Source organism: Zingiber officinale, chromosome 10A, assembly GCF_018446385.1.
Source record: "Zingiber officinale cultivar Zhangliang chromosome 10A, Zo_v1.1, whole genome shotgun sequence".
Taxonomy (NCBI): domain Eukaryota; kingdom Viridiplantae; phylum Streptophyta; class Magnoliopsida; order Zingiberales; family Zingiberaceae; genus Zingiber; species Zingiber officinale.
The window spans coordinates 6,177,727-6,249,815 of NC_056004.1; the positions used below are offsets into that span (position 1 = coordinate 6,177,727).

The 72,089-nt window shown below is 40.7% G+C and overlaps 1 protein-coding gene and 1 long non-coding RNA gene across 6 annotated transcripts; one reads left to right on the forward strand and one right to left on the reverse strand.

Annotated features, from left to right (window-relative positions):
• Positions 1-4,595: 4,595 nt before the first annotated feature.
• Positions 4,596-43,116, reverse strand: LOC122027205. Of its 5 annotated transcripts, none has more exons than XR_006124313.1 (9): positions 42,864-43,116; positions 41,907-42,251; positions 41,513-41,681; positions 33,637-33,714; positions 28,773-28,908; positions 28,338-28,571; positions 28,076-28,192; positions 27,166-27,519; positions 4,596-6,764 (listed from the first exon to the last, which is right to left on the reverse strand). It is a non-coding gene; the product is annotated as an uncharacterized LOC122027205 (long non-coding RNA). The 5 variants fall into 5 exon arrangements; XR_006124311.1 differs by having other exon boundaries at positions 41,446-41,681; XR_006124312.1 differs by lacking the exon at positions 33,637-33,714.
• A 152-nt stretch (positions 43,117-43,268) lies between these two features.
• On the forward strand, positions 43,269-44,530 carry LOC122028066. Its single transcript, XM_042587088.1, has 2 exons — positions 43,269-43,393; positions 43,499-44,530. Exon 2 carries the CDS (start codon positions 43,641-43,643, stop codon positions 44,418-44,420), a length of 780 nt encoding a protein of 259 aa, XP_042443022.1. The 5' UTR covers positions 43,269-43,393; positions 43,499-43,640; the 3' UTR covers positions 44,421-44,530.
• The last annotated feature ends 27,559 nt before the right edge of the window (positions 44,531-72,089 follow it).

Here is a 72,089-nt window from a genome sequence, read left to right on the forward strand (position 1 = left end):
CGTCTGCGATTCCTAATTTAACTTCTAAAGAACACAATAGGTTATTTAAGGAAAGGTTCGACACTTGTACAAAAAATTTTGTACAGTGGAACTGGTTCGTTTTCCTAGGACTAACCAACAGGAGAATGTATACTGAATGACCTGCCATGAGAAAGTATCATGAATCATTATATGAGTGTCATATACTTTCTCATGTGACTATTAGTATGACTATCAGTCCTTGGACCTGAAGTCACCATGGTTCCCTACATAAGGAGTTGCATACTTTGACTTCGTCAAATGTCACCCGTAACTGGGTGGACTATAAAGGCGATTACTGGGTATGCAACAAATTATGCGGAGGGATGTGAGTGATGTAGATGAGATCTATCCCTCCCATATGACGGGAGTGACATCATGATTCTTGATAGAGTGAGACCACTAAGTGTATGACCATGCCCAAGTGAGTCAATATGAGATATTGAGCTCATTTGATTAGAGTGAGTGTACTTGGAGTTCAAGATATAGATTGATTAGAGGATGACACGGTCTATGCCTCAATTAATCAATCTAGTTTTCAAGGATAGAAGGACATTGTCATATATTGCGAGAGTCACAATTAGTAGTCACAAAGGTGATGTTGGATCTCAACATTCTTGTAACTTGGGTAGCAATGATATATTGCTAGATACCGCTCATTGTTTATGTTTCTAAATAAGATTTAGAAACATTGCCAATGTTACAAGAATCTATTGGGTCACACACAAAGAACAAGTGGATGGAGATTAGGTTCATATGGTGAACCAATTGGATGAGGTTCATATGATGAACCAAAATTGAATTAAGAGTAATTTAAATTAGACTTATTGAGTTAGACTCAATTGGATTCAATTGTTGAATGAGTCTAATTTAAAGTTGATTCATTGAGTCAATTTATATTAATGAATTTAGATTCATTAAATTGAAATTGACTTGAATCAAAGATTGGATTTAACTCAACAAGCAAGATATGTGGTCAAGTTTGACTTGACCAAATTGGGAAGTTGAAACATCAAGTTTGACTTGACTAAATTGCCACTTCATGAAGGATGACTCATCCTACATGGTATGGTCAACAAATACATTCTTGCCACATCATCTCCACATCATCAAGGGAGAGCAAGAGGCATGGAATGTCAAGAGTCATAGACCCTTGGCATTCCATGTGTGGCCGGCCATATGAATACAAGATTCATTGACATTGAATGTGATTTTGATGAGTTGCATCTTCCTCCTTGGTTTTCTTCTTCCTCCTTTTCCTGAGTTGGCGTGAGTTCCAAGCAAGGTGAAGGTGAGTTTAATTCCAAGAAGATAAGGTGGAGTGAAAGTCATAAGGAGGGTACTTAGAGGAGTGTATGAGATTCATTGCTTCTTCTTACGTTCTCTCTTTTCTCACCTTATTTCAATCCTACCCGAGAGCCCAAGGGAGTTCTAGCACACTCGTGGTGCTCTCTTCTCCATCTAGAGTGGTTTGAGAATCACTTCTTGTTCGTGTGGATACTTCTAGAGGTGTGTACACTTGAACACACTTGAGATCCGAAGAACCTTGGACGAGCGGGATTTGCGAAAGAAGGCTTCGCTTCAAAGGTATACTCCTTAACATGTAGATCTAAAGTAGATCTAGAGTAGAAAACTAAGTACATGAAAATTTTTATCTTCGCACGGCTCCAGTGGCTAAGAACTTCGGGGTTTCCGCAACGCAAAAAATGGTTTTTGCGGTTCGAAAATTCTAACACGTGACCACTAAAGGTTTTTCCTCAGATGGGCATTCTTGAGACCTTACTCTCACTTGGGTTGGGAAGACGCATCTTGGGACCAATTGTTCAGCCAATCTAGTACTCGGCTTCGACTCTCAGCGACCTACATGGAGATTCCCATAATGGTGGTAGGATCTGGTCCCCTAATTATTGGTGTAGAGAACACCAAATGATCGAACCTGAGTTTTGATAACAACAAAGGTTTCTAAGTTAAGTGTTATTATTATTCTAACGAGTTGAACTAAGTATGGAGAAAAGTCCTAAGTGATCTTAGGCAAAGTGAAAGTCCTAGTTGAGACTAGGCAAAATGTGGAAAGTCCTAGTTGCGGTTAGGCAACGAAGTCTTGGTCCGGGGGACTGGCAAAGTCTTGGTTGTTCGAGGATGTCGGGCAAAATCTTAGGGTCGAAGACACTAGATGAAAATCCTGGGGGTCAAGGACATCAGGTGAAAGACTGGATGAGTCAAGGTTCGAACATCCAACGGAAAGTCCTAAGGTCTTGAGTGCTGAGTAAAAGTCTAAATGGTCTAGAGGACTAGTCTAGCAAAAGGTAAATTCTTCTGAGAGGAGTAGGTGAGGATGCACTCCCAATTGAGGGAACAATAGACGTCAGTTTGACCTAGAGTTTCACTGGAAATTTGAAAGTCAGAACCAGATAATTTAGAGACTGTTAAAGTATTCATATTTTATTGTGTTAACTTTGTTTTGCAGAGTATATTTGGTATTTTGAACTAACATCTTGCAGGGAGCGAAATGCACAAAAAGACTTCGGGTGAACAATGCATGAGACGCCTTCAATGGTGTTGGAGGCGCCTCAGACACCTTGGTCGAAGGCCTCGCATGGGAGGGCATGAAGGCGCCTTCCAAGATGCTGAAGGCGCCCTGGATGTTGGCACGAATGCGCCTTCGAGTGCCTTGAAGGCGCCTTCGGATGGATGAACTTCGCAGAATGCGGATGCTATCGAGACCGAGGTTGTGGAAGTAAACATCACAGTTAGAAGCACCTCAGGCGGTGCTGGAGGTGCCTTCAGCAGTTTATAAAAGAAGTCTTCGAGAATTGAGCAGTGGTTTGATTACAACTTATCTTCGAGATCCCTCTCTTGTGCGTCGCTCTAAAGATGATCCGGCGAAGCTGTAACACTGTCCCGACGACCAAAAGCTCACAGTTTCAACATCGTTGTTGTCGGTATAATTTTTAGTTGTAATACTTAAATTATTAACTTGTTATATTCATCTTTGTATTATTTGGAATTGCAAGTGAATTGTCCAAAACAAACACTCAACGAGTGTGAGTCTTGGAGTGGAAGTCATCATAGGCTCAAACCAAGTAAAACCAAAAGTATTAGCTTAGTTTTTGTTTTCTTTCTTTACTTCCTTATTTCCACTGCATGTACTCTTTACACGATTGATTTCCCATAAACGCGAAAACCATGATCATTATTCATCCTCCTACTGTTTTCGATCCTACACTAATCACAATCATACAAATAACTGATAACACGGGACAGCTTATATGGAAATCCGGATAATGATGGTCGTATATGGTCTCCTAATCATCCGTTGTGTGAAGCATTAATTAAGTGACACATGACATCTTATGTAACGGCAGTTAGATCTAATCTTTTAACCGACTTTCATATGGATAATAGAATGGGTGCATGGCATCTCACACAGAGATTCCTTTTCGCCAGTTATATAATCATCTGAGAAGGTAAGTTAAGGGATGATTTTCTTCTTGAGCACAGAAATAACTCCTTTCCATTAAACTCTCTTTCTTTCTAGTATTCTTTTTCTCTTTACCTCACATCTCTGTGAGTTTTTTGCTCATCCACTTAGTACTGATTCGAGCGTTAAAGTGATCATATTGATCGAGTCGATCAACCCTATTGTACTCTACATCTCAAGCCACTGAATTTCCGACCTTTAGAAGTCGATCGTAGCTTTGAGAGAAGTGATCAAGCGCGCGGAAAGGACACCATCATGTATAAAATAATTTATTATTCAATATAAACTAAAATTTACCGTGCTAAAATTGTCAATGGATCATCCTGCTATGTCATCGATCCCACAATGCTGAGAGGAATAGAAAGATTCGTGTTTATTTTTTTAAAAAAAAGTTTCTTCTTTTTTGGATTTGGAGAATATTTTAAAACACAGTGCCCTTCCAGTTACGCAAAATATGAGGTTAAAAAATTTCGAGTAGTAATATCGTAAATTTTGCTACTTTTTTCTCCAAATTAATTTTACAAATTTTGAAATCTTTATATTTTTAGAGTAATTAATAAATTCTGTTCTAACGTTTTAATTATATATATATATATATATATATATATATATATATATATATATATATATATATATATATATATATATATATATAATATTTCATTATAAATTAATTATGTTTGAATTATTATGTTTAATTTTATTTGCCTTTAATCTTATTTGCTGGCCTATAGCTCATCCAATCATATACATTCCAATCTTAGATATAGTAAGTTTACAATACATTTAAAATTATAATATTTACAGTATGTAGTTTAAATAAAAATAATAATTTAAAATTTAGTGATAGATATTACGGACCTAAGTTTATTTTATAAGTAAATTACAATACATTTATTCTAAAAAAAACTAATTGAATTGAAAGATGTAATTTTGTTGAGCCAGAATTAAACATCTCGATCTAATTCCTCCTTTCAAATACGGTAATCGTTCTTTGATTGACATCTCTCTGCCCGCAGGCCCTCATGGACAAGTTGAGGAAACAAATCTTGACTCGTCAACAATGCGTGAAGAAAAAGATCCAAGTATTTGAGACTTAAGTAATAAATCAATTTTCATTCATGACGGAAAACTTATCTCAACCCAGTACTGGTCTGAAGGAAGAAAGCGATGAAACTATATCACTCAAAGATTTCCTTTTTACAATCCGTAACAGGAAGCATAAACTGGAAACATCAACCAATGAGGATATGCTAAAACTTAATGCGGAAGATTGTTTTTCATAGGCCACTACTGATCATGCCTTCACGACAAGAGCAGAGAAATCTTAATAGCATGCTTGAACTGCATTAGAAGAATGAAAATCTTGCATCATGTCTAGAAGAAAATAAACAGAACACTTCAACGTTTATTTCTTCTTTTGAGCAATCCTGCCCCTGAGCTGCGGTTAAGTTGGACTCTGCCCAGTAATTTCATCTTTAAGAGAATGTGGTTTTGCATTAAATCCAGCTGTGTTCCCATCTACTGGACCACCATAGTGGAATAGAGAAGGGTGGATGTTTATTGTTTGACTTGGCACAATGTTCACCAATGCAGTTTTCTGCAGGAGATTTTGATGGCACTTGTCTATTTGAAAATGACTTCTCATGACCTATCCGCTCAATAGGAGAGTCTGATTGTTGAAACCCACAGGACTGGTGATGATTCTTTTGTTCTTGAAAGGTTCCAACATCCATTCTGTTAGCTGTTGGAAACAAGAATTCTTTGTTTGCATCAACAGAGAAGGCTACAGGTTGCACAGGACTGTAATGAATAGTGTATCAGATTGCCTGTTTGTCAAAGGGCAACATCCTAGATGATAAATAATGGTTTGCCTGAGGATATGTCATGAATCCAGTACAAACTTGTGGCCAAAGATTGATGTCCCAGGTATGGTAACCCAAGGCTGGAGAGGGAAGATACGGCAGATTCATAGTATGGTTTGCTCCTGCAACAGAGCTTGCTAAAGAATCATCTCCATTTGTCTTACCCTTGTTATCTGGAAATCCATCTAACAATCTTTGGAAAGAATCACTATTGGGTGTTGATGAATCTCTACCACAAGATTGTTGAGAAGCATCTTCAGAATCTAAAAGTTACTGATGACTCTGCATTTTGCCCACTTGAAGAGTTAGTGCTGCTATCTCCCACACTATGGCATGAAAAACAGTTATCTGAACTAGAAGAGCTCCTTGCTGGATCAGAAGTGATCTTGGCATGGTTGAAACTGTCCTCTATATTGTTCTTTGAATAATATTCTTTCATTATTAAGAGACCAAGTTTATCCTGACAATCAACATCAGTATCAATATGAAAGTTATCTACATTATCCTGGCAAACATGAGGATCACAACTCATCATAGTAGCTAATTTCCCAAAACTGGTAGGATGGTTAGCCGAGCATACATCACTAACTGATTCAAGTCCAATATGTTGCAGACAACCACTTTCACCTTTTCCAAAACCTGTTAGTGTGGGCAGTTAAGAATCAGTATGGTTTCTAGAGCCTTATTTCTGTGCATCCAGTGTCTCCCAAACCTGCTTCCTGGAAATCTCTTTGCCTGGAGAATTAGTAACATGTTTCCCTTTTTGAAAGGAAAAATTGTCTGGTAAATAATAATCAATACCATATTTAGCATTCTGATAGGATGACCTGGGCATATGCACTGCATGTTCTGGTTTATCTGCTTCCCTAATCTACTCACTGAAACATGATACCTAACCTTTTCACTGTAATCCTCCAGCTGATTACAGATAGAAGACTGGCAGTCAAATCTATCTTGATCTCTCACCTTTTTTAGCATGGCAGTTTCTATGATTATGCTTTGCAAACCTTTCTTTTGACAGCCTGTGCAAACTATTTATGCCTCTGAGGAGCATAAATGAATGTCAGCTTCATCTTCTTGATTGTTAATCTCTTTGCTATTATAGTGTCTATCATACCATTTGGATGCCGGATCTGAAATATAATCTTTCCTTGGTCTTGGTTTCCATCTTGATGATTTTGAGTATTCAGATGCAGAAGTCTCATTATTAACATGGAATTTTCTTCAATGTCAGATAGTTCTAAAGTTTCATGATTCATACTGATGCCTGAGGACTTCTCATCCATATTATCACAGGAGGTTTTGAATAATCGAACTATCACCTTGTTCATCAATAGAATCCCCATAATGCAAAATGATAAAGGATTCATCATGAGAACAGATAGATGATATACTTGAATCTGCAGGCAAAGATGTTAGAATGTATACTTAAAATCTAGCTTTTTGTATAAACACTTAGATTGAAATAAGAATCACATTGGTCAAATATCTGCATTTATGTTAAATGCAGTTGTCCATTTAATTTATATTGTAGATAACATGATGTGAGGTGTCACACAGAAGATCATGTTATCAGTTCCTTATAAATTATAAATAGTAGCTCACAACCAAGATGGAATGGGACAAACCATTGGAGTGGTTGTAGTGTAATTTGATATTAGTTTATCTTAACTATAAAATTACACTAGTACACTAGGTGCGTATTGAGGATGATCATTTGAGGTAGTTCTTTTTATACTGACTTAATAAAAGAACAAGACCTCTGTTATTATGGAAGTGTATGCTCTTAATCCCGATATAATAACAAGCACGTATACTTAGTATTTATTTCTTTAATTTATCAATGGATGAGATTTAGTCCGATAAATCAATAGGCTTGATAAGTTGGGAAATAATATTATTTATATGGTGTGTTGTTAATTATAGAAGGAAATTGTGTCCTAGTAATCTAGGTTGATAATGTCCCCTTGAGGAGCTCATAAGGATTGCCATATAAACTCTGCAGGTGGACTTAGTCCGACATGACAATAAGGTTGAGTGGTACTACTCTTGGAGCTAGATATTAATTAAGTGAGTTGTTAGTAACTCATTTAATTAGTGGTTATTCGATATCTTAAACACAGGAAGATTAATGCACTCATAATAAGAGCTCATAATATAATTTGGGATTGGTGCGGTAGTTCAATAATAACTCTTTAGTAGTATGAGTTATTATTGATGAACTTGAGTTGGGTGTTCGTGGCGAACACAGGAAGCTCAAGCTCATCGGGAGACCAAAATCAATTTCTCCCCTCGGTCCCTGTTGTAGCCTCTATAATGCCTTGTATCCACAAAGTCCACTTCTTACCCAAGTAATGGGTCGGACACATCCTTGCTTAGAGCAAGGGGACCGGCCAAGCATCAGCGCCAAGCCATGCTTGGTGACCAAACATGGGGCCGGCCATAGGTAAAGGAAAAAGGAAGTTTTGTTTAAAATAAAATTTTGTTAAAATCTTTCCTTATTTGTAGTTATCTACAATGGTTAAAAGAGAGATATTATTTTGTTAAAATCTTTCCTTTTTTGTAGTTATCTACAATGGTTAAAAGAAAGATTTTAATTTCCTTTTATAGCTATCCTCATAGTTTTAAAAGAGAGTTTTAAAATTTAAAATCTTTCCTTTTATAGCTATCTACAAAAGATTAAATAGAGATTTTAATTTTGTTAAAATCTTTCCTTATTTGTAATTATCTATAACGTTTAAAAGAGATATTTTAATTTTTGATAAAACTTTCTCTTTTTGTAACCATGATTTAAAAAGGAGAAGTTTTAATTAATCTTTCTTTTTTTGTAGTTGTCTACATGTTTTAAGAAAGAGATTAATTTTAAAACTTTCCTTTATTGCCATGTACAATAGGAAATTTAGAAAAGAGAAATTTTAATTATTGTTAAAATTCTCTTTTTTAAATGGGAGGCCACAAATAAGGAAGTTTTAATTATGTTTAAAACTTTCCTTTTTTGCCATGACCAAGGATTATAAAAGAGAGGTAGAGGGTGCCCTATGGAAGGTGAATTGATCTCTCTTAGCTCCTCTCTTTTCCTTGGTGTGGTCGGCCCTTGCTTCTCATCTTTCTCCTTGGTTTCTTTCTCTTGTGGCCAGCGGCACCCTTTCTTCATCCTCCCTTTCTTCTCTCTAGGGTCGGCACCTCATCTACTCATGGTGGCCGGAGTTTGGAGAAGAAGAAGAAAAGGAGAAGGAGCACATAGGTGGCCGGTTGCTTAGAAGAGAAGAAGAGGAAGAAAATTTCCTATTTTGGCATCCCTTGGTGGCTCGAGAGTCTTGGAGGAGAAGAAGTGGTTCGAGTGGATTCCATCTTGGTAGATCGTTGCCCACAGAACGTCCAAGAGGAGTGGAATACAACAGAAGATCAAGAGGTCTTTAGCTACAAAGAAAGGTATAACTAGTTATTTGTTTCCGCATCATAACTAGTTCATGTTCTTTGTATAGATCTTGAAAAACCAAACACAATAGACTATCGATTTTATGCTATTGTTTTGTTATCAATTTTGTGTTTCGATTTCATGTTTCGGTATTGTGTTTCTATTGAGGTCTCTATAGTTAAACCTAGTTTACTGTAAGAAGTTAAATATCCGATTTCTTTGAAAGGCTTTGTCTAGGAAGTGGTGGATAATCCTATACCCAAGAAGACCTAGTGTCTCGCCATGTTTAACCTGGAAGTCGATCTTTGAAATCGATATTTGATAACTTCTGTAATATGATTTAACTTAGGAAAATCACATCGATTAAATTTAGAGTGAAAATGTTAAGTATCGTTTCCAATCCAAGTTTAACTTCTGAAGGACAATTTGGATTAATAATGTTAAGAATCGTTTGCAATCCAAATTTAACTTCAGTAGAGTACATAGGTAGCTAGGATAGTTCTATGCCTGTACAGGGGAACTAGGACGGTATTCCGAGTAGCAACCAACAAAAAAATCATGTGACTTAGATTCAGTAAGCTTCCTTTCCCTCTCCCAACCTTTTTCTTTTAGCCTCTCTTTTCTTCTAAGTTTCTTTTCCCAATCTTTTGTTTTTTTCCTCTCCTTGCTTTCCTCTTCTTCATGTTTCTCTTTCTCTTCTTCCTTGAGAAGTTTAGTCTCAGAAATAATCAATAATTTCATATATAAGAACCTGGAAAATCAGTCTTTAAGCCTTGCAATATTTGGCAACAGAAAAAGATTTAAATTTTTAATTATCTCGATGATCCAGAAACAATGAATCACCTGCTTTTCTAAAGTAATAACTTCGTTGCAAATAACATGAAGCCACGCTTCAAGAATTTTTAAGGCAAGACAAACAAATATACAATGTGTGTTTTGTCATGTAGTACCTTTAGTGTTGTTAGAGGCACGAGGCGCACTGAGGCACAAAGGGTTCCTAGAGGCACACGCCTCTTGAACATGAGGTTGATTACTAAACTACTAAGTACTAACACACTCATATAATATGTCAAATATGATAACTATTAATATTCCACATACGCAAATATCAAACCACTAGTCATAAGACACATAATATGACAAGCAAAACAACACCATGATAAAATTAATAAAAGTTTCAAACTTTCAAGTTTCAACTTTCTAATCTAAACTAACGAAGTTTATCAAAACAAGCGTAATAAGTCAAATTAATCATCAAGCTCAAGATCATCCTCATTGTATTATTCTTCTTTATCTTCATCTTTTTCAAATTCAATTTCTTCTTCTTCTACATCTCTAAGTCTTAGAGATGAGTATCTCATAGAGGAAGATGTATTTCCCTTCTCGACTTATTTAGGCCTAGCATGTGAACTAGAGGTCATGGATGCAATGTTTTTTCCTCTAGTACAATAGTCAGGTTCTTCAGTTCCACTAGCCCTAGTAATGACATCCCATGTCAAGTCATCACCTTCAAAAACCGACTCATCTTCTTCATTATCACTTTCTCCATCTATTCTACCCATCAACCATTCATTACTGTCATCAATATCTGTCAAAGAGATGGGGCCAATTTGATCACGTGCATCATACTGAAGTTTTAAGGCACGATTGGATTTTACAAATACTAAATCATTTAAGCATTGTTGAGCTAGCATATTCCTTTTTTTTTGCTGTGAATCTACAAAATATCAAAAAATCATAATAAGTATAATAAAATAGCAAAGAATATTTTCTACATATAAAAGTAACATACTAATATTATTATACATTCATATTTATTACATACCTGCTCAAATACACTTCAATTACGCTCACAAGCATTACAAGTGAGGCCAAGCACTTTAATAGCAAACTTTTGTAATTCTGGGTATTTGCTCCGTAGCATTCCCCCCCTTCTGCTAGAGATAATGCTCTTTTATGTCTAATTTTCACATTCCTCCCAAACAGCCCTTCTACCTTCGATATATAGAGAGCTGCGTAGTGATTTTATCTGGTTCAGCAGCACTTGAAATCAATCTGTAAGGTCTCACGAGCGTAATTACGAAATTTATTTACGAAATTTTCTAAGGTCACACAAGCGCTAATTAAGGGATTAATTTATAAAATTTTCTACGAATTTTAGGATTTTTTCGGGATTTAAAATGAACTTGAACGACACGTTTCAAGGGAATGGAACTATTAGGTTTGATGAAAGCATATAATACTTAAACAAGTTGAGAGTTAATTGGTCCGCTCGGATGGGTCTAGTGGCTAGCGCATGAGGTGTTGCCACAATGAGGTCTGGGGTTCGAATCTAGGCAAAGCCGAGGTAAATGCCTCCCTTATGTGCTAGTCACTATTCCAAAGGCTAATAGCTGCCTGTGATCTACCTCCTCCGTGTTGGCCTTGGGACGGGTTGGTGGGGGCGCTGGGGGCGAGTATATTCGCCTTTTTGCCACAAACTTGGGAGTTAATTGACCTTAATTACCCTAAGTTAGGCTAGTTAACCTAAGTATAAAGGCCCAAATTTCCGTCGATTCACTTCTTCTCACTCACTGTGCTTCCCCCAAAATCGTCATTCCTTTCTTCCTCTCCACCCTCGCTGTTTCAGATCGAGCACTCCACCGAGCTCTGAGATCCGGTTGAGCATCACACCATGTCGACGATTCCGGGGGGGAGGGGGGGCACTGCACGAGGGCTTCCAGAGGCGGCACGGGGCAAGGGAAAGGCAAGGACTCTCCATTATGTTGGTATGAGATCGGGGAGGTAAGGATTAGGTGCTAGGAGGAGTTGATATGCTTGCTTATGATGACTATCTATTTGGATGAGCTGTGATTTGGGGTTTATGTGAATGTTCCTGTTGTTCTTGCTCTTTATTTCAGCTTCCAGCCGAGGATTTGGGGATTTTGATTGTAATCGATGCCGTCCTGTTTTCTTCTGGGTCGCTTGAGCTCCAAGATAGTATTTTTGGTGACTTTAGGCATGGATGAATATGTTTTGTTTCTTTGGGCCGCTTCCGGGTGTTTTGTGATAGGTTAGGGATAGATTTCGGTTTGATCCAGGATGCTTTTACTTCCTCTTTTTGTTTCCGGATTTGAGGACAGTTTGTTGCCGAAATTGGACTTGGAAGGATGGTGTTGCCCTTTCTTATGATGCTGGTTGTTGTTATTTCAGTTGTCCCACAGATTAAGGATTGTAGTTGGATTTCTATGATGATTTTCTTCTTCGTGATGTTCCTTGGATCTCCTATCGGACATGGGGTTTGAAGTTTGAATTCAATGATGTCGTTCTTCTTTCTCTTCATGTTGGCTTCCGGGATTTTGGGTCAGTTATGGTTGGTGGTTGTGATTGGATCTCCAAGATGCTTGCTTTTGTTGTTGTATTTTCTAGTAGCGAAGGAGATTTCAATTCAATTCTGATGTTGCGTTGTTTCCTTCGTGTTTGGTTGAATTTTCTGGAGTTGATGCAGGGAGGTAGAATTGGAAGATGGTGATCGGTTTTGAATGCATACTAGGATTCCTTTATTAATGGTGATCGAATTTTGGGATTGAGTACTGTGTTAATGAAATTGTCCTTCTTTGGTTCTCAAAATTCATAGCGTTATGCACCTTAATTAGTGAAGTATGATATGAACAGGTTGTGTTTTCTTGTGTGCTATTAGACAGCATTGATAAATGGTGATCGATTTTGAATGTTAAGTTAGGTTCCTGTTGTTGATGGAATTTCCTGTTCTACTTTTGCTTCCTTTAGATTTGCAGCTCTATGCACCTGGTACTGTGAAGTAAGATATGAGTAGGGTATGTTCTCTTAAGAGATTAACTGGATGAGTATGGACATATGTGGTGACAGTACGGGATGAGTGTTTCGGGATGAGCTTCCGGGAGGGGTCTTCCAAACATGACTGATATTGTAACTTATGACAGATACTGTAACTCATGTTGGCTTCGGCTATATGATTGCATGTTCTCCTAGGATGTACCTCTAGGGTCATGATTACGAATTGAATGACTGGCTCAAATGGTGGTTACCACATGTGTGACATATTCATCTTTACTAGTGTAGATTTCTTTTCCTGCTTCAAGTGTTTTCCTCTATATCGTATTTAAGGTTACATTCTATGTTCTAGTTACTGATCCTTCTTCTTATGGATGTCATATTTTCATATTGAGATATTCTTGCTGGGTTTATAGACTCATGATGTATACGAAGCAGGTGAGGGAGACATTCCCCAAGTACTATGGAGGGCATGCACACAGAGTAGACGAGGAGACGGGATGGTACCTCGATACACTGTCCGAGAACTTTAAGAGTGTTGTGATGTCTTTTGTTTTATGTGGAGTCTGTTCTTCACTTGTATGGGGAGAAGTGTTGGTTTCTCTATTTTTTTCCTTTTTCCTTTGCTCAAACTCTTTGAATCGTCAAGTTATGATTTGTGTTGGTTATGATGGTTCATATATGATTAGATTTTCTACTATGATTCTTTAACGGCGATATATGGGAGGTTTATTATTAATTTGGATATTGGTCTACAAATTAACTGATAAAGATTGTAAACTTTTGTTATGGGTCCTTGGTACGTGTGGTAAGTTAAGGGTCTTTTCACAATCTCTCCATAGTTTCAAATAAATCATTCACCACTTCTCTATAAATATTTGAATCTGTATATGAATACAAATATTTTGGATTCAAATAATGTCCTGCAGCATGTAGAGGTCGATCAAGTTGACATTCCCATCTCTTATCAATGATCTCAAATACTTTTTGTATTTCTCTTCTTTCTCCTCAAAGGACTTCATAATTGTTTCTTTTGTCCTATCCATAGCCTCATAAATATAGCTCATTGCAGGTTTTCTTTTGCCAACAATCAATCTCAGAACACAGACTAAAGGGTCATATATCTTTAAAATATACACAACACTGCTCCAAAATCTAGGTGTCATGATGAGTTTAGCTACCTTCTTCCTCACAGCTTCTTTTGCCCATTTACTCTGTCCAATCCTTTGAAATGAATATTTTTCTTAAATTTTACTTCTGTAGGTACATCCTTTCAAGAGTGAGAAAAGTAGTAGCAAATCTTGTGACACCTGACAAAACTCTTTTTGTCTTGTGAATTGGCTCAACATATACCATGTCTGGGCGAACATAAATGTAGGCATTCACAATCATTGCCTTCTTTAATGTTTCTTTAAAATCAAGCAATTTTCTAATATCTTCTAAGATCAAGTCGACACAGTGAGCAGCACAAGGAGTCCAATATAAGTATGACATTTTTACTTCTAATAATTTTCCTACACAAGAAGTTAGAAAACTAGATAAGTTTAACATATATAAAAAAAAGCATATTGATAAGAAAAAATTAAATAGATTCTTACCAGCAAGCACATTGTTACTTACACTATCCGTAACAACATGAACAACATTTGCTTCTCCTACACACTCCACAAATCGATCAAGCAATTGAAATATTTTCTCTCCAGTCTTTGCATAATCAAAAGCATCAACTGATTCGATGAAAATTGAACCTTTAAGAGAATTTACTAAAAAATTAATCAATATCCTCTGTCTTTTGTCTGTCCACCCATCTGACATCAAACTATAACTATACTTGGCCCATTTTGTTTCACACGACTTAATATAACCATTTATCACACTATCAACAACCTTTTTTAGAAAAGGAACCCGCACCTCATGATAACTAGGTCCTTTTATACCTACATCATATTGGCCAACCAAGTCCAACATCCTTTTGAATCTTGAATAGTTAATGGCATTAAAAGGAATTGTCGCATCATGCATTCACTCAGTTATGGTCATACAAGCTTTTTCCCTCAATTCTTTCTTGTATGCCTCATTTATCATAGCTTACCTCTCTTTACCCTTTCTACTTTCAATATTTTTTGTACATTAAGAGCAAAATATGAATACATTGGACGTATTTGTCTTGGCATTATTTGCATATTCACTTATCTAGAACTTGTACTTATAGGCGGCATAACTTTACCTCCAATATCATCCATATCAATATCATCACCAAGAGGGTCTACATCCTTAAAGTCCAATTTCACAAGTTTAGAAAGATTACTTTTCTCCGTCTTTTTCTCCATAAAATTTTTAATTTCTTCACGTACATGAGGTGGACATCTTTTGCAAGTTGTAGTATTTTGAAACCCCCTAACAAGATGTTTTGCACGATAGATACCCCTTTTATTTTATCCGAATTAACTCTTTGAAAATAATTCTATGTCGGATCTTTTGATGTATATGTTGGAGTATCACTACTACCTTCCATGATAATTGAACAAAAAAATAGCCTGAAAATAAAAAATAAAATAAAAAACATTGTACCAATAATAGAAAAATAGGACAAAAAAAGGAAAAAAAATAGAAAAATAGGACAAAAAATAGAGCTATGAAAAAAAACTGGAAAATTGAAAACTGGATCGGAACCGGAACCGGAAGCTTACCGGTTCCGATTTAACGGTTAACCAGTTTTTACTGGTTTACTGGTTTACTGGTTGGTTCCTGATTTAGAATTTTTTTTACCAATTTAACCGGTAAAATCGGGAAACGATCGGTTTTCTTTGGAGAGCCCAATAACCCACTCTAATGCTTCAGCCTACTTTCATGTAAAGATGAACAAAACAAAAGCATTTGGAATAAACCTTAAAGCTCCCAGTTGAAGATGAGTTCTATTATATTCCTCTGATCGTGTAAAATACCGAAAATAGGCGAATATTAATAAGGGAATTTTTCGGATTTTTTTGAAAATTTTCCGGGAATTTTTCGGAACTCGTACGGACGAGTTAACGGGGATAAAAACGGGGCCGGGAAAAGGCCTGTTTTGGCTATCGAGGAAATGTATATATATATTCCTTTTTCCATTTCTTTTTATTATTTCCTTTCTCTTCGTCGAAAAACCTTGCGCCCGAGCCCTCTTCTCCCCGTGCGCTTCTCTTCTCTTGCCCTAACTGCACGCTGTGTCGATTTTTCCTTTTCTTCCTCGCGATAAAGCCGAGCCCAGTCGCCGAGTGGTGTTTCTTCTCTTTCCCGAGCCGCACTCGACGCCATCGCCTCCTCTGTGCCGGCAACCGAGCCCTAGCGCCGACTCTTCCTCTCTTTCCCTCGCTGTGGAGATTCCTGTGCCACCACAGCCAACGGCCGAGCCTCTCTGTCGACGCCACCGTGAACCCTAGTCCCGGCCGACCAACTGACTCGCGACTTCTTCTTTCTCCCGAGCCACTCCGACCACAGGAGCACGTCGACTCTCCTCTCTTGTGCCTCCGCTGACCTTGGTGAGGAGGTCATTCTGTTTCGATCTAATGCTCCTTATTGGTGTTGCCCCTTATGCTGGCTATTACTGGATGTGATTTTTAACGTGATATATATTTGGTGGCACAATTGATGTTCCCTTCTGATATGATTCGCAGGTGTAGGGTTCGGTGGATTAGTGAGCACGAGTGTAGTATTATGCTGTGTGTTGTTTTTGGTTACCAGCAGCAATAATCCTTGTGTGGATTAACAATTAAGGCTGTGCGTTTGAGGTAAGAGGTTAAATTCGGTTGATTTAGGTTTTAGTTTAATTGATGAGGTTAGGTTGATTATGATTTAGGGTTTTGCCCTAAATAGTTTCAAGGGTTTTATTTAGCAATTCAATTGAATTTTAGCTAAATAAAAATATGCCTATTGGAATTTCAGGACTTTGACGCGAGACGAGTATCTCGATGTCGGATTTGGACATTTCTATTGGAGGCGGGTACTTTTGACTTATGTCATTTGATATGCATAGTAATGAATTTAACAGATAGCAATGATTATGTTTCTTATCTGTTTCGGTCATTCACTACTCGATACCTGATACATGCTTGGTTGATTGCTTGTTTTGCATCTCATGTATACTTTACCTGTTTATACATGCTTATAGGGGTAGTGATTTACCATGCTTCACCATGTTCAGGACCTAGGTTGTGTACCTTATCTGATCTGTGTACCGTTGTTTGATTCATTGACTTATGGTGCACTTTTATATATATATGGATTAGGTCAGGATATTTTGTGGTTAGTGCCATGCACCATTTGCATGATTGCATGCTGTGCGATAGTCCGTTCCATTATTGTGAGCACATCGCCAGTTACATGGATCTGCACACACCACCACTCATGGGTTAGTGGTCGATTCAGGCAGAGTGTGTTGCAGCAGGGACTCTGTTAGGCACCGTTGGTCCGCTTATGGGTAGTGTGACACAACGTGTTATCCGGATTCCTCCCGTCATTGTGTCTTGGAGATGAGGCGTTCGCTCCCCGTTTATGATTTGGGGTAGGAGGATAGGTGTACTCGACGATCCGTCCACTCGATCACTCTTGTGAGTAGTGACGACGAGTCTGCGGTTGTCACCTACCCACTCGACCTCATTGTGTGTGTGAGATGATTGATGGCGTCGGGGGTGACCGGGGCCATCATTGCATCATGTCATGATCGTTTATTGCTGTGTTTGTGTTTCTGCGTTTATATCTGCGTATTGTTTAGATACCTATGTTTGACATCATCGGGATATCTATACCACTCGGATTTGTCCTTATGCAGTCTGGTTGTCACGGTTTCTCTCTGTTTACTTGGTTTGGCATTTACCTTTATTTCGTGAGGTCTGCGTGATTAGTGCTAGGTGTTATTTCCTACTTTGCATATCGATTGTTACGGTTGAGCGTTGGACTCACCCGCCTCCGTTATTATTTTCGGTTGATCTTTGTCGAGGAGAGTTCGATCGCTAGTCCCCTGCAGACCACGAGGACTTACTGATCTTTTGGTTTTCTTCTTTACTAGACTATGTTTCGAACTCGTTATGTTTTGGATACTTTGGATCTTGTATGGATTGTTTACTTGTGGATGACTTTTATTTGGATTTGCTTTTACTACATGCATGCCTAGATGGCAGAAGAGGTAAGTTGGTTTTATCGTCGGATTTGAGCTTTACGAGTATAGTTGAGTAGGGTTGATTTCGAGTCAGGGTATTATTATTCTGTTTACTTATTATATAAACTGCGTGAGTGATTGTTTATTTATTGTTATTATTCCAGCCGCATGTGGCTGAGGTATATGGAGATGTAGGAAGTTTCAGATTGTCCGCCGTACAGGGGAGATGCTGCCGAAATTTCTTCGGACAGGGACTCCTCCGGGGCGTGACAATTTAGTGGTATCAGAGCCAGGTTTACGATACTTGCTATGTGTTCCGGATTTTTGAGATTTATCTGATACCAATTTAGTGGTATCAGAGCACTAGTTTTACGATCTTTGTTTTCGTATTTTGGATATTTGGGATAACCTGATACCAATTTATTTGGTATCAGAGCGTTAAGTTGGTGATATTTGTTTGATTTCCGTGAGTTGGATTTTCGAGATTTATCTGATACCAATTTATTGGTATCAGAGCGGGTTATGATACCTGCTTTTGGTGTTCTGGATATTTGGATATCTATTTCGGTTTGTACGGATTTCCGTTATGGTTATGTTTCGGACTTTCGTTCCGGATTTATATGGGATTTCCGGCGATGTTTCTCGTTCGGAATTTTGAGGTCAAAAGTTGGGGACTGGACAGCGACGGAACATCTCCAGATGGCAAATAGGTATGATGTTTATTTTATGATTGTTATACTTGTAGTAATATCTGTGATAATAATTTAATAGATATGAGGCGATCTACTCGTATTGATGCGAGACGTGGTGCTGGACGACCACGTACGAGGACTTCGGGATCTCTGGATATGCCAGAGATACCTACTGTAGATGAGCCTGTCAGCCAGGGACAGACTCAGCATGCTGCGGGCGCATCGGGCTCTCAGACCCCGATGGCTTCTATAGAGGTACCTACCTCGGTTGTGCCGAGTGTACCTATCCCTACTGTAGTTCCGGTACCATCAGGGGTACCATTGGCGTACACGACATCTGCTCCAGAGCAGCCTACGGCGTACCTGGCACCACCGCCACCTGGACCTACAGTGTATCCGACACCAGTGGCACCTGTGCCCCCAGTGCCTACAGTAGCAACAGCTGCTCCACCTCCAGTATCACTACCTACTGTACCTCCAGTCGCGGCCACCTATGTTCATCCTACAGTGCCACCGACGGCTTATGCTCCCGTTTATACAGCAGCACCGGGAGTACCTCCTCCGGTTTATTCAGCGGTACCCCCTGTAGCACCAGTTCCAGTGGTTCCACTAGTTCCTGCAGCCGTCCCGACACAGCTCACTGATATTGTCGCAGCACGAGCTAGGATTCCCGCATTGGCGGAGTCGATGAAGACTCGATTCACACTCTTCCGAGGAGACCTCGATCCGAGTATGGCCTTGACATGGATAGAGACTATGGAGCAGACCTTCTTCTATATGGCTTGCTCCGAGTGGGAGAAAACAGAGCTGGCTGCTTACCATTTACGGGATGAGGCTAACGCCTGGTGGATTACTCAGCGTTCCATCATCGGTGAGCGGAACGTCACTTGGGCCAGGTTCAGAGAGGCTTTTGAGAGCCGTTTCTTTCCACTAGCATATCAGATGGCTCGCCGGCAGGATTTCATGAGTCTACGTCAAAACAATCGCTCGGCGACAGAGTATAATACTGAATTCAACCGGTTGGCTAGGTTTTGTCCAGAGTTAGTTGCGGGGGACAGATCTCGTATGATGCAGTTTATACAGGGACTGGATGGTTATCTGCAAGTACGGCTTGCCGGTTTAGGGATCGCATCTTACTCAGATGCACTGGATCGAGCCTTGATGATAGAGTTAGCTCAACAGAGAGCATTTCCGGACAGGAAGAGGAAGCATACGGGTCAGGCATCAGGGCAGATCCAGCAGGCACAGACGATCGGACAGCAGCAGAGTAGTCGCAGTCGGTCAGGTTAGGGTACTTCTGGGATATCTCGTAGGCCTCAGAAGTCAGGGCGGTCTTCTTCAGGACGTTCCCGGTTTTCTCAGCAGAACCGGCAACCATCTCCCAGCGATACTCACTGTTTCCGATGTGGGTCCAGAGATCATCTCACCCCAGCTTACTCTCTGGGACAGCCAGTTTGCTTTTATTGCAAACTGCCTGGGCACCAGAGCCGAGATTATCAGCTGAAGGCTCAGCACACGGCTTCCGGAGGATCGGGTCAGAGGGGACAATCTAGTCAGACAGGGACTCAGCGAGGAGGGCACAGAGCCCAACCTTCGCATCATCAGCAGGGGACAGCTCCTCCTGCAGCAGCTGCATTTGGCATGCTTGGACAGGAGTATTCCGGTGTTTCCATATTACCCTAGAGTTCTGTTCCGGGACTTTATTATCCGACGCAGGGGCAGTATCAGTTGCAGCCTCAGCTTCTAGGCCAGTACCAGACACAGTCCCAGCCATTGGCACAGTATCAGTCACCGTCCTCTCAGTCTTCTCTGGCACATTATCCAGCACCGCCTCAGTGGCAAGCTTCTGCCCAGCCGCAGCAGCCGCTGGCAGCGTTACCACCTCCTCCTCCGCCAGAGTCTGGACGTATTCATGCAATTACCAGAGAGGATGCGCAGCGAGCCGACGGATCCGTTTTCCGCGGTACGATTTCCATTTATGCATTTTCCGCTGATATATTGATTGATACTGGTAGCTCGCACTCTTTTATATCCCGTACCTTTATGCGGGAGATTGGTAGATTACCTACCTTTAGACTGCAGCGACTGACCGTCTCCCTACCGTCCGGTGATACTTTAGATGTCACCCAGGAGGTCAGAGGTTGCCCGTTAGACTTTGACAACATGATACTTACGGTAGATCTTCTAGTATTGGAGATGGTCGAGTTTGATATCATACTTGGCATGGATTGGCTGTCAGTATATCATGCTACCGTTGATTGCCAGATGAGGGTGGTCACCTTCCGGCCTCCGAACCAACCCTCGTGGAGTTTCACTGGCATCAGAGACGACGACATCTCGATTATTTCGGCGATTCAGGCGCAGAAGCTGCTGTCTCACGGCTGTCACGGTTTCTTAACAACAACAGTAGTTCTCAACTCTCCGACGTTCCCGTGGTCATGAGTATCTGGATGTATTTCTAGATGAGCTACCAGGCATGCCTCCTCGAAGGCAAGTGGAGTTTGTTATTGAGCTGATTCCGGGGATCGTGCCGGCATCGAAATCTCCTTATCGTATGACACCGAAAGAGTTGGACGAGCTAAAGGTCCAACTCTAGGAGTTATTGGATAGGGGATTTATTCATCCTAGTGTATCTCCATAGGGTTCTCCGGTATTGCTCATCAAGAAAAAGGATGGTACTATGAGGTTGTACATTGATTATAGATAGCTAAATATAGTCATCGTAAAAAATAAGTACCCCTTACCACGGATCGAGGATTTGTTTGATCAACTCAGAGGTACATCAATGTATTCTAAGATTGATCTGTGGTCTGGATATCATCAGTTGAGAGTCAAAGATTCTGATATTTAGAAGACAACATTCCGCACTAGATATGGACATTCTGAGTTTTTAGTAATGCCATTTAGGTTTACCAATGCTCTAGCGGTATTTATGGATTTGATGAACCGTGTCTTTCTGGAGTATCTAGATTAGTTCGTTATTGTTTTCATCGACGACGTTTTGATCTACTCACGTTCTGAGGAGGAACACACACAACATCTTCGCATAGTCTTAGAGACTCTTCGACAACATCGTCTTTATGCGAAGTTCAGCAAGTGTGCTTTTTGGCTATCTTGATCGGTTTTCTGGGACACGTGGTTTCTAGCAGAGGTATTTCGTAGACCCTCAGAAGATCGAGGCTGTCACCAGCTGGGAGTAACTGAAATCGATTCAGGAGATCCATAGTTTCTTGGGATTGGCCGGATATTATAGATGGTTTGTTGAGGGTTTCTCTCACATTGCTTTGCCATTGACACGCCTGACCAGAAAAGGTGCGAAGTTCACATGGTCAGAAGCCTGCGAGACCAGCTTTCAGGAGTTGAAGCGGAGATTAGTGTCGACACCAGTTCTGATTTTGCCTTCTGGAGAGGACGGATTCGTGCTCTACACCGACGCTTCTCTACAAGGTTTGGGTGCTATTTTGATGCAGCACAGCAGGGTAGTCTCCTATGCTTCTCGTCAGTTGAAGGATCATAAGAAGAACTACCCAGTACATCATTTGGAGCTAGCCGCTATTATCTTTACTTTGAAGATTTTGCGGCATCATCTGTATGGTATTATATTTGAGATGCTCACTAATCATAAGAGTCTCAAATATATTTTCACTCAGAAGGAGCTTAATCTCCGACAGAGGAGATGGATGGAGTTCCTGAAGGATTACGATTGTACCATTAGCTACCACCCGGGAAAGCTAATGTGGTTGCCGATGACTCAGCAGGAAGTCCAGAGGGACTTTGGCTTGCCACCGAGTTTCAGTCACAGACTTGGTTCAGGGTTTCTCCGAGTTAGACCTTGAGGAGCAGCAAAGCAGGGTATTCTTGTTACCATGGTTGCTCGATCGTCGATCGGGACGAGGATCCGAGAGGCCGAGCGGTGATCGGCATTTGCGGTTTATTGGCGATCGTATAGTTTAAAGGCAGACCGAGTTTACACGAGACGAGGAGGTATTATATACTTGAGGCGATTATGCGTACCTCGGTCTCATCCGGTCTTCAGGAGCTACTTGAGGCTCATCGCTCTCGATTGCGATCCATCCAGCGAGACCCGCGTGTATCGAGTTTGGCGTTCTATTGGTGGAACGGTATGAAGAAAGACATCGCGGAATTTGTAGCTAGATGTCTTGTCTGTCAGCAGGTGAAGGCTGAGCACCAGAGACCTGCAGGATTACTTCAGCGGATTCCTATTCCTGAGTGGAAGTGGGATCACATTACCATGGACTTTGTGGTGGGTTTGCCGAGGACACGACGAGGCCATGACGCGATGTGGGTAATCGTTGATCGATTAACCAAATCCGCACACTTCTTAGCGATCCGGAGGACTGATTCCCTGGATCGATTGGCAGATCTATATTGCCGAGAGATCATCAGACTACATGGTGTTCCGTTGAGTATCATTTCGAATAGAGATCCACGGTTTACGTCTCGTTTCAGCGAGTTTGCGGGCCTTGACGCAGCTCCGATTTAGTCTGATTTCCATCCAGCGGATGGGCGGTCGAGGCGGACCATTCAGACTTTAGAGGACTGCCGAGTCGTATGTTATGGATTGGAGGCGATTGGGAGGACCATCCCCATTGGTAGAGTTGCCTTAACAACGCTTTCATTCGGCTATCCAGATGGCACCGTTTGAGGCGTTGTATGGTAAACCTTGTCGGACACCCGTCCTCTGGGATGAGGTTGGAGAGGCCCAGATGTTGGGACCTCATAGAGCTCAGCAGGATGCAGAGTTGGTCCGTACTATCAGACGGAGGATGTCAGAGGCGCAGGACCGCCAGAAGAGTTATGCTGATTGGAGACGCAGACCTTTAGAGTTCTCTATTGGTGACCATGTATTTTTACGAGTTTCACCCATGAAAGGGGTGAAGAGATTTGGCCTCAGAGGTAAGCTAGCTCCGCGGTACATTGACCCTTTCGAGATCTTGGAGAGGATCGGACCGGTAGCTTACCGACTGGCACTACCACCGTCCCTGTCAGGCGTCCACGATGTATTCCACGTATCGATGTTGAGGAGATACGTACCCGACCCGACACATGTGCTGGCAGATATTCCAGTTCCAGTTCACATTACTTATGAGGAGATTCCGGTACGGATTCTGGACCGGAAAGAACGTCAGTTGCGGAACAAGACTATCCGGCTGGTTAAAGTCGGATGGCAGCATCATTCGGACGAGGAGACTACTTGGAAGCTCGAGGATACTATCCGAGCTCGATATCCCCATCTTTTCACTTAAGGTATGTGATTCAGTTTACCGTTCAGCATTTATACTTTCTATCTGTTGTTAGTACTTGCTGATGGTAGATAATAAAATTTGGGGACCAAATTTTTATTAGTGGGGGAGAATGTAAAATACCGAAAATAGACGAATATTAATAAGGGATTTTTTCGGATTTTTTTGAAAATTTTCCGAGAATTTTTCGGAGCTCGTACGGACGAGTTGTGATAAAAACGGGGCCGGGAAAAGGCATGTTTTGGCTATCTAGGAAATGTATATATATATTCCTTTTTCCATTTCTTTTTATTATTTCCTTTCTCTTCGTCGAAAAACCTTGCGCCCGAGCCCTCTTCTCCCCGTGCGCTTCTCTTCTCTTGCCCTAACCGCACGCTGTGTCGGTTTTTCCTTTTCTTCCTCGCGATAAAGCCGAGCCCAGTCGCCGAGTGGTGTTTCTTCTCTTTCCCGAGCCGCACTCGACGCCATCGCCTCCTCTGTGCCGGCAACCGAGCCCTAGCGCCGACTCTTCCTCTCTTTCCCTCGCTGTGGAGATTCCTGTGCCACCACAGCCAACGGCCGAGCCTCTCTGTCGACGCCACCGTGAACCCTAGTCCCGGCCGACCAACTGACTCGCGACTTCTTCTTTCTCCCGAGCCACTCCGACCACAGGAGCACGTCGACTCTCCTTTCTTGTGCCTCCGCTGACCTTGGTGAGGAGGTCATTCTGTTTCGATCTAATGCTCCTTATTGGTGTTGCCCCTTATGCTGGCTATTACTGGATGTGATTTTTAACGTGATATATATTTGGTGGCACAATTGATGTTCCCTTCTGATATGATTCGCAGGTGTAGGGTTCGGTGGATTAGTGAGCACGAGTGTAGTATTATGCACTTTGGTTTTCGTTACAGGATCCTCCTGGATTAACAATTAAGGCTGTGCGTTTGAGGTAAGAGGTTAAATTCGGTTGATTTAGGTTTTAGTTTAATTGATGAGGTTAGGTTGATTATGATTTAGGGTTTTGCCCTAAATAGTTTCAAGGGTTTTATTTAGCAATTCAATTGAATTTTAGCTAAATAAAAATATACCTATTGGAATTTCAGGACTTTGACGCGAGACGAGTATCTCGATGTCGGATTTGGACATTTCTATTGGAGGCGGGTACTTTTGACTTATATCATATGCATAGTAATGAATTTAACAGATAGCAATGATTATGTTTCTTATCTGTTTCGGTCATTCACTACTCGATACCTGATACATGCTTGGTTGATTGCTTGTTTTGCATCTCATGTATACTTTACCTGTTTATACATGCTTATAGGGGTAGTGATTTACCATGCTTCACCATGTTCAGGACCTAGGTTGTGTACCTTATCTGATCTGTGTACCGTTGTTTGATTCATTGACTTATGGTGCACTTTTATATATATATGGATTAGGTCAGGATATTTTGTGGTTAGTGCCATGCACCATTTGCATGATTGCATGCTGTGCGATAGTCCGCTCCATTATTGTGAGCACATCGCCAGTTACATGAATCTGCACACACCACCACTCATGGGTTAGTGGTCGATTCAGGCAGAGTGTGTTGCAGCAGGGACTCTGTTAGGCACCGTTGGTCCGCTTATGGGTAGTGTGACACAACGTGTTATCCGGCAGGGATTCCTCCCCGTCATTGTGTACCGGGAGATGAGAGCATTGCGCTCCCCCATTTATGATTTGGGGTAGGAGGATAGGTGTACTCCGACAGCATCCCGTCCACTCGATCACTCTTCAGGAGTAGTGACGACAGAGTGCACGGTTGTCACAATCCTACCCACTCGACCTCACTATTGTGTGTGAGATGATTGACTGGCGTCAGGGGTGACCAGGACGCATCATTGGCATCATATGCATGATGCATTTATTGCTTGTGTTTGTGTTTGCTGCATTTATATGCTGCATATTGTTTAGATACCTATGTTTGACATGCATACAGGATATCTATACCACTCGGACTGTTTGTCCTTATGCCCAGGTCCTGGTTAGTACAGTTTCTCTCCTGTTTACTTCAGTTTGGCATTTACCTTTATTTCATCAGGAGACTGTACGCATGATTAGTGCTAGGTGTTATTTCCCTACTTTGCATATCAGTTGTTACCTGTTGAGCGTTGGACTCACCCCCGCCTCCGTTATTATTTTCAGGTTGATGCTGTCAGGAGAGAGTTCCAGTCGCTAGTCCCCTGCAGACCACGAGGACTTATTGATCTTTTGGTTTTCTTCTTTACTAGACTATGTTTCGAACTCGTTATGTTTTGGATACTTTGGATCTTGTATGGATTGTTTACTTGTGGATGACTTTTATTTGGATTTGCTTTTACTACATGCCTGCCTAGATGGCAGAAGAGGTAAGTTGGTTTTATCGTCGGATTTGAGCTTTACGAGTGTAGTTGAGTAGGGTTGATTTCGAGTCAGGGTATTATTATTCTGTTTACTTATTATATAAACTGCGTGGGTAATTGTTTATTTATTGTTATTATTCCAGTCGCATGTGGCTGAGGTATATGGAGATGTAGGAAGTTTCAGATTGTCCGCCGTACAGGGGAGATGCTGCCGAAATTTCTTCGGACAGGGACTCCTCCGGGGCGTGACAGATCGTGTCTCCACCAGTTTGCATTTGCCATGGTTACCTGGTTAGCTTTTTTAATGAAAAAATGTTAAACTTCGTAGATTAATACTTCAACCTCTTTTAAGGAAGAAAATTGTTAAATTTAATTAATACATGTACTCCGCCGAACGTAACAAACTAGTGGTAGATGGCTAACTTTCCTGTGCCACCATTAACATAACAACACTATTGAAAAGTAAATCCAGGGAGCGACGATATCTTTATATGATCTTCCGTTTGTCTATAGCATATAATACAACAGAGTGTTTGTGGCAAATTCATGAAAGATTTCTATGATGACAGGAAGGAGAAATTCAACAAAACAAAGATATGCAGAAGTTAACTCTTATCTTCTTCCCTGATGGCTATTGAAGCATGATACACAAAGTTCATGAGAAGAATTTCTAGCTTCTGGATCTAAATTTTGTGCTAGTGCAACAAAATAACCAATTAGCATAGCAGCTGAAACCGGTTCTCGATTGGAACCGGTCGGAACCGGTAGAACCGATAAGGATACCGGTCGGTTAACCGGTTCTACATAAAATGTGGTAAACCGGAATTAACCGGAACCGATAAACTAATAAGCCGGTTAACTGACCAATTGAACAGGCTTAATAAAAAAATGGAAAAACAGGACCAAAAAAAAAAGCAAAACCGGACGGCAGCAAGAACATGAACCAGCAACTTAGTAAAAAAGAAAAGAAGAAGAAGAAGTAGAAGAAGAAGAAGAAGAAAAGAAGATACCAAAAGAAAAGAAGAAAAACTGAAAACAAAGAAAAGAAGAAGAAAAGAATATATGAGAAGAAGAGAAGAAGAAAAAGAAGAAGAGAAGAAGAAGAATAGAAAAACAAAAAGAAAGGAAAAACACATACTTGGGTATGACGGCGCGACTCAAGCAACGGCGGTGGCAGACAAAAATGCTCCGAATAAGCTCGGGTTAAGTTTTCTTCTTCTTGGGTTATTTTCTTCCCTTTTATCTTTTTCTTCTCCGTGCCCTAATTCCAAACCAAATGACACATTTTTTCGTTGTTAACAATCTAGAAATTGTTCACGAGGTGCGCCTTGATCGCGCCTCAGTTGAGGTGCAAAGGTGCCCTAGGCACGCCTAGGCGCGTGCTTGACGAACAATGCCTGCCTCGCGTGTGCTTTTCCCAACACCTTGTGTGCCTCATGCCTCGGGCGCGCCTTTAACAACACGCTATACCTTCTCTGAATGCTTTTTCAACCTGGAAGAGTATTGTCATTTAGTTACAGGACACAGCTTGAATATTGTTTGTAATTTAAAAACTACATATTTTACACTGCTTCTAATTCTTTCTTACAAGGCTACTTCAAGGTTGTGATTCATTGTTATTTTAATATGGATCTGATAAGGCAGATATGATCAGAGATAAAATTCAAAATGAGAAACCATTTTCAAAAGAAAAGTAAGAAAAAATTAAAATGAGGAACTCATTTCACAATCAATATTATAGCTGGGTGCCAGGTAGGCTTGTGCCAAATTTCATGCAGAACAGGGTTGTCCCAACTAATTGAGGTGTGGCAGATCATGTTAGGTATATTCTCATAATACCACTGTCATCCATATTTGAAGGCTCGAGAGTTATCAATTATCATAGTCATTTTCATCTATATATACAGTTGCAACTCAGGAAACCAACTGTAGACATCTGAAATAAGTTCCAGTGTTAACAACTAAATTATAAGTGTCATTAATGCAACAAGTAAAAGATAAATGAACCCAGAGGCAGCAATGATGGATGAATGAGAAGTTAGAGGCACCTGCTCTTTGAATATAACAGATGCAGCAACTAGAAGAAACTCCCTAGCCAGTTCAGGACTTCTTAGCATGCTTCTGTGATTGGGAGCCATCTGCGTCAAGCTCATTTACATCTTTCTCTGTTGCATCATCATCCCGTTTTTGTAAATAAATTAAGCAAAAAATTATATCAATTGATTAAAATAATTTCATGATCAATAGTCCAAATGATTGACTATATCATCTTTGTAAAGCTTATAAACAACAATTTCCAATGGCAAATACCTCTTCATCAGCTTCCTCATCAAGTTTCCAAGCTCTAAGTATGATATAGCAAGCATCAAAACTACCAAGATCAAGTCCAGTTACTTGGACCTTTACATTCAAGCCAACATCTTCAAAACCTAAAATGACAGTTTGTCCTTCTCCAGTGCCAATTGGCCATTCAAAATGGTGATAAGCTCCAATTGCATCAGGAAAAGACTGCTGCCAGTCAGCTTGAACAGTATCTTCCATTACCTGAGAGGTGAATATCAAGGTCATCTGTTAGCTTCCACTTCGATTAGCACTCTCCATAACAGATTTACTAGCTGTCTAAAAGTAGTTCCTGATAGTTGTTTCCTTGCAACTCAACATTTTCACATTAACACAAATCAAAAAAAAAAAAAATAAGACGGTAAATATTATGATATTAGATAGATAACTTTAGCATAATCAAACCTGATATTGGATCAGCAACGCAAAATCATCTAGTGCACAATAAGGCTCCTTGTGCATACGCTTCAACTCCTTTTACTCCTTGAATTCACAAATAACATTTCTTCTACAATCTCTGCAAAACTGCTTGCTGTCAAACCTGCAATATTCAAACTGAATTTTACAATCATTGCAAAAAAAAAAAAAAAATACATGTAACCAACTCAAGTAGTCGGGACTCTTAGTTCATTGCAATATTAGTATATAGATATGATAAACAACAATTTCTGTAAGTTAGTGACTAAACTTAGAAAAATTACAGAGGAAAATGATTCATTTTTAATCAAAACCTTGCCATCCTTCCTTGATTCAATTGATTAACATGGTTCAAATTAGGGGTGCAAATGTCCCCTCGGATGGGTCTAGTGGCTAGCGCTCAGGTGTTGCCACAATGAGGTCTGGGGTTCGAATCTCGGTAAAGCCGAGGTAAATACCTCCCTTATGTGCTAGTCACTATTCCAAAGGCTAGTAGCCGCCCGTGATTTACCTCCTCCGTGTTGGCCTTGGGACGGGTTGGCGGGGGCGCTGGGGGCGAGCGTATTCGCCTTTTGCCACAAATTAGGGGTGCAAATGAATTGAGCTTGTTTGCGAGCTTTTTGAGCTGTTTAAAAAGTATTTGATTCATATTCAAATTTATCAAATTCGACCCAAACTCGAACATGTTCAATAATTTTTTTGAATCGAATTTGGACTCATAATATTTTATTTGATTATTCACGAGCTACTAGTGAGCCAAACTCGAACCAAACTATAATTATTTTTACATAATTTTAATTTAAATATGCTCAAATTAAAGTTTGAATAACTCAAACCGAACTCGAATTTAAATCATTTTGAAGTTCAATTCAGCTCGAATCAATGTTCGAACAATTCGAACCAAACTCAAGCTCAAATTTTATTTCGAAATGAGCTCGAGCTAAAATTATTTGTATTTTCGAGCTTCGAATTGAATTCGAATATCACATATATTTTTCAAGTTCGAACTCAAATATCAATATTTTCATACTATTCATCTCAATTTGATTCATTTGCACCCCTAGTTCAGATAATCATGATACCACAACTATTCATTGCAGTTATTTAAATGTCAAATGGACATGAAACTCATCTTTTTCCTGCACAACAAATGAAATGAGCATTATGTGAGGGGTTAATGTGCAACTTATTCGAAGACAGATCAGAATAATGTTTGTTATGCTTGAACATTCCTTATCACAATTGTCATATATTGGCTAAGATTCTCCATGTACATTTCTTTTGTCGTAGAACATCAACACTCTCAACTTTGATAATTAATTGTAATGATGAACTTTAATGCAGATGATATATATTCTTTGTCAAATATAACAGCTACATTCTTCCAATCTAATTGCATTGTCAATCACACAGTCCTCCTTGTTAAGAGCAGTCATTCTAGTGCCACATCTCCCTCTGATCTCCATTTGCGACAACGCAGCAAGCACCCTAGCTGCTCTCAGTTCTCTCTATCATACCTCTATTTGTCATTGTAGCTGTAATTAGAGATGAAAAGAATATATTTTTCTTATTGAAGAGTACGACAAATTTATATGCAAACTAGGACCCATATTAGGAAACTATAATTAGGCTAATTTATAATTAGCCTAATTAACACAAATATATTAACTAATTTGTACCAATAATATGGTAATTATTATTTACATATATAGTAACTAATATATACAAATATGGTAACTAATATATATAAATAATACTCCCCCTCAAGTTGGAGTATAGATATTAATCATACCCAATTTGTTACAAAGATAATCAACCCGAACATCATTTAAAGTTTTTGCGAAAATATCCCCAAGTTGTTTTCATATATCCATTAGAAATCATATTTTGTTAAATTTTCTCACGAATAAAATGACAATCAATTTCAATGTACTTAGTTCGTTCATGAAACATAGGATTCGATGTAATATGAACGTCAACTTGATTATCACACTATAGTTTAGTTGGTACTAAAATTTTAAGACCTACTTCAGTCAAGGGTTGATATATCCATATTATCTCACACACAGACTGTGGCATAGCCCTATATTATGGCTCTGCACTAGATCGTGACACAACATTTTACTTCTTACTTTTCAATGAAACTAAATTTCCTCCAACAAAGATACAATAACATGAAGTAGATCTTCTATCCATTTTAGAACCTGCACAATCTGCATCTAAAAAGCATTCAATATGTGTGCCCATGATTTCTATATACAATACCCCTTCCGGATGTTCCCTTCAAGTAACACAAAATTTGTTCTAACGCTGCCCAATGATGAACAGTTGGAGATGGCAACTAACCGAATATGCAATATTTGGACGAGTTACGATAAGGTAATTTAACATTCCAACTAACCTTCGATATCTCTTAGGATGTTTAAATAGTTCTCCATCTTCTGTGAGATACATGTTCCGAGTCATTGGAGCACTACAAGACTTTGCCCCCAATTTTCCTTTCACAGTTAATAAGTTAAGGATATATTTTTTCTGAGATAAAAATATACCTTTTTTACTCCTCATAATTTCAACACCCAAGAAATACTTTAGCACTCCTAGATCTTTCGTATGGATCTGAGTATGAATGAAAGATTTAAAAGATGAGATCCCCGTAGTATCACTCCCAGTGATAACAATATCAACTACATATACAACTAATAGAATGAGACCAGCTCCTGACTGCTTGGTAAAACACAGAATGATCTAACTTGCGTTTTATCATAATAAATCTTTCAACAATCTGACTAAATTTTCCAAACCAAGCACGAGAATTGTTTCAATTCATACAAAGATTTTCGAAGACGACAAACTTGCCCGAACTCTGACTCCCCTGAGCAGCAAAACCAGGAGGTTGCTTTATATACACCTCCTTCTAAAGATCACTATGAAGAAAGCATTCTTGATATCAAGTTGATGTAAAGGTCAATGATGGGTAACAGCCATTAAAATAAATAATCGAACATATGTCAACTTTGCAATAGGAGAAAAAGTGTCAGAATAATCCAGCCCATAGGTATGAGTATAGCATTTAGCAACAAGAAAAACTTTTAATCTGACAATTGACCCCTCCAGATTAACTTTAACTACGAATACTCATTTGCATCCAATAATCTGTTTCCCTAAAGGTAGATCGACCTAGTCCCAAATGTCATTGTCATTAAAGCATTCATCTCCTCTATCATTGCATCTTTCCAACAAGGATGAGATATGATCTCACGCACAGTCTTAAGAATAGAGATAGAATCAAGTGAAGTAATAAAAGAACAAGAGGAAGACGACAAGTCATTATAAGAAACAAAAGAAGTAAGATAAGTACACTGTTGTTTACCTTTGCGTAACACAATAAGATCATCATTCGGGACTAGATCTGATGACTATGTAGTAGGTGCAGGATATGAATCTAAAGGGTGATGCCTGGAGTAGGTTTAAATAATAGGAGGTTTAACAGGAGCTGGTTCTAGAACAAGTGCGAACAGTGTGATAGAATACATCAACAAATCGTCCTCCTTTTGATGAGTCGGAATAGGTGAGGATGGGAAATAAGGTTTGTCTTCCATGAAGGTAACATCAATTGAGGTACGATATTTGTTAATACTAGGACAATAGCATCTATAACCTTTCTGAAGACGAGAATAACCAAGGAAAATACATTTCAAAGACTTGAGATATAATTTAGTGACATGTGGACGAACATCTCGAACAAAACAAGTGCTATCAAATATCCTAGGGTTAATAGGAACGATGACTTATTGGGAAAATAAATTTTGTAAAGGATTTCACCATGAAAAATAGAGGTTGGCATGCAGTTAATGAGAAAGCATATGGTACTAGAAACTGCATCACCCTAAAAAGATTTAGGAACATTCATTTGAAGTAGAAGGGCCCATGTAGTTTCAAGATATCTATTTTTTCGTTCAACTACACCATTTTGGGATGGGTGTCAACACAAGATGTTTCATTAAGCATGTCATTCTGACCCATATACGAATGGAATAAACTGGACATATACTCCTTAGCATTATCACTTCGCAAAGTACGGATGGATGTATTAAACTGAGTTTTAATTTCAACACAAAAGGCACAAAATAGAGAAAATAACTCAGAATATTTGTCCATTAAATATAATGAGGTTACACGAGAGTAATCATCAACAAAAGTAACAAAATACCTAAAATCAGGATTAGATAAAACCGGACAAGAACCCCAAATATCGGAATGAAGTAATTCAAAAGAAAGCACGTTTATTTACTCTAGGACTCGAACTAAGACGGTGATGTTTTGCAAACTGACATAGCTCACAATCTAATAAGACATTTTATCATATTATGGACAAAGCTTTTTAGCAAAGATAGAGATGGATGTCCCAACCTATAATGATCCTCGAATAGAGAAGTGACACTCGAGCAAACAAAAGAATTTGGAAGTGGTGTATTAAAAAAGTAAAGGCCTCCAGACTTATGTTCTTTACCAATAATCTTCTTCACCAATAATCTTCTTCGTCAAAAGATCTTGAAATAAGCAATGATTAGGAAAAAATATGATACAACAGTTAAGATTACGAGTTAGTTGACTGACATAGAGCAAATTAAATGATAAATCAGGTAAATGTAAGACAGAAGACATAGAAAGTAAAGGAGTAGGATTGATATTGTCAGACCCAAGAACACAAGATGGAGACTCATCAGCTAAAGTAACAATATGAGTGTTAGCTTTAGATTAAAAAGTAGAAAAGAGTCTAGCATTACATGTCATATGATTCGTGGCACCAGAATCAATGAGGATAAATAAAGAAGACATGTGGTTTGTTTACCTGAATCGATAATAGCAGTGACAAAGAAAGATGATGACTTGAATGATTCTTGATATTTTGAGAACTTGGCAAATTCATCTGCAAATATAAGGATCGATTTATATGAGGCATCATTAGTGGATGCAATATGGGTTAAGTGTTTTTGCTTATTTTTATACTAAAGCTTTCTACACTCAAATTTTGTATGACTTGGCTTGCGATAGTAATTGCACACTAGACAACCAGAATTAGGCATTCGAGTTTGAAAGTCCTAACTTCCCCTTTATTTCCATTGTGACTAGTTGATCTTCCAGACACATAATTAGTATTGCGACTTACTAGAACGCCATTAAGCGGAGTGAGTGTTGTACTTTCTATATGGAGAATGCGACTAAATACATCTTGTAGAAAGGATACCTCATAACCAGAGAAAACTTATGACTTAGCAGGCCCAAAGTAAGGAGGTAGGCCAGCAGGAAAGCTTATAATCACCATATGCTCTCATTGGATTTGTTGAACCTTCACATCAGGGCTAAAGGACAGCAGCATATTAAGCTCCTTATGTCTTTTTGAATATCATAAAATAATTGATTAGAGGTTGATCTTGTTTTTCTACACTATAAAAGGCTTTGCCAACCTCATACATGTGGGAGAGATTCCCTTTTCCAAAGTACAAAAATTCCAAATAATCCATTAGTTCTTTAACAAATTCACAATGATTGATCAAACCAATTACCTCACTATCAGTACAATTTCAAATCTGAAGAAATAAGCAAGCATCCTCTCTTAGCCATATCTGTTTTGAATGATCTTTAGGAGGGTCAAATGACCATCTTTATCATTACTTCATAGATAAAGACAAACAGTCTTACTCCAATCCAAATAGTTCGAACCATTTAGCTTATGGTCCATGATCTTAGATATCACGGGCACTACATCCGTCACAAAATAGGGCTTATTCTCGGCCATAAGATTTTATCTCATAGGAACGCAGCAACAAGAAGATGGAGCCTCGGTGCACAGATTTGTAGCTTACGCCGGAAAGACAAAAAACGAAGCAAAAGAAAGAAAGCACAGCAACAGTATAAGTATACATGCAGCTACAGTACCGTGGACAAAAAGAAGACCGAAGAAAAGGTTGTTGCTGGTGCTACCCAGACACATAATTAGTATTGCAACTTACTAGAACACCATTAAGCAGAGTGGGTGTAGTACTTTCTATATGGAAAATGCGACTAAATACATATTGTAAAATGGATACCTCAGAACTAGAGAGAACTTGTGACTTAGCAGGCTCAAAGTCAGGAGGTAAGCCAGCAGGAAAGCTCATAATCGTCATCTTCTCTAGTTGGATTTGCTGAACCTTCATAGGGCTAAAGGGCAGCAACATATTAAGCTCCTCATGTCTTTTTGAATATCATAAAATAATTGATTAGAGGTCGATCTTGTTTTTCTACACTATAAAAGGCTTTGCAAACCTCATACATGTGAGAGAAATTCCCTTTTCTATACAAAAATTCCAAATAATCCATTAGTTCTTTAACAAATTCACAATGAATTACCTCGCTATCAATATAATTTCAAATATGAAGAAACAAGCGAGCATCCTCTCTTAGCCATATCTATTTTGAATGATCTTTAAGAGGGTCATCAGTCAAATGACCATCTTTATCAATACTTCATAGATAAAGACGAGCAATCTTACTCCAATCCAAATAGTTTGAACTATTTAGCTTCTGGTCCATGATCTTAGATATCACGGGCACTACATCCGTCACAAGATAGGACTTATTCTCGGCCATAAGATTTTATCTGGGAACGCGGCAACAAGAAGATGGACTCTCAGTGCACAGATTTGTAGCTTACACCGGAAAGACAAAAAATAAAGCAACAAGAAGAAAACACAGCACTACAGTACCGTGGACAAAAAGAAGAAGACTGAAGAAAAGGTTGTTGCTGGTGCTAGGAAGGGCGGCCGGATCTCTACTTCTAGTCCGAAGAAAAAGTTGGTCGGTCAGATGGATGTGAGCTACTGCAATCTGTGGAGACGTGGAGGCTCCTCTTCTAATCCGAAGACGAGACCCTTAGCTTTGAACCCGGCGGATGAAGATGGTTAGAGATACTTCTTCCGGCAGCGATAGTGATACAAGACGGCAAGGAGAAGCAGTGTGATGGTTGTCACAACAAGAAATGATCACAATCAAGAAACTAGGTTACTACCAACAAGCTTTAAGCCCCTGATCTCAGCAACGACGACTAGGGCACAACGACACAAGTATATGGTGAAGTTAGCAACGAGGAAGGAGGCAAGGGACAGTATCTCTACAGGCGTTGGCAACAAACACGGAGATGGAGACTTGGTGTTGAGGCGATAGCACAAGTGACGACGGTGCACAGGGGACGAAGGCCTACAACCTTGGTAGCCTTCATATAATGGCATGAGACGATGACGCGAAGCGATGGCGCGTGATTGGGAAAGCCAGATAGTGGCCAGTGGCTAATCGTGAGGATGGGGGACCAGCAACAACAACCGACTGCTAGTCGCGATGCCTTTTGGTCGTGCGACGAACATAGCACCCGCAAGTGAGAAACGGCGGAAAAAGAAGAAAGAAAAGAAACCTAATTTCGTTAGGAGAGGAGATAGAGTCCTAATTTAATTTATATGGCTCTAATACCATGTAATTAGAAATGAAAAGAATATATCTTTCTTATTGAAGAGTACGACATATTTATATACAAATTAGGACCCATATTAAGAAACTATAATTAGGATTTGTGTTGTTAAAGGCGTGCCCGAGGCACGCTCGAAGCGCGGCCGAGGCATGAGGCGCACAAGGCACTGGGAAAAGCACATTTTCCCGTGCGAAGCGGGAGTTGTTCGTCAAGCGCGCGCTTGGGCACGCTTAGGGTGCCTTTGCACCTCAACAGAGGCACGATTGAGGCGTGCCTCGTGAACAATTACTGGATTTTTAACCAAAAAACATTTCATTTGGTTTGGAATTAGGGCATGGAGAAGAAAAAGATAAAAGGGAAAAAGAAAAGAACGCAAGAAGAAGAAACCTGAACCCAAGTCTACCCGGAGAATTTCTGCTTGCCGCCGTCGTTGCCTGAGTCACACTGCAGTACCCAAGTATGTGTTGTTTCCCTTTTTTTAGTTTTTCTGTTCTTCTTCTTTTTCTTCTGTTATCTTCTATTCTTCTTCTTCTTCGCCTTATCTTGGTATCTTCTTTTCTTCTTCTTTTTCTCTTTGCTGAGTTGCTGATTCATGTTCTTGCTATTGCCCGGTTTTGCTTTTTTTTTTGTCCTGTTTTTCCATTTTTTGTCTTGTTTTTCTATTTTTTTGTCTTGTTTTTCTATTGTTGGTATAGTGTTGATTTTATTTTGTTTTTGATTTTTTAGGTTATTTTCTTGTTCAATTATCATGTAAGGTAGTAGTGATGCTCCAACATATGCATCAAAGATCCAGTATGGAATTATTTTCAAATAGTTAATCCATACTTTTCAAATAGTTAATCCGAATAACAAAAATGATTTGATTTATAACTTTTGTCAAAAAGTTACAAAATGGGGTATCTATCATGCAAACATCTTGTTGGGGTGGTTTCGAAATACTACGACTTGCAAAAGATGTTCGCCTCATATACGTGAAGAAATTAAAAATTTTATGGAGAAAAAGACAGAGAAAAGTAATCTTTCTAAACTTGCGACATTGGACTTTGAGGATGTAGACCTTCTTGGTGATGATATTGATATGGATGATATTGGAACTAAAGCTATGTCGCCTATAAGTACAAGTACAAGTTCTAAAACAGTGAATATACAAAAAAAAAGCAAAGACAAATAGATACGTATTTTGCTCCTAATGTGCAAAAAAATATTGAAAGTAGAAATGGTAAAGAGAGGCAAACTACGATAAGCGAGGCATACAAGAAAGATTGAGAGAAAAAGCTTGTATGGCCATAATTAAGTGGATGTATGATGCGGCAATTCTTTTTAATGTCATTAACTATTCAAGCTTCAAAAGGATGTTGGACTTGGTTGTCCAATATAGTGTAGGTCTAAAAGGACCTAGTTGTCATGAGATGCGAGTTCCTTTTCTAAAAAGGTTGTTGATAGTGTGACAAATGATTACATTAAGTCGTGTGAAATAGAATGGGCTAAATATGATTGTAGTTTGATGCAAATGGGAGGACAGACAAAAGCCATAGGATATTGATTAATTTTTTAGTGAATTCTCCTAAAGGTTCAGTTTTTATTGAATCGGTTGATGCTTCTGATTATGCAAAGACTGAAGAGATTTCAGTTGCTTGATCGATTTGTGGAGCGTGTAGAAGAAGCAAATGTTGTTCAAGTTGTTACGGATAGTGCAAGTAACAATGTGCCTGCTGGTTAGAATCTATTTAATTATTTCTTATCAATATGATTTTTCTTAGATATGTTAAACTTATCTAGTTTTCTAACTTCTTTTTTAGGAAAATTATTAGAAGCAAAAATGCCGCACTTGTATTGGACTCCTTGTGCTGCTCATTGCGTCGACTTGATCTTAGAAGATATTGGGAAATTGTCTGATTTTAAAGCAACATTGAAGAAGGCAATGAGTGAATGTTTACATTTATGTTCGCCCCGGCATCGTAAATATGTTGAGGCAATTCACAAGACAAAAAGAGCTTTGTCGGGCAGGTGTCACAAGATTTGCTACTGCTTTTCTCACTCTTAAAAGGATGCACCTACAGAAGCAAAACTTAAGGAAAATGTTCATTTCAAAGGATTGGACAGAGAGTAAATGGGCAAAAGAAGTGGCGAGGAAGAAGGTAGCTAAAATCATCATGACACTTAGAGTCTGGAGCAATGTTGTGCATATTTTAAAGATATATGACCCTTAAATCCGTGTTCTGAGACTGGTTGATGGGAAAAGAAAACCTGCAATGGCTATATTTATGAGGTCATGGATAGAGCAAAAGAAATAATTATGAAGGCCTTTAAGGAGAAAGAAGAGAAATACAAAGAAGTGTTGGAGATCATTGATACGAGATGGGGATGCCAACTTCATCGGCCTCTGCATGCTGCAGGACATTATTTGAATCCAGAATATTTTTATTCATACACAGATTCAAATATATGTGGAGCAGTGGTGAATGGTTTATTTGAAACTATGGAGAGATTGGTTTCAAGCGCTGCTGAGTAAGATAAAATCACTACCCAACTCTCTATATATCGAAAGGCAGAAGGACTATTTGAGAGGAATGTGACAATTAGACATAGAAGAGCATTATCTCTAGTAGAATGGTGGGAGTGCTATGGAGCAACTATCCTAGAATTGCAAAAGTTTGCTATTAAAGTGCTTAGCCTCACTTATAGTACTTCCGGCTATGAGCGCAGTTGGAGTGTATTTGAGCAGATATGTAATAAATATAAATGTATAAATGTATAATACTATTAGTATGTTACTTTTATAAGTAGAAAATATTCTTTGTTATTTTATTATACTTATTGTGATTTTTGACATTTTATAGATTCACAGAAAAAAAAAGAAATAGGCTAGCTCAGCAGCGCTTAAATGATTTGGTATTTGTGAAATATAATCGTGCATTAAAACTTCGGTATGATGCACGTGACAGATATTGATGACAGTAATAAATGGTTAATGGGTAGAACAGATGGAGAAAGTGATAATAAAGAAGATGAGTTGGTTTTTGAAGGTGACTTGACATGGGATATCGTTGGTAGGGCTAGTGGATTTGAAGAGCCTGACTATTGTACTAGAGGAAAAAACATTACATCCATGGCCTCTAGTTCACATACTAGGCCTAAACAAATCGAGAAGGGAAATACATCTTCCTCTATAAGACACAAATCTCTAAGACTTAGAGATGAAAAAGAAGAAGAAATTGAATTTTAAGAAGATGAAGATAATACAATGAGAATGATCTTGAGCTTGATGATTAATTTGACCTATTACGCTTGTTTTGATGAACTTCGTTAGTTTAGATTAGAAAGTTGAAGCTTGAAAGTTTGAAACTTTTATTAATTTTATCATGGTGTTTTTTGCTTGTCATATTTGATATTTGTGTGTGAAATATTAATAGTTATCATATTTAACATATTATATGAGTGTATTAGTAGTTTAGTAATCATCATGTTCAAGAGGCGCGCCTCGAGCTCTAGGAGTCTTTTGCACCTCGGTGTGCCTCGCACTTCTAACAACACTGATTAGGCTAATTTACAATTAGTCTAATTAACACATATATATTAACTATTTTGTACCAATAATATGGTAATTATTATATACATATATAGTAACTAATATATACAAATATGGTAAATAATATATATAGATAATAGTAGCATTTCCTCTTACTATCTTAATTTATTTTTTTATGAGATTCCTTTTCTTTGTGATATCAGATAATTATTACATAATCAAAGATTTCCTTATGTTTATTAGATATCAGATAATTATTCTCACTAACTAGTCCCAACTACCAAGATGGAAAAGCACTAGAAGCAAGGAATGAAATGTCGTTTCGTGCCGCCCGGCACGATGATTTTTACCGTTCCACCAGGCGGCCGAAACCATCACAGGAGGCGTCCTTGTCTCGGCAGTACCAGAGGAGACGTTGGATGTCCGTGGCGCCGGAGGAGTCCCATGACGCCTCCGACGAAGTCCCGAAAGTGTCTCGCGACACCTTCGGCACAGAAAGCGTCACGCAATGCCTTCTGGCGTAGAAGGTGTCGCCAGAAGAGTCCGGCGCCTTCAGATGCGTCTGCCAGATGCCCTGCGACGATCGATCATGGTTTATTTTTCCCAATTATTTTATTTAATTAATTTAAACAATTCGTAAAGATGTGTGATATTTCGAACAGATTTTTATAAACCATAATTAAAGTATCCTAATAAAATATATAAAAAATATATTTAAAATTATCTAATTTAATTTTACCTAAGTTTAATTAAAAAAATCCAAAACCTGACAGCATGATGGAGATAACTAAAGAGGTTTTATTAAACTCTAATAAAATTATCTAATTAATTTTATATTTTATTTATTTTAATTTAAAATTTATAATAAAATTTTTATTTGTTTATTTATCTATTTTCATATCTTTTCCCTTTTAAAAAGATTATTTTTTATATTGCTTATTTTTTAAATATTTATGTTAAATATTTTATTTTTAAATTAATATATTTTATATTTTTAAAATACCAAAACTATATCGGCACAGCATGATACGATACCGAAATTGTATCGTTTAGGTACATGACTGAAACCTAGGCACGAGTCAATTTTAAACCTTGATACAGGGTAAACTTGATGATCACTCTAGAACAAACAACCAAAAACTGTTAAGCAACAATCTTTCCTTTTTCATTCCCAAAATTATTACATCTATCCTATGGACATGTGTTTTTTGTTGACAAGACTTTTTCTTAGAAGTGTTGAGAGCAGTTTTTTGGGCAGTTATTGAATCAACATCATGCCAATCAAAGAACCAAAAATCTCCAGCTTCTAAACTTATTTTTCTGCTAAATACAACTATAGACACACACTTAGACACTAAATAAACAAACAGACTGCAAGTTTGATTTGAAAGCTGTCCTTTTTACTATAGTTCCTATATATCTAAGATTTTGTGATAGAAGAGTACTGAAAGATATTCCAATAGAATTTATACAATGTGGGATTCTTCATTCTTTGCTTTATGTTAGTTAAAATACTTAAAATGTAAAGACCATTTTTTTTAATACTAATACTAGAATATCACCTTTATACTCTAGAATATGTTCCTATAGAACAAGTTGACACTATGCAAAAACAAAAAAAGGTTCACCTGTATATAAGTCTTTCAATAAAATCCTCCTCTTTCATCTGTAAGAGAGATGATCTGGTTTCCTCACCTAAAGCGGACCAGAAGTCCACAAGTGTATCACAAGAATGTCGAGCAGTATGCAACACACAGGTCTCTCTTAATCCGTGTCCTTTACCGTAATTAGCAATCCCTTGGCTAATCCAACCCCTGCCTCCACCTCCGTGTTCATGTTGCCCAACTCAAGCACTATCAAACACCTACACAATTACAAAAATTTGAAGCATAAAACTTAAAGAAAACAACAATCAAGAAAATAATAATTAAGAAAAAAAAAAAGTAATAATGCATCAACAGACTTAAATATCTATATGGACAGGAAAGCATGAGGGAAAAAAAATGAGGACGAATATGAAGAGTATAAAATAAAAAGCATGAGAATTTGATGTCCTTGAGATATGATAACAATAGCAAGAACAACATACATTTTGCAGTGGCTTCAGTGACCTTGCCCTGACAAAGCAGTCAAGAACAGTGAGAATACCATGCTTAGTTGTTGTCAGACCACCCCAAGGATATAGTGATGGATCCTGTACCTCATCTATGTGACTACGGTCCTGGGATTGGCAATTCCCAGCTTTATCTGAAAGTTGAAAACCAGAACCTTCTTGTTGCATTGACTTCCCATAGTTTACAATTTGTGAGAAGACTTCCAGAAGCAACCCATTGCATCTGGAACAGTAGAGGCTCCTCCTAGCTTGTTCAAATAAAGTCTGTTTATCGAGCCTCATGAACTCCTTTCGAGCATGAAGGGATAGCTCACTCCAGAACTAATTCATTGACATTGTCAACAAGATTAACATTTGCCATGTTAAATCATTTACAAGATACAAATCAATGACTATAAAAATCAAATACGCCAACTGTGAAGAACAAATGAATTAAAATGTCATTCATGGATGGGCATCCATATGAACAACATTTAGATTAAAAAATTTAAAACCGTACCCTTTACATCAATCAATAAAACAAAGAATTCTGGAACCAAATTCACTTGTCAAGAGCCAATACATGCAATACAAGAAATATCACTGACATTTGATCTAAATTTATGATTCTCAAGGTACACATGGATTAAACAGGTCCAGATATGGTGCCAAACTAATAGCTAGGCCTCAAGATTCTGCGCTAACGTTTCACTGATCCAAACGAAATTGTGAAAAACACATTATATGAAAAATATTGCCGTAAATTCTAGCTGAAATCAGACTGAAACAAAATGTTTCCAGTATAAGTGAACTACCAGATCTAGAACCAAACAAAAGGACCAACCTCCAAGCAAGACAAAGAAAAACGAGAAAGAAAAATCCAAATAAAAAACTACGTAGAAAAAGAAAAGAACCCGAATAAAAAAATTAAACCAATCCATTCCGCTCATTCACCTTCTGCAGCTGATCGAATGAGATGCTATCGCGGTGCCTGAATCAGATGCCGTCTGGATCACCCCCACAGTCTCACTCTCCTTGGCAACAAATCCTCGCAGATCTGCCTGCGTTCGTGTTCGCCATCCACCGCAGCGTGGAGATCAACGACAGAGCGGGGTGAAGGACGGAGATCGATGAGATCGTAGGATGGGGGTCGGAGATCGGAATCGGGAGGATTCGATGGGGGTGGGACAAGGAGGTTACGAGGGGGCGTAATGACATGTTGTTGCGATCAGATCTCGTTTTAGTATTCCTCATTATCGGATCCTGTTGTTGGGTCGGATCCTGTTGTTGGATCCGACCCTGGAATATTTTTATAAATTTATGGTTTCCGCCTCCCCGTCAACCGACGCCACGCACACCCCCGCCCCCATCTCGTCACTCCGCTACCAACTTTCCGCAACGTCGGCTCTACGATCCGCTGCCTACTCGAGGCTTTCGGCTACCTAGGCGTCCACTGCAACTGAACCATCCGCTCACTCCTCCAGGTATTCCTCTACCTCTTGCTTTCCGCATACGCTTTCTTGACTCCTCTACCTCTTCCTCATGAGCTTTCCGCATACGCTTTCTTGACAAGAGTTCACTCCTTCCAGGTATTCCTCTACCCCTTCCTCATCGGCTTCCCGCGTACGCTTTCTTGACTCCTTCCAGGTATTCCTCTACCTCTTCCTCATCGGCTTTCCGATACGCTTTCTTGACGCGAGTTCACTCTTTATTCCGCTTCAAGTTTCCAAAATGGAAACGATCAATTCACTCTCAAGAATTTTCCAAGAGAAAGAGGCTAAACTGGTTAGTCAAGAACAAAAGATTGCCTCTCTGTCAGAAGAAAAACAGAGCTACGAAGCTCGAATTAAATTTCTAGAAGATAAAGCGAGCCAAAATATTGAAACACAACAGTTGAGCCAGCACAGTGACAGAGCTACAATCAAGCGCCTCCAAGACCAAATCATCCATCTATTGGAAGAAAAGCAAAACGACAAGGCTACAATTACAAGTCTTCACGACAAAATGAGCCAGCACATTGACGACGCTACAATTAGACTGCTACATGATCAAATGAGCTTAAACACTGACGAAGCTACAATTCAACTTCTCCAAGATCAATTGAGCGAGTATACTGAAAAAGCGCAAAGATACGAAGCTCGAATTAAATTTCTGGAAGATGAAGCTAATCAACGTACTGCACAGCTGAGCCAGGACAGTGATAAAGCTATAATTAAACTGCTAGAGGATCAAGTTATGAAACTCATGGGAGAAAAGCAGAGAGATGAAGCCACGATTAAACGCTTTCAACATCAAGTTAGCGAGCACATTGAAAAAACGCAAAGAAACGAGGTTGCAATAAAATGTCTCCAAGATCAAGTCAGGCATCATACTGAAGAAATACAAGCAAAAGAAACTGAAAGCAAGCTTTCTGGCAAGAAGAATCCGGCAAAAGGACAGAAATGGCTCAAAGTTGGTCTCTTGGTGTTAGTATTTTTTTTAGGTCGCTTCGAAGGAAGGAGAGGTCGATGATTAACAGGCATTTCGTCACGTCCTATGAGTTTTTTCTTTTTTTTTTGGGTAAATAATTGTTGGTAACGTCTCCGTTAACTCATATACATTTTGAAAGTGTAAATACTCTTGTCAACCGCAATGGACAGATTATCCGTTCTGATGTTGTTGGGGCATTGAAGATGAAAACATGCTTGAGGTGAACTAATGTCTTGCTCTCTGATCTCCTTTAATTGTCTGCTCTAGGTTCTGTTTTTTTGAGATCATTCATAAGTTCACACTAATGTTGTTTCTCTGTTACATGTAATTGATTTGTTTTCTTGGATACACTATTCTACTTGTCTCTCAAATATTAAAAATTATATCAAAGAACTGAACTATAAACTTCTGTTAATATGTTTAGATGCGTGTTCTTTTAGTCCTTTGTTTTTTAATCCTAATTCTTTTATTTTATAGATTTAATATATTTTATTGACTAATTTGCTTACTGTTCTTAGATGCTGAAAAGACTGTTAACGAAATATGTTCCTAGCTTGATACCATCCCAGTTTTTTCTATGATTTTCATACCTAATGCATGCTCTGTCATTTTTTAACAAAGAGAATACATAAACATAGTGCACCTCCCTGTGACTTATCTACTTTAGATGCAAAATGATATACTAAGAGTTGCAAGCATTGCATCCATAATTGAAGTTCAACTCAAGATTCTGCTATTCGAAGTTCATCTCTTATTGGATGTCAAGTTGTTGAATTTTGTCTTGCATAGAATGGCTAAATCTCTGATTAACTGTGTTAGACTTCATTGTTGGTTTTATTTCTTTGTGAGTTTAACATGATTTTCCAACACTAATTTGTGGCTCAAGTGAAGAACATGAAAAACAAATGTGGTTATTTAATTGAAATTTCTGATTCTATATTCTTGTAATTTTATGTTTTGGTTTCGGTTTATATCTCCAAATTATAATCCTAGATTAATAATGTCCTGTTTCAGTTTTGTCAAAATAACTAGTTTGCACAAAAAAAGAGAAGTAATGCCGCGTGTTGAGAAACATGTCAAATATTATAGTATGGTTTTTTATTTTCCACTTGCCTCGGAATCCATTTTCAACATTGTCCTTTGAAATCATAATTGCAACTTTTTCTTGTATACAAATCTCTACTAGTTACATTCAAGATAAAAGTTTGGTCTTAGCTTTTCTGCCATTTGTCCCAATTGAAGCTCTTTCAGATATTTGTAACTGGCTAACTTGATTAAAACCCTCCTTTTTCTATCCCTCTCTCTATTGCCATTTTTCTTGAAATAAAATTTACTTCTTATTATAGAGACATTGTTTGTTTGAGTACTGAGTACTCAGTACTGAGTACTGAGTACTGAGGCTTTTATACTGTAAAACGTGATATTACCTTAGGCGGCCTAATAAATATAGGCAGGTAAATTAAATATCAAAAAGGCTCTCATATGAGAGAGTATTTTCCATGGTTTCACCATTAATACGGCGTATATTGAATGGTCCTAGGGATAGTGTGACGTCGATAGTCAAGGTGACTTAATAATTAAAAGTAAAGAGAATCTGACAGTTAAGGTTGAGGACTACATGTACAAGCAAGCCATTCCCCTAGGACTTGGCTCCCGTCATTTCTCATGAGAAAGACTTCCAATCTACTCTCGGCTAGCTCCACACCGGTCGAACCCTAGGAATCAATCCCCTCATTTCTTATGGGAAAGATTCTTAGTCTACTCTCGACCAGCTCTACGCTGGTCGAACAACAGGAATCAGTCCCCTCATTTCTCATGGGAAATGCTCTCAGTCTACTTCCCGTCGACTCCACACCGATTAGACCCCTAGGGCTCAGTCCCTTCATTTCTCATAGGCAAGGCTCTCAGTCTACACCAGGTCGCCTCCACGCCAGTCAGACCTCAGGGCTCAGTTTCCTTATTTCTCATGAGCATGACTCCTATTCTAGTCCTCCCTGGCTCGACGTTGCTTGGACCCTCAGGGCTTAGTCTCCTGATTTCTCGTGGATAAGCCTCCCAATCTACACCCGGCCGACTCCACACCACTCGGACCCCTAGGGCTTAGCCCCCTCATTTCTCATGGACAATGCTCCCAATCTACTCCTGACTAGCTCCACATCGATCGGACCCCTAGGGCTCAATCCCCTCATTTCTCATGGGCAAGGCTCCCAGTCTAGGTCGACTCCAAGTCAGTCAGACCCCAGGGCTCATTCCTCTCATTTCTCATAGGCAAGGCTCCCAGTCTACTCCCAGTCAACTTCATATCGGTCGGACCCCAGGACTCAATTTCTTCATTTATCATGGGCAAGACTCCCAGTCTACTCCTAGCAGGCTCGATGTCGGCCGAACCCCCAAGGCTCAGTCCCCTCATTACTAATGGAGATGGCTCCCAACATACGCCCGGGCATTCCTAGTATCAGTCGGACCTTCACCAGGAGACAACACTATTAAGGAATCACAACTGACGTGGATATGGTTTAGGGGCAGAGGAGGAATTAAGGGGGGAAGGAGGGGCATTTCGATCTTTGCACTGTTTAGGGATTTAAGAAAAAATGAGACACTGTAGCAAAAAGGGGGGTTGCGTTTTCCTTCTTCGAGGGGTTTTTCTACTCAGTCGCCACCATCTCCCGCACGCCGACGCCATTCAGGTACCACCAACGTCGCTGGCGCTCCTCTCCTCTTTTTGATCTTCTCCGCCGCCTTACACAGGGGGGCTTCTACATTTTGACGTCGGGACTAGGAGGGGGAAAGGGGGGCTGCGTGTGACCGCCGTGACCACAGCCACAAAGGCACCGCCGTCGCTGCCTTTTCCCTCATCGCCGGCAAGCCACTCCTCCTCCCTTCTTCTCCTCTCTCTCTATTTCTCTCGCACAGCCTCAACAACACCAGTGATGCCAGTCGCCACCTCCCGCCTTCTCCAGGCCGATGTCGCTAAGGCCGCACGCAAGGGAGGTCTCCTCTCCCTGTCGACCGTCGGCGTCGACGCTGGGGCTGGCGTCGCCACCTCCTCTCTTCTCCACGCTGACACCATCCCTTTCCTCTTCCGCACTCCCCCTATCCAGCGTCGCCTCCCTCTCTCACACATTCACACTTGTCTTCTACTTTTTCTTCGTACACTGTTCTTCTGGAGAAAAAGTACTTGACTTAAGCTTAGAGGGCTTGCTCCGAGGATTTTTTTCCTAGTTTTTGGCCTCTAACGTCCTGTGTGTTTGTCTGAGTGTGCGCAGAGTTCAAGCAACATCGGTGCAGTCATCATCGTTCGTCAGCACCACGTGGAGGTCCATTCTTATAGGCGCATACGCGAGTGGTGTCACAGTCACCCCTCCGTCAACACCAACAACAGCTCATCCGGCCTTCATTTGACTCAGATTCCAGACTGGATCAAATTGGCACTGTCTATAGGAATCTTATCCATCTGTTTTGGAACGTGAAGATGGACGACGTCAGGAGGTTCTCTGTCATTATCACCATCCCGGAGGATTTCTATGAACATATTATCTTCTCTCCTCGCTCGATGGGTATTCAGGAACCGAGGGATTAAGTTGGAGCTTCAGCTGGCTGATAGGTTAGTTTTTTCATTATATTTTTTCTTTGACTCCACGGGTATTTGGGAGTCAAGGGATCGAGACAAACCCTCAACCGGTTGGCACGACTCCTCAATCAGGTACGTTATGGGCTCTGCTCCCTTTTTACAGTTATAGGATCTGTTATAGCTCCCTGATAAAAAGTAAGATCCTAGTTCCTTGATCAAAGACTAAGGCCTTCAATCTTTGATCGGACACTAGGGGCCCAACTCCCCGATGAGACATTAGGGGCACAGCTCCCCGATCAGACACTAGGTGTTGGAGCAATCCTAATGGTCCGTGTGACCATGTGTTTTGGTGTTTAGGCAAAGGATTTAAGTTAGGTTCACTCTTGTATTTGATATGTGTATTTGAGTTGTGCAGGTTTGCAAGATACACATATGACTCAGGTTGATGGCTTCGGGTCCGATGAAGGATGGAGCATCCGAGGGACCGTGGACAAAGCAGCAAGGACAAGGGCTGAGGGAAGCGACTTCGAGACATACGCGAAGGATGACATTGGGGACGAGCCGCGGGCTTGGATGCATCCGAGGGACGAGAGCCAAAGGAAGTAGGCTTGAAGGCTAAAGGTCAAGGCTACAATGAAGGGTCAAGTGAGTCATGAGGGTACGAGTGCATGAGAGATTGTACTAAGGATAAAATCCTAGGTTTAGAGTTTACTGTAGCAGTCGACTGGTGAAAACAGCAATTGACTGATGTAGTCGACTTAGCAATCGACTGATGTAGTCGACTGAGCAGTCGACTGGGAGCGAACAGAACGTTTCTATTCACTCGACCAGTGTAGAGCAGTCGACTGATACTTTTAGCAATCGACTAGTATCGAGCCGTTGAGATGTAACGGTCGAATTTCCACAGAGGGCAGTCGATTGATGGTTTTAGCAGTCGACTGGTAGGCGGGGTTTCCAACCCATGACCTACATAACCAAGCCTTGGGAGCTTGGTTAAGGTTGACAAAATTAGTGGTGGTAAACCCTAATTAGTAGTCTATTAGTCTCAATAGTCTTGGTTGGTGTTGTGGTAAGGTTTCTCCACCCACAAGGAGCGACTTGAGATAGCCGGAGCTTGCCGGAGGCTAATCCACCGACGGATCGGGATCGTCCACCTTATGGACAGCCGTGGAGTAAGAGCCCTAATCTCCGAACCACGTTAAACAACGTGTTAGCGGTTTGCTTGTTTCTCTCCTTTAGTGTTTAGCTTGTTTGCTTTTGTATTATTCCGCTGCACAAACTAACAAGTGTAGGAAGAAGCGTTAGATTTGGGGGTGTCGTCTATCCAACCCCCCTTCAAGTCGGCCACCGATCCCCCTACACTAGGGACACAGCTTCCCGATTAGTGACTCACAGTACAGTTTCCCGATCAAGATCTAGGGGACTCACTCTTTGATTACAGGCTAGGGGCCTTACTCTCCGATCAGGGGCTAGGGGCCTAGCTCCCCAGTCAGGTGTGTTATAGGCTCTGCACCCTTCACCATAGGGCTCTACATCTTCTTACTGTTATAGGCTCTGCACCCTTCACCATGGAGCTCTACATTCTCTTACTGTTATAGGCGCTTCACTCTATTGCTACTATATGCTCTACATTCTCCACCTATTTTGCATCCTCTTACATATACAGGTTCTGCACCCTTCATCCACAGTACTATGCTTTCTTCTATTGCTACAGGCTCTGCTCCCTTATATTACTATAGGCTTCACTTCCTTTGACGGTCAGAGCTCAGATTATTATCTTCTCCCCTATCTCCAGGGGTATTTGGGAGTCAAGGGATTGACTTGGAGCTTCAACTGGCTGATAGGTATGATAAAGGCTCTGCCCCCTCATATTGATGCAGGCTCCTCTTCTATGAACTTCAAGGTTTATCCTCCTCCGTTTAGGGTTGAGAGGTCTTCACTGGTCTCCGACCAGCTTATCGGATTTCTTATCTCCCCCGTTCGGGGTCGAGCTATCGCCACCGGTCTCAAACCAGAGTATTGCCACCAGTCTCAAACTGGAGTATCACTACTAGTCTTGGACCGGAGTATCACCACTGGTCTCAGACCAAAGTATCGCCACCAGTCTCGAACTAGAGTATCGCCATCCGTCTCAGACTAGAGTATCGCCATCGACCTCTCGGTCGGGCTTTCCAGACTCTCTTCCCAGTATGAGTTATAAGTAAGCATACTCTCACACCCAACGACCTCCCGGTCGGTATTTTAGACTCTCACATCAATCCGAGTTATAAGTAAGCCTACTCTAACGCCCAACGACCTCTCGGTTGGTATTCTAGACTCTCACCTCAGTGCGATTTATAAGTGAGCATGCTCTCATGCCCAATGACCTCTCAGTTGGTATTCCAAACTCTCGCCTCAGTGTGAGTTATAAGTGAGCCTGCTCTCACGCCCAACGACCTCCCGGTCGGTATTCCAAACTCTCACCTCAGTGCGAGATATAAGTGAGCATGCTCTCCCACCCAACGACCTCCCGGTCGGTATTCCAGACTCTCGCCTTAGTGCGAGTTATAAGTGAGCATGCTCTCATGCTTCCAGACTCTCACCTTGGTGCTAGTTATAAGTGAGCATACTCTCACACCTCCAAACTCTGGTCTCAGTGCAAGTTATAAGTGTGCATGCTCTCACACCCCCAGACTCTCGCCTCGGTGCAAATAATAAGTGAGCATGCTCTCACGCCTCCAGACTCTAACCCCAGCGTGAGTTATAAGTGAGCATGCTCTCACGCCTCCAGACTAATATCCCAGTACGAGTTATAAGCGAGCATAATCTCGCGACCAACGACCTCTCGGTCGGACTCTCGCGGCTAACTACTAGCCGGTCGAGTTTACTCCCTAGTCAAGCACTCATCAATCATCTCACTCGTCGCTCTGCCCAGCACTCACTGCTCTCATCTGACTCGCCACTCTGCCTGGCCCTCCTCGCACTTAGTGCTCACTCGCTGCTCTGCCCAGCACTCATCACTGATTGCTCACTCGCTGCTTTGCCCGACACTCACCACTCATGCTCTCCTCATGCGCCCCTCTACCCGGCACTCACTGCTCTTGCCTCACTTGCCACTTTGCTCGAAACTCGCCCCTCGCGTCTCACTCATTGCTTTGCCCTGCATTTGCTGCTCAATCGATACCTGCCGTTCTCCTTGCTTGGCATTCGCATAACCGCCTAATCATTGTACTCACATTCACGCCCAATCCATAAGCTCTATTCTCGATCACTTTCATTCTCTCGGGATCGGCGCTCGACTCCGCTCACAGAGCCTTTGCTCCTATTCGTGCCCGATTCACAGGCTCTACTCCCATTCTCATTTAGTCTCATAGGCTCTATGTCTATCCAGTATGCAGGCCTCGCACCCACTCGGCATTCTTTTGATCACCCAGTCGGCCTTCTCTTAGTCGACCGATCAGCATCGCTTGGCCATCTGCTCGGTTGTTGGCTTTGTACCAGTTGGCATTTTTTCGGTAGCGCCTTCGGAACCCCTCGCTTGTCGTCGTTTCACCAGCTCGGGTTTCTCCCTATTGCCTAGCCGCCATTGATCGATTGTTTGTTTGCAATTTATTGTCGCTCGGTCAGTATTTTTCTCGATCGCGCTTATGGCTTTGCTCATCTATCATTCTCTCTATTGCCCGTTCGCGATTTACTGTCGCTCAGTCAGCATTTTTCTCGGTCGCGCTCACGGCTTTGCTTGTCCATCATTCTCTCTATTGCCTAATCACGATTTACTATCGCTCAATCGACATTTTTTTCGGTCGCGCTCATGGCTTTGTTTGTCCATCATTCTCTCTATTACTCGGTCGCAATTTACTGTCACTCAATCAACATTTTTCTCGGTCGCGCTCACGGCTTTTCTCGTCCATCATTTTCTCTATTGCCTAGTCGTGATTTACTATCGTCGGTCAACATTTTTCTTGATCGCATGCACGACTTTGCTTGTCCATCATTCTCTCTATTGTCCGATCGCGATTTACTGTCGCTCAGTCGGTATTTTTCTTGGTCATGTCGTCCATACCGTGTGCACATCGTCTTTCCACTTGCTCGACATTCTCCTGAGTGCTCGGTCAGCATTTCTTCGATCTCTCAACACTACTTGGTCTTTCGCTTTATTCCGTTTATATGCATGCTCGACATCCTTCCTTTCGATGGGCATGCACTAGGTACCATTCAGACATTCGATCAAATTCTCTCGGTCGGCTTGCCATACTCGCCCGAAAGTGAGTTATAAGTGAGTAAGGTTCTCGTGGCCAACGACCTCTCGGTCGGGCACAACGACCAGCTGACTGGATTCTCTCCTTGATCAAGTGTTGGTCCTAGTTGTCGTTCTATTCGACACTCATAGCCTGGTCGACATTCATAGTTCGTGACTCACTCACCGTTCTGCCTTGCACTCATTGTCCGTGTCTCATTTGTCGCTCTACCAGGCACCCACTGCTCATGTCTCACTCGTCACTTTGCTCCGCATTCGTCGCTCGGTCGACACTTATTTTTTACTTCTCGCTCGGCATTTGCATAATTGCCCGATCGCTCTACTTAGCATCGCTCGACTGTCTTCTTGATATCACTCGGCCTCCCTCAGCATTCGATCGATCGCTTACTTGGCATGCGTTTTATATTATTTCTTACGTCGCTCAGCTCGACATTCTGTATGTCATTCAGCTTGACGCACTTTTATTCAATCAATCACTCCTTAAGCATTCGCTTGGTCACCTGCTCGACTTTCCATCCCCTATTCAGCTCGACATCGCCACAGCTACTCGTTCGACGTTATGTGGCAGGCCTTGCGATATGACTCTGCATTCAGTAGTGATTTTGTTTTTCATTTGGTTGGGTCTAGTCAGTTAGGCTTGTATCTCCTTCGACTAGACTTGAAGGGGAGGCTTGTGATGTGGATATGGTTTAGGGGCAGAGGAGGAATTAAGGGGGGAAGGAGGGGCATTTCGGTCTTTGCACTATTTAGGGATTTAAGAAAAAAGGAGACACTGTAGCAAAAAGGGGGGGCTGTGTTTTCCTTCTTAGAGGGGTTTTCCTGCTCTGCCGCCACCATCTCGCGCACGCCGACACCATTCAGCTCGCACACCACCAACGTCGTCGCCGCTCCTCTCCTTTTTCTAATCTTCTCCGCCACCTCACACAAGGGGCTTCTGCGTTTTGACGCCGGGACTAGGAGGGGGAAAGGGGGATGCGTGTGATCGCCGTGACCACAGCCACAAGGCACCATCGTCGCTGCCTTTTCCCTCATCGCCGACAAGCCACTCCTCCTCCCTTCTTCTCCTCTCTCTATGTTTCTCTCGCACAGCCTCAACAACTCCAGCGACGCCAGTCGCCACCTCCCGCCTTCTCTAGGCCGACGTCGCCAAGGTCGCACGCAAGGGAGGTCTCCTCTCCTTATCGACCGCCGGCGTCGACGCTGGGGTTGACGTCGCCACCTCCTCCCTTCTCCACGCCGACACCATCCCTTTCCTCTTCTGCTCTCCCCCTATCCAGCGCCGCCTCCCTCTCTCGCACATTCGCATTGGTCTTCTACTTTTCCTTCGTACACTGTTCTTCTAGGGAAAAAGTGTGGGTGCAGCGGGACCAGAAAGAGGGGGGTGAATTACCTGCAAACAAAAAGTATACCCTCCTCAAACTTTCAACTCTAAAATAAAGCAACACTAATAATAAAATAAAACAACAGAAATAAATAGAGAGAACAGACTCAGCAGTTTGACTTGGTTATAACCAAGACGGTTGTTAATCCAAGGCAGTGGAAAGGCACACTAAAGGAGTTTCCTTTTCTAAAGGCGGAGAAACCTTTTACACTTTGAACGCTCTTACAAGTTACTTGGAAAATGAGTTACCGAGTTGATGTTCGTTGTCTATTCAATAGCTCTTCGAGACCCCCTTTATATAAGGGTTCCAAGACTTATCCAGTTAACCCAAGTTTGATGTGCATCAACCCAAGTTTAAGTTAGGGTAAAATAAACAAATAGTAATTTAAAGAAAATTACTAGACTAACATTATAAGCATAAATTTGTAATTAGTATAAATTGCAACATCAAATTTTAGTGCCAATTTTTTTTAAAAAAATTCAAACATAATTTTAAAAAAATATCCCTAACTCCCCCTTAACATCATGTGTTATCTCTCTCCCTTTGATCACAGCAAAAAAAATGGGGTACAAAAACATTTTCAAAATAAAATCTAAGTTGATTTCAAACCATTTCCAAAATGTTTTCTAAGTCTTTTTGAAAGAAATTTTCTAAATAAAGTTTAAGGAAGATAATTTTTCTGACAAAAGTGTGTAATTTTAGAAAAAAAATAATTAAATTAGAGAGGAAAAAAAATGTTCTTCCCAAAACAAATTGCTAAGTAGAAGTTTAACATTTCTAAGTTAAGACAATTTTAAAAAAAATTCTAAGTTAAGAAGAAATTTTAACTTAAGAAAAACTGAGAATTTTTCTAAGAAAAAGAATTTGAAAGAAATTTTTCTCAGTACAAAAATATTTTTCAAAATCCAAGTGCAGCATTTTCAAAAATGATTTTTAAAATATTTAAGTAATTTTTTTAAAGCATTATGTTATTCTAATTTTAATGTTTTTTATCAGAAAGTTAATTAAACATTTTATTTCGATACTTCGGCTTCCAGGTAGTGGCAAGGTACTAGGCCTTCTTGGTTATTGGAGCAACAACCACTTCCTTAGACAAAGCTTCCATAAAAAAACTCATTGTTTAATTTTTTCACTGTAAGCTTTTAAAAGAAAATTTTAAACTAGCAAAGATTTTGGACCCAGTAAAGGTTCCTTCGTACAGGGTTGGTCAAAAACTTAGGGGGTACATATCCTTTAGGTATTCTTCTAAGTTGACCCTGATGTTTTTTTATATACCAGTTTAATTTTCCATAAACATTAATTTTTGATTTTTGAAAAGCATTAGTTTTCAAACATGCATTTTCAGTTTTCAATTTTTCAATTTCCAAATTTAATTTCTCATTTTCTAAATTCAAATTTTCTAACATTATTTTTAAATTGGCAATTTCTTTTTCTGATTTGACTAAATCTTTAGTAAGTACTTTGATAAACTTAAAAAACTGAGAAGGAGTGAGATCACGTACCTTACTTACCTCACTTGGTGATGCTCCCCCTTCATTGTAGCTTTCTTCTTCTGATTCACCCCCTTGATCAATGCTCATCTTTGAGTCTGAGTCATCTTCGAAGAGATAGTTGGCCACCAGTGCTAGTCCCGAGAAAGCTTCAGATTCTGACTCGGAGGATGAAGAATCATCCCATGTAGCCTTCAGGCTCTTGCGTGTAGAGGACATTAGTTTTTGAGGCTTCTCTTTGTTCTTTTTCTTCAGTTTGGGGCAGTCATCCTTTATGTGCCCTTCCTCGTTGCAGTTGTAGCATCAGACCATCCTTCTATTGCGTTGATGCTTCCTCGACTGCGATTTAAATTTATTAGTTTTAACAAATTTATTTAGCTTTCTTACCAATAACGCTGCTTCGTTTTCATCGATCGATGCTTCGGAGTCGAGATCGTCCTTTTCGGCTTGTAGGGTAATGTTGAGGTTCGACTTCTCTACTGGTTTCTCTGCAAGTCGAGACTCGTGAAGTTCGAAGGTAGAAAATAAGTTTTCTAAACTACTTACCTCAAAGTCCTTAGAGATGTAGTATGCATCTACTAAGGATGTCCATTTAGGAGTTCTGGGGAAGGCGTTGAGCGCGTATCGAATGGAATCTCGGTTTGTTACCGATTCGCTAAGATTCGTCAGTTGTGTTATCAGCTCCTTGATTCTCGCTTGGAGTTGCGCTACCTTCCCGCCGTTGTTCATCCGGAGGTTTGTTAGTTGTGTCCGGATGATGTCGCGCCTTGCTAGCTTTGCTTCTGAGGTGCCTTCGTGGAGCTCCAGGAATTTATCCCAGAGGTTTTTCGTGGAGTCGTAACTTCCGATCCGGCTTACCTCCTTGGGTGGCAGAACGCTGAGCAGGTGGAATTCCGCCTTTCCGTTGGCCACGAAATCGGCCTGCTCCTTCTTCGTCTAGTTGTACTCTTCTTTATCTTTTGGCGCTGCATATCCATATTTCATTATTAAAAGTATATCAAATTCAGTTTTAAAAAATACCTCCATTTTTCGCTTCCATGTAGCGAAATCTCCGTCGAACTTCGGGGGATGAATGTTCGCATCGGCCATTGTCCTGATCTTTGTGCTTCAGACGGTAGTTAGTCATTCTGAGGCTGTTGGGCTTTGATACCACTTGTGGGTGCAGTGGGACCGGCAAGAGGGGGGGTGAATTGCCTGCAAAAAAAAAGTATACCCTCCTCAAACTTTCAACTCTAAAATAAAGAAACACTAATTGTTGGATCGAGAACGCGCTAGAGGGGGGGGTGAATAGTGCTCGTGGCTATTTTGTACGTTTATCGGAATCGTAAAGATGTAAGAGTTAAAGCAGCGGAATAAAGAAACACAAACACACAGAAAGACGCAGAGGATTTTACTTCGTTCGGAGCCTGTGACGACTCCTACTCGAAGGCCCGCGATCCTTGATCACTTTCGGTGGGCAACAACTATAAGCACGATTATTACAAGCTAAGTATTACAATAAATGCGTTAAATAAATCTATACCGCCGGCTTAAGAAAGAAGAAGATTGGAGCTCCGGGTCGTCGGAATGTCGCAGCAGCACTTCGGAATGACTTTGTTAGCAGCACGTTGAAGAAGGAAAGCCTAGAACTTGATTTATTGAAGTGCTGGTCGAAACCCCCTTATAAAGGGTGTTCAAGGCGCCTTGAAGGCTGTTCAAGGCGCCTCCATGCTGCCGAGTCTTCCGCGTGGATCAAATCTGATCTAGTCGAACTTCATCCCTTCAAGGCGCCTTATGCCCTGCTCAAGGCGCCTTATACCCACACCAAGGCGCCTCCATTGAAGCTTCGCAGCCAGGTCAGCTTTTGCACCCGAGGCGCCTCCAAGCTCCATGGAGGCGCCTCGGACACTGTTCATCCGAGGTTAATCTTTGCACTTTGGTCCCTGCAAGATACATTAATCCTAAATATACCCTGCAGCACAAAGTTAGCACATAAAGCATAGAAGTGATAATGATAGTATTTGGACTATCCGAGCCTGACTTCGGGTTATCGTCCGGAAACCCTAGGTCGACCCGACGCCTACTGTTCCCTCTACGGGGAACGCATCCTCACCTACTACACTCAGGAGATTTACCTGCTGCCAGTGCGATCCTCCAGATCGACTGGACTTTTGCTCAGCACTCGACGCTTCCGGACTTTCTGCTGGACATTCGCTTCCCGGCTAGTCCAGTCTTTCACCTGGTTCGCGACACCAGGACTTTCCACCTAGGGTTACCACCCCCTAGGACTTTTGCCTGAAGCCATCGACCTGCCAAGACTTTCCGCATAGGGTTACCACCCCCTAGGGTTTTCCCTTTGCCTAACCGCAGCTAGGACTTTTCTCCACCTAGGGTTACCGCCCCCTAGGACCTAGGGTTACCACCCCCTAGGGTTTTCACCTGCCTAACCGCAGTTAGGACTTTCCTGAAACACTCATTCAACATGTTAGATAACAACAAGACTTAACTTTGAACCCTTTGCCATTATCAAAACTTGGGTTCGATCGTCGGATGCTTCCCGCACCAACACTAATAATAAAATAAAACAACAGAAATAAACAAAGAGAACAGACTCAGCAGTTTGACTTGGTTACAACCAAGATGGTTGTTAATCCAAGGCGGTGGAAAGGCACGCTAAAAGAGTCTCCTTCTCTGAAGGCGGAGAAGCCTTTTACACTTTGAACGCTCTTACAAGTTACTTGGAAAATGAGTTACCAAGTTGATGTTCGTTGTCTATTCAATAGTTCTTCGAGACCCCCTTTATATAAGGGTTCCAAGACTTATCCAGTTAACCTGATCTTCAGGATCAGGATTTGACTCGAGAGGGATTGGTCGACCGATCCCCCGGTTCGGTCGACTGAACCTGCATACTTGCCTAGTCTTCCATCCAGATGCAGTCTGTGTGGATTGAACCTACGTTCGATCGACCGATCTCATTGTTCGGTCGACCGATCAGCCAATGGACTCTCCTTGAGCTGGGACGATCAACATGTTTGACTAAGTCTCTGGTTTATCTCCAGTTCGGTCGACCGATCACTTTCACCAATGGCTAGTTATTGACGTGGCTGTTGACGTGTCACCAACGGTTGGCTTTTGATGATAGGGGTTCGGTCGACCGATCATGGCGTCCGGTCGACCAAACACTTGTCAAGTCAACTCCCGATTGACTTGCTCTAATCGGTTCACTTGGGTGATTTCGGCCATCCGGAATAGGGCTCACCTAAACCCAGTTCCCGGCCTTCTCCTCGAGCAGTCTTCCATCCGACTTTACATCCTTCGAACGCCGCACACATTCTTCTCGCCCACCGGTGTACTCTTCCGCAGCTCTCTCGTCCTTCGGACGCACCGAGCCCGTTGGCTCCCTTCCCGTGCCGTCTCCCGTGCCGTCCTTCTCGCCAGCTGCGTCTTCTGCTTGACTTCCTGTGCTCCTAAGATCTTGCACACTTAGACACAGGGATCAGACAAACAGGACCTGCCCTAAACTTGGTTGATCACATCAAAATAACCATGGGGTCTAACAAAAAGTACCTGACTTAAGCGTTGAAGGGCCTGCTTCGGAGACTTTTTCCCTGGTTTTTGGCCTCTAACGTCCTGTGTGCTTGTCTGAGTGTGCGCAGAGTCCAAGCAACACTGGTGCAGTCATCGTCGTCCGTCAGCACCACGTGGGGGTCCATTCTTGTAGGCGCATACGCAAGCGGTGTCCCAGTCGCCCCTCCGTCAACACAAGCAACAGCTCATCCAGTCTTCATCTGACTCAGATTCCGGACAGGATTAACAATAATATGTCATAGAATAATGTCTAATCACTAAGGAATATTCTGATACTGTACCACATGAAAACTGGAGAACCTCCTCTACACAATGGAAGTTCGTCATACATCCCCCATCACTCAACATACTCTAACATCCTATATTCTTTGACTGTCTCATTCTTACAGAGGTTATGAGAGGTAATATAAAAAAAAAAATCCTCTTCGTTGGTAAGGTACGCACGCATACACGCATCTACTATAGTACTAATGTTCATCTACTTCCTAGACTTTTGAGATATGTCTCAATCTAACTTGAGCATCAGAGTGCCTGCGTTAGAGACTTCTTTCCTAGTTCTCACCCTAATGCTCTCGTGTGATTGGCTTATGGTGTGTGCAAGTCCAAGGGTACCATCTTCGATCGTCTCCCCTTTTGCTCCACTCCAAGGCCAAAAGCCTGTAGCATATCTTTAGGCCTGGGATCCTAGTCCTCTCTCCGTCAGTATTCCTACCCTCATCATCGGCACCCTCGTTTGACTCAGCTTCTGGTTAGGATCAAATTTGACGCTGTCTATGGGAACATCTCCGCCTGATCTAGAATGTGAAGATAGATAACACCAACAAGATCAATGTGACATGACACCAGAAGAATATGGGCTATTTAAGGTTACCAAGGCACAAGCTGCATCGAAAAAGCAAATTGTATATTCTCACCCACGATGAACACCTACGACCTCAATAAACGAGCTCCCCGCCTCAGAGGAAAAATCCAAGAGGAACATCCGTATGACTTCCCCCGATCACTTTTCTGAATGCTAGGAGAAGGATTGCAAGCATCCTCGATCGAGAATTTACCTTCTAGGGATCTGAAGAGAGGGAAGGCTCCAGCCATTCAGGAGACGTCTAAACAACCCAGCATGCCCTTCTCTCAAGAGGTGTTGGATGAAAAACTATCTAAGAGTTTTAATCCCCCGTCTATTGGAGAGTAGGGAGGTAACAACGACCCGGAGGATCATCTTTGAAAATTCTAGAACGCTGCTTTGTTGCACCAGTACAACAACGCAATAAAATATCGAATGTTTCTGACCACTCTCTCGGGCTTAGCGCAAAGATGGTTCGATAGGCTGCCAATTTGATCCATTACTTGTTTTATAGAGTTCAAAATACTTTCCTGCACCATTTTGCTAGTAGCAAGAGGTACTAGAAGACTAATCTGAGTCTGTTCACACTCAAATAGGGAGCCACTGAGTGTTTGAGAGTATACATCAAGCGTTTCAACTAAGTGGCTCTAGACGTCTCGTCCGTCAACTCTGAGATATTAATAAGTGTCTTTTCTCAAGGCCGAGTAGAAGGGGATTTCTTTTGAACCGTCATCAGGAAGCCCTCGAAGGACTTTGGCGACATGTTGGGAAAATCAACTAAATACATCAATGTGGAGGAGGCTCAAACTACCCGTAAAAATGAAGTGAAGGCACCAGCTTTAACCGATAAGGTCGATGGGAAACCATCACCACCTCCCGTCCATCCTAGAGAGCCCTAGCCGAACCTTCCACTAATCTGAGAAGTAAGAGTAGCACAGCGGGTCAAAGCAGTTCAGACCCTTTTCAGCAAGCCCCTCTCATGGGAAGCCTAGTGCTGCACTTACCACTGATCTCATACCAATGATAAAGGAAATTATTTTCAGCTTGCTCGGGACGCCCGCCGAACGACTGAACTAGGCCTGCCTCTGCCCCAAATCATGCCTTAACTTCTGAGGCAGCAAGCTAGAAACCATGGCACCTCGGGTTGCCCAACCAACTCACCTCAAGGAAGAGAAAATCAAGAGGGTCGGTTAGCTGGTAAAGGAAAGGAGCCCATGGAAGCCTGGGAAGAAGAGAACCGGGGAAATGCCGCAATACGAGACTTCAGTATCATTTCAGTGTAGAATCAAAAAGCACTAGAGGGGGGGGGTGAATAGCGCTCGTGACTTTCACATTTGTTTTTAAATAATCGATCAAAGATATGCAGCGGAATAATAAAACTCAAACGTAAACGCTAAGATTTTACTTGGTTTGGAGCATGTGACGACTCATACTCCAAGACTCGCACGTAAGAGTGCTTTTGGTGAGCAATCACTATAAATTCGCAGAATTACAAGTACAATGATTAAATGAAGTAATGAAAATTATACCGATAACTATGAATAGAGAATTTAAAACTTTCGATTGTCAAAGTCGAGTTACGGTTTTGTTGGATCGTCTTTTGAGCAGCTCGAAGAAGCAGAAGTCGTTTGTTGAGTTGTCTTTAAGCTCTTGGTCGAAGCTGCTTTTGTAGGCTATTACGGGCACTCGAAACCCCTTTGGGCTCTTAGACCATATGGTTCGGCCACTCCGAAAGCTCCACATCAGTGGAGATAACTTTTGAGTTCCTGACGCCCGGATCGACTCCAGGCGCCTGGACCAGCTTCGGGCGCCCAAACCCTTTCTGGGCGCTCGGACGAACTTTTTCCAACCTCTTATTTTTTGCAAAATAAAGTTAGTCTAGGCATAAAATAATATATATAAATTGAAATTTGACAGCCTCTGACTGTCCGGTTCTGACTTTGAGTTTCGTCGAAACTATAGGTCGAACCGACACCTACTGTTCCCTCTTTGGGGGAATGCATCCTCAACTACTCCTCTTAGGAGAAGTTACCTGTTGCTAGACCGGTCCTCCAGACCGACTGGACTTTTGTTCAGCGCCTGAGGCTTCCGATCCTCATGCTGGACGTCTGATCCACGACTCATCCAGACTTCCACCCGGTTCGCGACTCCAGGATTTCAACCTAGAGTCCCCAACTATAGGATTTTGTCCAAAGCGTTCGACCCGCCAAGACTTTCCGCCTAGGGTTACCTCCCCCTAAGACCTAGGGTTACCACCCCCTAGGGTGTTCTACCTACCTAACCGCAGCTAGGACTTTTGCCTAAGTACACTTAGGACTTTCCTGCAATCTTATTCAAATTCGTTAGACCACAAATAACTGTTGGGGTTGCAAGGTTGCAAACATAGTCCCATATTGAAAACACATGGGAAAGATCATGGGTTTATAAGAGAAAAGATATCTCCATTGGAATGAGGCCTTTTGGGTAGAGCCCAAGAGCAAAACCATGAGGGCTTAGACCCAAAGTGGACAATATCATACTATTGTGGAGATATCTAAATTTTTTTCGATCCAACAATTGGTATCAGAGCCCGGACTGCCAGAAGGTTTAAGCGCCGACTGCGCACAAGAGCTATGGTCTGATTGAGCCATGTGGGTACAATATTGACCTCGAACAAAGAAAGTGGGGGCTTCTATGTTTGGATCAAGAGGACCAGACACCAGGCAGGAAGTCCTAGTTGTGACTAGGCAATGAAGTCCTAGTAGGTCGGGTGGACCGAGGGGCAGGAAGACCTAGTGGGTCGAGAATTGGATGTGGGAAGCTTATGGCCCTTTGTTTGAGGGGGGGGTTGTTGGGGTTGCAAGGTTGCAAACATAGTCCCTGCAAACATAGTCCCATATTGAAAACACATGGGAAAGATCATGAGTTTATAAGAGAAAAGATATCTCCATTGGAATGAGGCCTTTTGGGTAGAGCCCAAGAGCAAAACCATGAGAGCTTAGACCCAAAGTGGATAATATCATACCATTGTGGAGATATCTAAATTCTTTTCGATCCAACAATAACCTTAACTTTGAACCCTTTGCTATTATCAAAACTCAAGTTCGATCGTCTGATGTTTCCCACACCAATAATCTCCCCCTTTTTGATTATGACAACAAAATTCAAAGTTAAGTAAAACATAACGTGATTATAAAAATAAAAGTAATTTGTAGAACATAAATGCGCACAAGTTAAAAAGATGCAATATCATAAAAAGATGCAATATCAAGTGCAATTAAAAAGATGTAGTATTTAGAACAACTTGTTATAGCTCCCCCTTAATCACTTAACTTTCACTTTTCTTTAATTACTTAACTTTCACTTTTTTCTCCCCTTTTGCCATATATCAAAAAATAGTTGAAATAATTTAAACCAGATTGAGTTTTTTGAAAAATGTTTAGTTAAAAATTTGAGAAAACTCATAGTTGAGTAAGAATTTTGAGAAAACTCATAGTTAAAATTTTTAATTCCTGATAAAAATTTAGTTTTAAACAAATGTAGCTTAAGTACTTAGCTTAAAAAGGATTGTGATAAAAGTTAGCCTTTAAACAATTTTAGATTTAGTACTTAGCTTTTTCACCAAACAATTTAGCTAAACTTAGTTTTTAAAATAATTATTTTGAAAAATACTTAGCTAAATTAGAAATACTTTGAAAATATTTAGATTTTACAGGATTTTGATAAACACTTAGGTTTGAAAAAGATTTTGAAAAAATATTTAACTTTAAAAAGAATTTCTTTGTAAAAAAACCTATCTAAGAAGATGAATTCTTTTAAAAAGAAACTTTATCAAATACTTAGCTTTATCAAAACTTAGTTAAGTACTTAGCTTTAAAAAATTTTTGATAAAAATATTAGTTAAGTACTTTGCTTAAATTTTTTTTGATAAAAGCTTAGTTTAAAAAAAAAAGTTGATCAAAACTTAGTTAAATACTTAGCTTTAAAAAGATGTTGATAAAAGCTCAGTTAAGTACTTAGATTAAAAAGGATTTTCATAAAAAACTTAGTTAAGTACTTAGTTTGATAAGAAGCTTAATTAAGTACCAAAATTTATTTTTCTTTTGAGGATCATAGAGTCTAAGCACGTATAAGATAAAAAAATTTATCTATTTTTCTAATTTTTTTAAGGTGATTTTCTATTTTCTTGATTTTCCATCTCACCCTTTCTAAGTTATTAAATATGTAAAACTTATGAGTTTGTGTGAGAAGAAGTTGACTGTATTTTAATTTTATCAATATTCAAAAATATTGAAATTGAGATTTTAAAATATAAGTTTGAATTTTCAATGAGTTTGAATTTCAAATTTTCAAATATGAGTTTAATTAGATTTAAACATTTGACAATAATTAAAATTTTGAAGATTTTAAAAATATATTGAAAATTAAGTTTTAAATTATAAACTTACATATTAATTATAATTTAAAAATTAATTATCTTTTAAAAATAATTAAGATTTTTAAAATTCATTATGATTTTAAAAATAATTATGATTTTGTAAATAATTATGTTTTTGAAAATAATTATATTTTTGAAAATAATTATGATTTTATAAATAATTATGTTTTTGTAAATAATTATTATTTTATAAATAATTATGTTTTTGTAAATAATTATGTTTTTATAAATAATTATGTTTTTAAAAATAATTATGATTTTGTAAATAATTATGTTAACTTAATTGAATTAATTTTAATTAATTTGGGTTTGGTTAACTACTTTAAACTAGGTTCATCTCACCCTTTTCTAGATTTTCAATCAGGGAACCTTAATAGTTTTGTGAGATGGATAATTTAATCTTCAATTTAGATTACCATCTAAGAATTGATTTATAATTGAGTTAGACTAAAGTTTACAGTTAGTGAATTAAATATTCATTTCAATGATTGGATTCTAGGCTGTGATGAGGCACTAGACCTTCTTGGATATGGAATCATCCACCACTTCTAGATAAAGCTTTTCAAAGAAATTAAATATTTAATTTCCTTACAGTAACTCATAGGTCTAACTAGTCAAGTGTAAAGTAAGTCTAGGTCCTTATCTAGCATAGTCTAAGCATGTATAGTGAAAGCAGTAAAGCAAGTATCAAACAAATCTATCTATCGATAAAAATGGTCTTTCTATCAGCTTCCCTAGATCATTGCCTCGATAGGGTCTATCAAGGTAGTGGATTTGATCCTTGGGGACCAAATATTCACCAAGTCCAACTTGATTAATCAAGTTCGACTTGAGGACCCATGCTTGGACTAATTTTCTATTTGTTCTATTTACAAGTGATAAGTAAGATCTGTATTTTTATTTAGCCTTGAATCCAAGTCTGAATCTGTTGTATACGACTCTTTATTTTCCAAAAATTAGATTAAGATTCTTGGAACTTAAGGTGAACTATTCCAACGTGTCCTAAGCAGGCATGCATAACAACACTCTTCTAGTTCTAAAACAAGCCCAGTGGGCAAAGATAAAGAATATGTTCCTATAGTGACAGCAGTAACTCTTGCAGCATTACCTACTCATAGGTCCACTTCGTCCTTTGTCAATGATCTACTATTTGTCAGCCCCTGCACATTAGTATAAATGTGAGATGCACACTTGGTATCTAATACCCATGAAGAAGAAATAGATAAATTGACTTCTATAATATATATACCTGAGGCAGAAGTCTCACTTCTCTTCCGTTTCAGTTCCTCTAGGTACAGCTTATAGTTCCTCTTCTAGTGTCCGATCTCACCACAGTGAAAGCAGGTTCCTTCCTTAGCAACCCCACCTTTGGGTTTCAATGCATGAGTCTTGCCCTTGTATTTGGTTTGGGTCTTACCCTTACCTTTGGGGTTCCATTTGCCTTTTCCCTTTTACACAATCAAAATGGTACTGGGTTTTGCCTTCTTAAGGTTGAGTTAAGCAATTCTCAACATGTTTAACATCTCAAGCAATGGTTTGTCAATTTTATTCATGTTATAGTTCATGACAAATTGACTGTAGTTTTCAGGTAACGACTGTAGAATAAGATCAGTGACCAATTTTTGGCTTAATGAAAATCCCAATCATTGTAGGTTTTCTACATACTCAATCATTTTGAGTACATATATTCCTATGGGACTGCCTTATTGCATCTTGCATTGAAACATGCTTTAGAGATCTCAAATTTCTCATGCCTTGCTTGTCCTTCATATAGTTGTCTAAGATGTTCAACAATATCATAAGCATCCATGTTCTCATGTTGCTATTGAAGCTCAGAGTTGATGGTGACGAGTATAAGGCATGATACATCTAATGCATCATCTTAATGCTTCTTATAAGCATCCCTGTCAGCTCTAGTGGAAGTAGTGGGGGTGCTTCAGAAATGGGCTGCTCTAGGATGTACGATTTTCTTTCTTGTTTGAGAACTATTCTCAAGTTTCTATATCAATCTAGGAAGTTATCTCCATTGAGCTTATCCTTATCAAGGACATATCGCAGAGAGAGAGTATTCAATGTATTTGATAACATGGTGATCTACAATAATAAAATGAAGAAATAAGTATCATATATATTGATCATTTAATTAGATCTTTAATAAAATGATTCTCTCACTGAAATGTAAAGCTTGGTAGGAGCAAAGTTATAGTTGTAGTTCACTCCTCCAAGACTTCTCATTACCTAAGGTTATCTCCCCTAGGATTTTCACCATCTGGATTCACTCACCAGAACCTAAGGTTACCCCCCTAAGGTTTTTCTCCACATGACTTCACTTACCAAGACTCAATATTCGGCTACCCAGGGATCAGGTCCTCCAGACCTATCGAATCCACCTGGCTTCCATGATCTACCGAGATTTCCCTTTCCTAGCCTACAACTAGGACTTTCCATACATAACCAAGACTCAGTATTCGACTAGCCCAGGATTAGGTCCTCCAGACCTATCGAATCCACCTGGCTTCCACGATCTACCAAATTTTCCCTTGCCTAGCCTATAACTAGGATGATCCATGATCAAGCTCTATTAAACATACTTAAACATATTTGTCGGACATTAAAATCTTGGAGGTCGATTGCACCAACATGAACTTCTCTGGCTTTTCTTTGTGATTGATTGGCACAGTTCCAATCGGGGCGGAGGGGGCCTTCACGTGTTGAGTTTGTTACACCTCAACATTTTTGTAAAATACCAAAAAATGGCGAATAACGATAAGGGAATTTTCTGAAATTTTTAGAAATTTTCTGAGGATTTTTCGGAGCTCGTATGGACGAGTTTACGGGGATAAAAATGGGGTCCGGGAAAACCTGTTTAGGCTACCCCGTTTAACGAGGAAATGTTTAATTATTTATATTTCCTCTTCTCTTTTTTTTTTCTTTATTTCTTTTCTCTGTGCTTCTTCCCCCGCGTGCCGAGCCCGCCCGCGCCTTCTCCTCGTGTGCCCTAACTAGCGTCGCGACGGTTCCATTTTGCCTCGCGATTAAAGCCGTGCCCATCTCTTCTCTTCTCCTTCTTTCTCCCCTGAGCCTACCTCTCATTCCTCATCCTCTTCTTATTGGCACCACTGTGCCCTAGCTAGCCACCGTCGCCCCCTTGCCCCTTGCAGTGGTGATCTTTAGCGTCGGCGCCCTACCGCAGACGCCTCGCCGAAGTGTTTCCTCCTCTGTGCCCGAGCCCTAGCGCCGATCGCCGGGTAGAGCCCCTTCCCTCTGTCCTAGCGACGAGAGCCGACCGTAATCCGCGGTGCGCTCTACGACCATCGCTGGCCATCTCTTCTCTCTTCCCTTACTGCGTTGTGCCCTAGTTTTAGGTTACAACCGCCGCCACACCTCTGCACCTCACTGTCGCCGACCACCAGGTTCTGCCGAGCCTTTCCTCTGTGTCCTAGGTCCTTGTTGAGGTAAGATTAAGTTATTGTTGTTGCATTTGTGATCTCTATCTTGACTTCACCTTGAACTGAACCGTAGGGAAGGATTTACAACAGGGTGTTGTGTAATGTGCATCAACATTCAAGGGCTGTGAGGGAGAGGAAGGCTTTGCTGTGAAGTATTCCAGCAGCAAACCTTGGATTCCGGTACAAAGCACGGCTGCGAATCGAGGTAAGGGCGTAGGGATTTGATATGTTTTGTAGTTAGATGATCATGTATAGCTTGATTAGAGGTATGGATTGAATTAGGTATGATTTGGATTTAATTTAGGCAGGTCGAGGAGGTTGGTTTAGGGTTTTGCCTTAAATAGTTCTTAAGAATTTTATTTAGTTATTTATGTAAATTGTAGCTAAATAAAATATATTTATATTGGTGACACAGGACTTTGACGCGAGACGAGTATCTTGACGTCGTATTTAGACCAAATTGGACTTTTCGATTGGAGGCGGGTACTTTGACGTTATGTCATTTGATATGCATAGTAATGTTTTTAACAAATAGCAATGATTGTGTTTTTTAGCTGTTTCTGTTGGTCACTACCTGATCTGTTACATGTTTGTTTGTTTATTTATTATGCATATCATGTTAGTACCTATCTGATTATACATGCTTATAGGGGTAGTGACACAACCATGTTATTTATTATGTTCAGGACCTAGGGTTTTTGATACCTTATCTGATTCTGTGTACCTTTGATTTGGTTCATTGTCCTATGGTACACATTTTATATATATATGGATATTGCTATGCCATTCAGGATTTTTCCATGCTTATGGTCATACACCATTCGCATGATTGCATGTTGCGCGATAGTCTGCTCCATTATTGTTGAGCACATCGTCAGTTTCATCTCTGTCGGTGCTCCATTGGTCCGCTCATGGGTAGTGTGACGCAGCGTGGTAGCACGTCAGGGATCCCTCCTCGTTATTGTGTACCGGGAGATGAGAGCATTGAGCTCCCCCACTTATGATTTAGGGTAGGAGGATAAGTGTACTCCGACAGCATCCTATCCACTCGTTCACTCATCAAGAGCAGTGATGGCAGAGTGTACGGTTGTCACAGCCCTACCCACTCGGTCTCACCATTGTGTGTGAGATGGCTGACTGGCGTCAGGGGTGACCAGGACCTGCATTGGCATCATACGCATTGATGCATTTATTGTTTATGGTTGCTGCATTTATTTGCTGCATTTGGATGGATGCATATGTTTGAAATGCATACAGGATTTTGATACTTCTCGGTCTGATGACTTTGTTATACTTATACGTTGGTCCTGGTTAGTACAGTTTTCTCCTGCTTATTTCAGTTACATTTATCCTTCTTGTATCAGGAGACTGTACGCATGATTAGTGCTGGTTGTTATTTTCTTTATTATGCATATCAGTTGTTACCCACTGAGTATTGGACTCACACCCTCCTCCGTTGCTATTTTTTCATGTTGATGCTGTCCGGAGAGTTCCAGTCTCTAGTCCCCTGCAGTCCATGAGGACGTTTGTTGGTATTTTGGTTCTTCTTTATTGGACTGTGTTTAGACTTATTCTACTTTTGACATCTGGCCTTGTATTAGTTTACTTTATGGATATTGTCTATGAGTTTTATTTGGATTTGTTTTACTACATGCCTGCTTAGACGGCAGAAGAGGTGAGTTGATTTTATCGTCGGATTTGAGCTTTATGGGTGTAGTGGAGTAGGACATCAGTTTTGTGCTTTATGGGTGTAGTTGAGTAGGGTTGTTTTAGAGTCTTCTTATCACTGTTCTAGTTTACTAATTATTAACTGTGTGGGTGATTGCCTTATATTATTGTTATTATTTCAGCCGTGTTGGCCGATGTATATGTGGCCCTGAGGGCATTGTAGAAGTTTCAGATTATTAGCTGTACAGGGGAGATGTTGCCGAAATTTTTTCGGACAGGGACTCCCCCGGGTGTGACAATTTATTTGGTATCAGAGCCAAGTTGACGATACTTGTTTGATTTTCGTGTTACGGCTGGCTTTTCAAGATTTATCTGATACCAATTTATTGGTATCAGATCGGGTTACGAAAACCGCTTTTGGTGTTCTGGATTTTTGAGTTAGCCCAAGTTTGTTAGAAAACTTGGGTACTTATTTTTGGATTTGTATGGGTTTCCATCGATTTTCTCGTTCGAAATTTTGAGGTCAATTTGGGGACTGGACAGCGACGGAACATCTCCAGCCAGCAAATAGGTATGATGTTTATTTTATAAATTTTATACTTGTAGTAATATCTGTGATATAACTTAACAGATATGAGGAGATCTACACGAATAGCTGTGAGACGTGGTGTTGGACGGCCACGTACGAGGACCTTGGGATCTCTGGACTTGCCAGAGATGCCTACTGGGGTTGAGCCTGTCAGTCAGGGACAAACTCAGGATACTGCGGGTGCGTCGGGCTCTCAGACCTCGATGACTCCTTTAGAGGTACCTACTGTTGGTGCAACATCCCTCAGGTCAAGGTTGACCTGGTTAACCAAGCTGAGTCTTGGTTTGGGTTTAGATGTTTGACAATAAGATATTGATCGAAGAAGAGTCAAGTAGGTCAAGGTTGACCGGATACTTGACTGGGAAGTCCTAACTGGAATGTTAGGCAGAAGGAAATCCTGGTGAGTGAAGCCAGGTGAAAGTCCTAGTGAGTGAAGCTAGGCAGAAGGAAATCCTGGTGAGTGAAGCCAGGTGAAAGTCCTAGTGAGTGAAGCTAGGCAGAAGGAAATCCTGGTGAGTGAAGCCAGGTGAAAGTCCTAGTGAGTGAATCTAGGCAGATGGAAAACCCTAGTGAGTGAAGCTAGGTGAAAGTCCTGGTGAGTGAAGCCAGGCAAGGGAAAATCCAGATGGATCAAGGATGATCGGACATCTGGTGTTGGGAAGTCCAAGTAGGTCAAAGGATTGACTGGATACTTGGCAAGGAAGGAAATCCAGATGGGTCAAGGTTGACCAGACATCTGGTGAAAGTCCAAGTAGGTCAAGGGAGTGACTGGATACTTGGCACGACGAGAAAAAGTCCAAGTGGGTCAAAGGGATTGACCGGACACTTGGTGGGGAGTCCTGGCAGGTCAAGGGAGTGACCAGATGCTAGGCATGATGTACCAACAGGTCAAGGTTGACCGGATGTTGGTTAGGGAGGTTTGGGACTTGGTTTTGGGCAAAAACCAAGTGCTGGATCGATCCGTGGATCGATCCAGGCTCTGGATCGATCAGTGGATCGATCCAGATTCTTCCCAGCGAACATAGAGCTTCTGGATCGATCCGTGGATCGATCCAGAGGTCCCAATCGATCAGCCGATCGATCGGGACGATGCTGCTTCGCGCGATAAGCGCTGGATCGATCCGTGGATCGATCCAGGCGCTATTTCCAGAGCACAGAGGCGCTCTGGATCGATCCGTGGATCGATCCAAAGCCTCCCCGATCGATTGGGAACATTTGAATCGATCGGGATCCAACCGTTGGCGTCGATAAAGGCCGCAGGCGAGCGTGGTCTTCGGTAGAACTTCTCCGATTCATTCCAGCACTTCGTCAGCTCCTCCACAGCTCTCTACAAGCACGTGATCGCCAGTTCTTGAAGGTTCTTGGAGGCTTTCCAAGTCAAGAGGCGGATCTATTGCAAGAGGAAGAAGTTAGGGTTAGGGTTTTTACTGCACATCTTGTAAGCTTTTGCTTAACTTGTATTTCCCTTTCTTCTTCTTGTACTGAGAGTGTTGTAGGGCTTCTCCGCCTTTGGTAGTTACCATAAAGGAGAGTTTTATTTAGTGGAGGGTGTGTGCGTTGGTGTGGATCCTTGGACTAGTCACCTCTTGTGAGGTGGATACCAAGTAAACCAACTTGTTAGCGTTGTTTGTATTTGTTTGTGTATTTCCGCTGCCATATCTTTGAAGAAACAAGCAACGCCAAGCACCGAGCACGCGACGAGCTATTCACCCCCCCCTCTAGCTACTTTTGGTCCTAACAAGTGGTATCAGAGCGAGGCCGCTCTTCACCGGAATCATCGCCGGAAGGGTCAAGCATATCAAGAAACGCTAGAGGGTGAAGAAGTTGGAGCAAATTCTTCAAGTTCAAGACTTTATCAAGCTCAACTTCAAGATGCAATTCCAAGATGGACTTGGATTTGACACAAGGGTGGCTCCACCATACACCTCCACAAGCTTCGATTCTTGGAAATCAAGAATCGAAAACTTTCTTATGATGGAGATAGAGCAATGGTTTGCTCTTACGGAAGGCTTCGAAGCTCCAACAAACTCCAAGGGCAAGCTTCTCAAGAAAAGCAAATGGAGCTCGGAGCAAATCCAAAGGTGCGAGGCAAATGACAAAGTGACCAAGCTTTTGGTCAATCTATTGCCAAGCACCATCCTTTGCAAAATTGGAGAATTTGAAGATGCAAAGGAACTATGGAGCAAATTGGCCAAGCTTCATGAAGAGATCCCCTCCACTGTACAAGAGCAAGAAGTATCTAAAGAGGGTGACTCTTTGGAGCAAGACCAAGAGGAGGACTCCGAGGTTGAGAGATGCTCAACCTCCGAAGAAGAGGAAATCCAAGAAGCTTCATCCTCAAAGGAATGCAACGAAGGGAACAAGGAGGGAGCATACTCCTTGTTTCATATTCAAGATGATGAAGCCTCCACCTCTAGGATTGAGGGGGAGCAATCCTTGGTGACACCGGATCAAGAAGAAGGAGAAGCTTCTACATCCGGGTCAAGAGAAGAAGAGGAGG

What these genes read in the sequence shown, in the direction of transcription:
- LOC122028066 (XM_042587088.1), top strand. Translation starts at nt 43,641, where the DNA reads ATGGAAACGATCAATTCACTCTCAAGAATTTTCCAAGAGAAAGAGGCT.